This window comes from Pongo abelii, chromosome 16 (genome assembly GCF_028885655.2).
Source record: "Pongo abelii isolate AG06213 chromosome 16, NHGRI_mPonAbe1-v2.0_pri, whole genome shotgun sequence".
In the NCBI taxonomy this organism is placed as follows: Eukaryota; Metazoa; Chordata; class Mammalia; order Primates; family Hominidae; genus Pongo; species Pongo abelii.
Window position 1 is genome coordinate 18,316,642 of NC_072001.2, and position 63,438 is coordinate 18,380,079.

The following is a 63,438-nucleotide window of genomic DNA, read 5'->3' on the forward strand; positions in this document are numbered from 1 at the left end:
GCAGAGTCGCGAAAGCTCGGCTGGGCGGCCCCGCGGGGTACTCGCGGCCGTGACAGCGGCTCCGGACAGGCTCCCCTTCGCGCCCCTGCCGCCGTAGATGAGTGGAAGATGTCCGTGTCAGGGTTCAAGGCCAAAGTGAAGTTTCTGGGTCTATCTTCCACAAGAACCAGGAGCCGCAGCCCCCGCTCACGCTCCACTGCAACATGACTGTGAGGCGCCCGGCGGCGGCCTCGCGGGGCAGGGCGAGGGCAGAGAGGGGGCGCCGGGAGTCCCAGGACAAAGGGGAGCCTTCCCCAGAGAGGCCCCACTTCCCCGCCCCTTTCTTCCGCGACTGGCCCGGCCCCGGCCGGGACTGCGGGAGGCTTGGGTGGGAGGAGACGGAGGGCGCGTCTCTGCGACTCCTCGCGTGGGGTAGGCTTGGGGGCTGTTGGCCCCTCTAGGCCCCCGTCGCCGCGCCCCGAGGTGGGAGCCCGCGACTGCCGGAGCCTTCTTGGGACCCATGGTCGCCCTCAGTCGGCCTGCCTGCTCCGGAGACCGCGACAGGGCGGTGCAGGGCGGCTCCGGCGTTTTTTTAGCCCAGGCGGGGAAGGGGAAAGACCTTTAAGATTTTCGGTGTTTTGGCTGGGCGCAGTGGCTCACGCCTGTAATCCCCTCACTTTGGGAGGCAGAGGCGCGCGGATCACCTGAGGTCAGGAGTTAAGAGACCAGCCTGGCCAACATGGTGAAACCCCGTCTCTACTAAAATGTACAAAAATTATCCGGGCGTGTTGGCAGGCGACTTAATCCCCGCTACTTGAGAGGCAGAGGCAGGAGAATCGTTTGAACCCGAGAGGCGGAGGTTGCAGTGAGCCGAGATCCAGCCGTTGCACTCAAACTTGGGGGATAAGAGGGAGACCTTCTCTCAAAAAAAAAATTATTTTTTCTTTTGAGGGAGTCTCACTCTGTCACCCAGGCTGGAGTGCAGTGGCGCGATCTGGGCTCATTGCAGCCTATGTCTCTTGACAGTCCACTGGTTAAAGCGATTCTGCTGCCTCAGCCTCCCGAGTAGCTGGGATTACAGGCGCCCGCCACCACGCCTGGCTAACGTGTTTTTAGTAGAGACGGGGTTTCCCCGTGTTGGCCAGGCTGCTGTCAAACTCCTGACCTCAAATGACCTACCTCTGCCTCCCAAAGTGCTGGGATTCCAGGCGTGAGCCACCGTGCCAGGACCCAAGGCCCTTAAGTTTTAAGGCCTCATTCTTCAGTCAGGTTTTCCTTGCTCCCGCGTGTTCAGCCAATTGGTTTTAAGTTTCTGTTGAAGGAGAAACTAACAACGAGAACGGACTCGTTGATGGAAGAAAAGTTGGAATGCAGCCTCTGGTGCTGTTTGAGTGATCACTCTCCCCCGGGTCTGGCTGCGCACTGCTGTGTTCTGGAAAGGCGCATTGTATGGTAGATGCCGCAGGTAAGAGTCCTGTACAGGTGCTCTGCCCGCTTTTCCTTTCAGGCTTCTGTATCAGCTGTTTTTCCCTTGTAGAATGTGCCTGTGACCTGTGCCCCTGACCTCCACCCCTTAACCCTACCCAACTTGTCTTTACATGTCTGACCATCAAGGCTCTTCTGGGTCGTATTGAGTTCATGCTGATATTTTCCCTTCCTCCCCCCAATTTTTGCTTTGGTCACGTTATGCTATATTCTGTAAGCCTTTAAAAAAATTCTTTTATGGTGGCAGGGGAGAATATTTTGTAATTATGCTTTGTGCTTTTTATCTTCCACTCAATAAATGCTTGGTAAATATTTGTTTTATTGAGTATATGACCCTATTCTAGCTATATTGTGCTTGAACCAAAATCTTAACTGCCCTGTAAGTTAACTGCTAAGAAGTTGTCAAAAGTGCAGAGATAACATCCAGAACTTGTCAGGGATAGTACAAAAAGGTCTCTAAGGGCTTGATGGAAGTATGTAAATTGACTTCATGTGAAAGAGTGGAAGAAGCGAAAATGTGAAGCATGACTGGAGAGCTGGAGTGATAAAGCAAGGGTCTGTTTCTCCAGATCCTTTGTAACAGTGTTATGTGTCCTCTTCTAGAAGATCATTCTGAAAGATGATGCCAACTTGGAACCTAGGAAATCACCCAGTGGGTTTCTGCATGTTAGGTGGTTCAAATCCTCATCAGCACCTTTGTTTTCTCTGCCTCAGTTTGCTTACAGCGATGTTCTCAGTACCTGTAATTGCTGTCTTTGAATACTTAAGCATTTTTTTTTTAGATCACAGGGGTGTATGTGCGTTTTTATTTTACCAAGTGTTAGAATTTTTATGCTGATTTTGTGGGCTCTGCTTTAGTCACTTGGTTGTTTAGTTGTAAAATGATCAGCAGGAAAAACTCTGTGTGTGTCTGTGTGTGTGTGTTTGTGTGTGTGTGTATTTTAAGGTTGTTTTGTTGTCAGAACACTTAGAATTTTATTTTATATGGTAATTCTGTCAGTTTACTTTATTCTCCAGCCCACATTTATTGAACAGCAAAGTATGAAAGTAGTGTGTCCCATAACCAGCCTTCAGAAGAATTACAACTGCTGTATGTCTGAACTTTATTTTCTTTTCCTTTTTTTTTTGTTTGTTTTGTTTTTGCTTTTGTTTTTGTTTTTTGAGATGGAGTCTCACTCTGTCACCCAGGCTGGAGTACAGTGATGCAATCTCATCACACTGCAAACTCCGCCACTCAGGTTCAAGAGATTCTCCTGCCTCAGCCTCCTGAGTAGCTGGGATTACAGGCACCTGCCACCCCACCCGGCTAATTTTTGCAGTTTTAGTAGAAACAGCCATCTTGGCCAGGCTGGTCTTGAACTCCTGACCTCGTGATCCACCTGCCTCAGCCTCCTAAAGTGCTGGGATTACAGGCGTGAGCCACCATGCCTGGCTGAACTTTCAAGAAGAAGTTTGTGCATCAATTTTTTAAAAATTGTGATGTCAAAAGATAGCTGTGTCCTACATTTGGAAAGATACAAAAACTGAACATTCTGGCAGGCAGTTTTGCTTACTGGTGCTTGAGATAGAGCCATACATTGGTCTCAGTGGATTTATGGAGAAAAATAGATAGAGAAAGTTATTTCTAAATAAGACCAAAAAATCCTTTTCTTAAGCAGTGACAGGTAAAGAGGTGGTCTTGGTTAACCTTGAAATGTGTTGCTCTTGATTAAGATAGTTTTATGGTGGGGATGGTAGTGGTGATAAACTTGTTTGAAATTTGTCCACTTATAATAACCTTTGTGGTAGCTGTCCCAGACAACTTCATCCTCACAGGCCTTAAAATTACTATAAAATTAATAGAATAGAGGAGAAACAAAGGACCTGAATAATTAGATGCTTAGATAATTGTAATGTGTTTTCATAACCGGTGAGAAAGAGCAGGGTTAGAAGCACTTAAACATTCTATGTAAGGAACACTGCCTGAATTTATATTGCAATTTTTGAGCACCATTCGTTGTTTAAAAACTGGTATATTGTAGGTCATATTTTAAAGACAAATAGAAAACTTTTTTCAAGATGGATATAAAGCTTAAACTTATCAAAATTACAAAATTTAAAGCATATGATTGAAAAACATTAATGCATAGGTTTACATATTGGTCATCATTTTAGATGTCTTTCAAAATTGATTGTCTCTTAAACTGAACAAACTTTGAACATGTTGTAGCATTTGTGCTGAAGGTTAGGTTTCCTGGGGTGGTGGATATTTTATAATATGGATAACAAAACCTTCTTATTTTAAGACATTTAGAAAATTTTAGGCAAAACTAGAAAATGTTGCCGAGAATTCTCCCACTCAGAAGGTACTATTATCAGAATTTTGTATTTTTCCAGTCATCTGCTCATCTTATTTCTCCTGTGCTTGTATATGTTCCCTCTCCCTTGAAAAATCAGATTTTTTTTTTGTAATCTGCTTTTTCACTCAACGATATTGTAGATCCATGTCATAACTTATTCCTCTACAGTAGCTTCAGTTATTGTGTGCTTTCTGTTGGATGACTATACCATCTAGTCAGTCATGTTTCCTGGTACTAAATACGTAGGGGTGTGTGTGTGTGTGTGTGTGTGTGTGTTGTATTTTTTCTACCTTAACTAATGCTTTAGACATCATTAGGTAGAGCTAAATCCTTGAAACCTTCCAAGTGGTGGCTTTCAGTTCTCATTGCTGAATTGGTTTCTAGAGATGGAACAAATTATATTTTATGGAAACTTTTTTTTTTTTTGAGATGAAGTCTCGCTCTTGTCGCTCAGGCTGGAGTGCAATGGCATGATCTCGGCTCACTGCAACCTCCACCTCCTGGGTTCAAGCAATTCTCCTGCCTCAGCCTCCCAAGTAGCTGGGATCACAGGTGCCTGCCACCACACCTGGCTAATTTTTGTATTTTTAGTAGAGACGGGATTTCACCATGTTGGCCAGGCTGATCTCAAACTCCGGACCTCAGGTGATCCACCCACCTCGGCCTCCTAAAGTGCTGGGATTACAGGCATGAGCCACCGCACCTGGCCTTTTTTTCTTCTAGGTACCAGCTTTTATTTATCAGTTTGGTAAAAATGTTAGAAAGTGTGCAATAAAATGGGCATTCTCACAGTTGTGGCACAAAGTATAATTATCTTTGACTTTCTAGGAAGCAGTTTGGCTTTGTAGAAACTTGCCTAACCTCTCCCCATTGAGGCAAGATGAATTCTGACTACGCCAAGGTGGCCAACCTTGTCCCTGTGATTGCAGATCTCCCAGAAAAAGAGGTCTAGTCTCAGAGAAAACCCAGATTTTCTTGGCTTAGCCCACCTTGACAGCTAATCACTGGAAATGGGGTGGGCTGGTAGAGTCCTTTGGTCAGATTTTGTGTCAAGAGAGGGAAGTGGAAAGATGGGAGGGAGGTAGTAGCAAAACTGGCCTGAATGGAACTCTGTAAGTTAAAATGGCAAAGGGATGTTTCTTCCAAGAAAGAAATTCTAGGGAAGGAAGGAAAGTGGAGGGGAAGGCAGCAGTTCTCAAAGTTTTGGAATCAGGACTCCTTTACATTCTTAAAAATATATTGAGGGCCCAAGGAGCTTTGGTTTATGTAGGTTATATCTATTGGTATTTATCATTAGAAATTAAATCAGAAATATTAAAATTATTCTTTAAAAGTTCACCACATATTGTTATAAATGTTCTTATGAAAAAATTTCTAAACCCAAAGTAGCACAATCTTATATTTTTTGCAAATTTCCTTGATGTCTGCCATGTCATTTTCATCTGCATTTAATTTATTGTGTGATATTTGCTTGAAAAAATGTGAACAATGTCCAATCTCATACAGATAGCCATTTTAGATCACTGTGGATATATATATTTATATATTTATGTATATATAAATTTTTTTTTGAGATGGGGTCTTGCTCTGTCACCCAGACTGGAATGCAGTGGTGTGATCACAGCTTACTGCAGCCTCAGTCTCTGGGGACTTAGGTGATCCTCCCACCTCAGCCTCCAGATTAGTTGGGACTACAGGTGTGTATCACCACACCTGGATAATTTTTTGTATTTTTTTTTTTTGTAGGGACAGGGTTTTGCCATGTTGCCTAGGCTTCTTTTTTGATACTCCATCAAAACTTGGTTTTTCTTGAACTTTGGATCTTTTACCCTTGCGTGATATTATAACATCATGCATTGGTCATTTAGAAAATAATGGTTCACCGAGATCTTCTACATGTTGATACATTTGATGATACAGTATCAAAATACATTCATCAATATCACCAACAATCTCATTAGAATACATTTGGAAAGCAATGGTAGATATAAGTTTTCTAAAATTCTAATTTTCTGTTCAGAAGCTTGAATCTTATTATTAGCAGTTTTATTATTGAATTTTATTATGGCCTGTCTGTTGTTTTTCTTGAAATGACAGAATCTCATTTTTTGAGAAAGTGTCTCCCAAAAACCCCAGTTGAAATAACATTGTTTGTCAGTACTCTTTTCAAGTAAAAATGATATTCCATTAAAGTGGTTAATTCACTTCATGACTTAGTCACACAAGGGTTTTTTCTCAGGCAGTCTGTAGGAATGCTTATGTGTGCTTCCAACTTCATCACTTGAAATATTAAAAAGAGATATTCAAGGATTAAGATATAGTAAAATTTTCACTGCTTCATCACAGACATTCTTTTTATTTTTGAGGCAGGGACTTGTTCTGTCACCCAGGCCGGAGTGCAGTAGCATGGTCACAGCTCACTGTAGCCTCAACCTTCTGGGCTCAATCCTCCTGCCTCAGCCTTCCAAGTAGCTGGGACTACAGGCATGCAACCACCATGTCCAGCTAAATTTTGTATTTTTTGTGGAGATGGGGTTTCACCATGTTGGCCAGGCTGGTCTCAAACTCCTGACCTCTGGTGATCCTCCCCCCTTGGCCTCTGAAATTGCTGGGCTTACAGGCATGAGACATCATGCCCGGCCTGCCCTTCCATTTCAAACCTTTCCTGTGCATAGTGAAGAATACCATGACTACTAGTAGTTTGGTGTTACTGCCTTTATTTGTGCTAAAGTGCCAGCATTTTTACCCACTATTGTATTTGCACCTTTACAGCAAATGTCACTATGTTAGTATTCCTGTTAAAATAGTTTGAACCTGGATGTCTGAGGGCCCCACTTTGGGAACCATTGAAATAGGTACTTAAACCTACTATATATCATATCTTTTCATCTACAAGATTTTTAAAAACATAATTTCATTTAATTTTTTCTGTAATTTTAAAAATATGTTTTTGAGGAGTTTCAGTTCAGAGCAACACATATTTTATTTTGCTTAAGCTGAAATTTATTAGACAAATACTGACCTAATAGAATGAGGTCCTAAATCTAGTTGCAGTTTCTTTAGCAAAAAAAAAAAAAAAAAAAAAAAAAAAAAAAAAAAAAAACCCAAAACTGAAAACATAAAAATGGTCCCGTATGGTGTAGTCCCAATGTATGCTGAAGAATTTGAAGAAGAAAATGCAATACTCAGTAAGTGCTGTTCTTTATGAATAGGATTAATTCTGAACAGTTTCTTTTAGCCTGTAAAGAGATTTGGGACACAGTAAGAGAGGAATGAGAATATAGTAAAATAAACCATTATTGAAGAGATATACTGTTAATGATGTCCTCTTTCAATAAAACTTGCTTTTTTCTTTTTTCTTTTCTTTTTTTTCTTTCTTTTTTTTTTTTTTTTGAGACAGAGTCTTGCTCTGTCCCAGGCTGGAGTGCAGTGGCACAATCTCAGCTCACTGCAACCTCCGCCTCCCTGGTTCAAGCGATTCCCCTGTATCACCCTCCTGAGTAGCTGGGACTACAGGCATGTGCCACCATGCCCAGCTAATTTTTTCTTATTTTAGTAGAAACAGGGTTTCACCATGTTTGCCAGGATGGTCTCAATCTCCTGACCTCGTGATCCACCCACCTCGGCCTCCCAAAGTGCTGGGATTACAGGCATGAGCCACCATTCCTGGCTAACTTGTTTTTCTTAAAAGAACCTTCAGTAAATATTTTGTTTCTGTGGCCTCGGCTATAATTCAGATTACAGTTTTCAAAGCAGTGTTTCCTAAAGTTGTTTGTGCAAAATTGTTTTCCATGACTTGAACCTAGTTGTTCTGAAGCTAATATATAATAATAATGGCTTCTCCCCAATTTATAATAGAAAACAGTACAAAGTAACAGACTATTACATGGGGGATGGAAGAAAAAGGACAAGGGTTGAAAAAGTAACTATTGCATACTATGCTCACCATCTGATTAATGGATACATATGTACTCCAAACCTGCGTATCAAGTAGTATCCCATGTAAAAAATCTGCATATGTACCCACTAAATCTAAAATAGATGTTGAAAGAAAAGTTTTTCTATGTCAGCAATAATTGAATTGAAGGTGTAAAACTGTAATAAAAATTGAGACACTACAAAGTATCTTGTAGTTAAGCTACAAAAAAAAAATTCTAAAGCCATCTATATAGAAAATTTTAGGAACTGATCTTAAAGGAAATCCAAATAAGTGGTGAATTATCATGTCAATCGATGTGATAAATTAATATTAAATTACATTATTTTTTCAATAAATCTAATATGGTCATTGATTTTAAAATGTGCATAGAATATTAATTTTTAATAAATAATGATTAATTTTTAAAAATGCAGAGGGTTGGACTTGCCTTATCAGACATGGGAACGTATTACAAATATATGGGGAAAAATGCGGTAACTGGTGAATTTTTCGTTTTCATTAAGAAATAATGGATCTGGCCAGGCGCAGTGGCTCATGCCTGTAATCCCAGCACTTTGGGAGGCTGAGGAGGGCAGATCACCTGAGGTCAGGAGTTCAAGACCAGCCCTATCAACATGGTGAAAACCCCCTCTACTAAAAAAAAAAAAAAAAAAAAAAAAATTAGCCAGGCGTGGTGGTGGGTGCCTGTAATCCTAGCTGCCTGGGAGGCTGAGGCAGGGAGAATCCCTTGAACCTGGGAGGTGGAGGTTGCAGTAAGATTGCACTACTGCCCTCCAGCATGGGCGACAGAGTGAGACTATGTCTCAAAAAAAAAAAAAATGCTGGATCTCACTGGCAATGGAAAGGGAAAGGAAAGTTACTGATGGCAACATATTACTAATGGTAAATAAGCAATGAAAAGATACTCAGTATCATATGTCATTAGAAAATTGCAAACCAAAACAATGAGATGCTACTACATAGCTCTTATAATGGCCAAAATCCAAAATAGTAACACTACTGAGTGCTGGTAAGAACAATGAGCAGAAATAACTCTTATTCATTGCTAGTTGGGATGCAAAATGGTACATCCACTTTGGAAGATGGTTTAGCAGTTTTTTATGGCACTAAGCACACTCTTAGCCTATGATTCCATAATTGTGCTTCTTGGTATTTGCCAAATGAGTTGAAAACTTATGCCCACACAAAACATACACACAAATGTTTATACCAGTATTATTCATAATTACCAAGACAGAAACAACCAAAGTACCTTTCAATAGGCAAATAGACTAACACTCTATGGTGTAGCCATACAATGGAATATTAATCAGTTCTATATAAAAAAAAGAGCTATCAAGCCACAAAAAGGAATGGAAGAACTTTAAATGCATATTACTGAGTGAAAGAAGCCAATATGAAAGCCTACACACTATGTGGTTTCAAGTATATGACATTTTGAAAAAGGCAAAACTGTGGAGACAGTAAAAAGATCAGTCATTTCCAGGGGTTCCTGGGGAGGAAAGAAAGGAGGAATAACTAGGTAGCACACAGGGGATTTTTAGGGCAGTGAAACTATTATTTTCTGTAACATTGTCATGGTGGGTACATCTCTGTTAAAATCCATAAAATGGACACCACAAAGAGTGAACCCTAATATAATTATGAACTTTAGATAAAAATAATTTATCAACATTTTCTCATCACCTGTAACAAATGTAAGATACTAATGTTAAAAATACCACAAGATGTTAAAAATCGGAGAAATGGGGGTGGCGTGAGAGAGTCTACAGACAGGCATTTTAACTTTCACTAATTTTTGCCTGTAAACATAAAATAGCTCAAAAAGTAATATCTATTAATTTATATATATATAAATATATATGTGGTTACTACAATGTCTTATTGAGATTAATACACAGTGAGAGATTGTGTCTAAGAACTGACATGGTCTTTAATTTGAATAACAACATTGAAATACAATATAAGTGTATTTAACTATAAATTAAGAAAATAAATTTTTCATATATGAATTGTTTATAACACTTTATTGAAATAACACCCACATCAATCCTCATCAGTTCTGAGGCCCACATAATAATTAAAGGCCTCCAGCCAGTCCAATTTCATTCATTCCTAGAACCAGTGAGTTTCACTCTTGCAGGCCATGAGTAGCAGTTCTTCAACGGACAATGAGATCTCAAAAGAGAAAGGTGTGTTCTATTTCTTTGTGACTAGTGTCCTAAGTCATGGAGACAGAATCATGGGCTTGGAAGTAGCATCATCTTCCAGGTTGCTGTGTAACTCACATTCCCAAGGAACAGACTGTTGGCAAACCCTTTGGTCTCCATCCTTGGGATTTCTTCTTCTCCTCTACATTTTGTTTCTCTTTCTCATTTTTTCTAAATCATTTTTTCTTTTTCCAACCAATGATGTTTGTCCTTTTGTCCTAGGACTGGATCTCATTTATCTTTCTGGGAATAGCGCCATCTCTAAAGACTCCAGGTCAACCCACTTCATATTTAATCATTCCAGTCTAGATACTAAATATTGCAGCATCAGTCAACATTCCCAGGGCCAGATCTTACCTCACACCTCAGGGTCATAACTCTCTTGACTACATTGGGTTTTGTCCTAATTTCCTCATTCTTGGCCGTGTGTATTTGTCCTATCCTGGGAACAAGGAGAGGCGTGAAGAGCTTTCTCTTGCATTTCAATATTAACCCTACTCCCGTATTCTTCCAAGAAAGCCAGGAAAAACAATGCCAATGTTTTCCATTCAGTTTATATTTCATGTATAATTAACTTTTGTATTGAACATGAATAAACTGAAAATTTCTTGAAATAGAAACAATTTGATAGAATTTTGTGGGTACAGTGTATACAATCCATGTCCAATAAATTACTGATATCTAAACTTGTTATAGATTTTTTGTTCCATCATGTACTAATTCAGTAATTCGATTGGAATAAAACTAACATTTGTTTGTTAGTTATAATTCATTCTTGGTAAGCCTTTTTCTGTGTTTTGCTTATGCTTCCATTATCTTCTAGATGAGCACTTTTGTATATCTAATTTAGAAGCATTACATTAAGAACAGTAAGAGAGAATAATAAGCAAGTGTGAATATTTTTTCATAACCACTTATGAAGAAACAGAAGGACTCCTATTACATTCACTGTAACAAATTATAAAGTCATAAACACATACTCTTCAAAGTAGCAATAGGCAAATCAGGGAGAGAGAGAGAGGAGAGAGAGAGAGCAGAAAGTTGCTCCCAGAAGACAATGAATTTATTGCTACCACTGAAAAAGTTTTTGGAAGGGATGAAGCTTTTTGCTAACATATACAATAGCAACTGCAAAAGGAATAGGACCTGGAATCTTCAGCTGAATCAGTCTATTTATAATCTCATGTAAGACTGGTAGAGACAAAACATAGGTCATTGCTTTCTCATCATTCATTAATTCACTCACTCATTCAAAACACAAATAGATGCACGCTATGCTACACACTGGGGATACAAATGGTTACAACAATCCCTCAAGTTTCTCAAAGCCAGTGGGAGAAATAGGCATATAAACAACTAATATCATGCACTGTCATATTGGACACTTGAAGACTGCCTAATGGACTGTGGGACTTCAATATAAGATACTGTCAGTTTGTCCTAAGAAGGTCACTCACGGGGAAGTGAAGACTGAATTGCATCACAAAGGAATAGTCAAATTTTCCAGGCCCACAGGGAAAATGCTATTCCAGATGGGAGGACCATTGTGAGCAAAGTTGAGGATCAAGGAAAAAATATAAGTTTGAAGAGATGAAAGTAGAGCCACGTTGTTCAGTACAAAGGGTGGAGAATTTGGTGAGAGAAATGAGAATCAGGAGGGAGAGTGGACAGGGTCAGATCACAAATGGTCATGGTCAACCTAAAACTAAGAGGCTGAGAATTTATCAGGAGACAAGTAGGTGTCAAAGATGTTATAAGGTGCAGCATGATGAGGTTTGCATTTCAGAACCGCAGCGCTGATAGTGGTGCAGAGGCTGGATTACAAGCGGGAATGGAGCAGCTGTGGTGGAGGCCGGAGTAGGAGAGAAAGGAGTGTGAGGAGTGGTGGGGTGAGTGGGGTGGGGATGGATTTCCTAAAAAGATGATCAAGGAAGAGAGATTGGGTTGGGGCATTCAGAGGCAAAAACAGAAGGAAAAAGAAATCTAAAAGGAAGGAGAAGGGACAGGCCTGTGTACCAATTTGAATAATACTGCAATTGTTTATTGAGAGCTCATGATGTCCCAAACATGATATTTTAATCCTCACTACAATGAATTTTGGACTTTTTTAAAATTTTATCAATTGATATTCAGAGGAGTTAAATCGCTTACTGAAGGCCATGCCAATTTTAAGTTAAGGGATGAGGTTAAAACTAAATGCTACTAGATACAGGGCTGGTGTCCTCTCAACTATATTCTTTGGCCCTCTTAACTGGATCAGCAACAGGGGAGAAGGCAGAGACTAGAATAGCTCCTCACAGTTCTCTGGATCTGCTTGGATGCTGACCAGTTTGGAGGAAGAAGATGAATTAAATGGAGGTAGCTGAGGGATATCCAGGTGCAAAAGATAAATAAGCAGTTGGATACACCGGTCTGAAGAAGGTTCCTGGTGACACTGGTTGGTAGATAGACCGAGAGTTGAAATTCACCTGCAGTAATTGTTACTCTGTGTCTTCCTGTTGCATTTATGGGCCAGCTCAGTATATCTTTTCCTCTATCTTTTAAAGTTAGAATTTAAAATACCTACCTAATAATTACTTCCTGAAGAGTAAAAATCTTTTGTTATAGTTTTTCATTGGTCATGTTATTTATTAATGCTATCCTCAACAAATATGTATTCATTAACCATTGGGTACATTGTGCAAATTACACCGCACTATTTGATAGAAAGAATGAGGTCTCTTCTTGCTAAATAGTTCTAGTCATCTCCCTTTTATAGTTTCCTTTACTTTGTCTTAAAAGCAATTTATTTTTCTATTCATTATTCATCTTATTACATGTTCTTTTTGCTTCACTTTAATCCTTTTTTGCAGAAGAAAGATTATAAATAAAAATATCTGTATATAACTATAAAGCTTACACTCTCATAGCCGGCATAGAGTTTGTGCAAAAGCAAAAAGATGAAAACTTTAGCTCTTTTGTAGGTATGATTTTTGAGTTGTGATGGCAAGAAAATTAAGTGGGATTTTGATATAAGAGTAACAAAAAGGAGCCTGTAGGGAGAAAACAGATAATACATTGAGAATGAATAGAAATTATTTATCAGGCTGGCTCTGCCACAGCAATTCTTGTCCCTTCCCTAAAATTAATTATTTTCTGGTTTAACTGAGAAAATATGAGACAATCTCAAATTTCCTCAGAGCTAGAATATAATATTCCATTTTATTAGCCCTAGAACAACATGAACGGAAGCTTTAGTGGTAGCGTTATAGTCTATGCTGAGGTTTGTTAGCAGTGCATTATTACCTAAGAGATCGCTGCTTAGTTCAGCCAGTTAACTGGAGGTCACTAAAATGTTCTGCTCTTGAAAGAGAAAGAGGGGGAGAAAGGGCAGGGGTGGGTAGAGAGAGAGAGAGAGTGAGTGATCCTTCTTCACAGAGCAATTTGTGTAAATGCATGGTCCAGTGGCCCTGAGATCCATTAATTAAATTTCTAGACTTCATAGCATTCGCTGATGAATCATGATGAAAAAAGTTGGAAGGGAATAGGAAACACATACACTGCAGTATCTTGTTTCGCCAGAGTTGGGCCCTTGAGAATTAAGTGATACTTTGACATAATTCAGAATTAACAAAATCTGTCTGCTCTCTAAAAGTGTGTATTTTCATAATTTAAGTAAGTCATGCAAATTAGCTTAGATCAAAATGTGAGCTCCATTGTTGCCTGCAAGTCAGCATGATTTCATGATTGGTGATATAATAGTATCATCACCCCAGGGAAGGATATTTCTGTGAAATTAAGTGATATAGTTCTATCTGAGTAGGAATATTGTACCTGAAAAATCCTGCTAATAAATATAGGTCTCATTTTGATATTTTGGAATTTTATAGGGAATTAAATATAATAAAATCATGCATCCTACTGAGGTCAGACATCTGAGAAAAACAGGTCAGTCAAATCCTCATTCCTGTGAAATTTACCAAGGGGCTTTTAAAATGGCCAAACGTTAAAGTATCTAGCATGATGCTTGAAATATAATCTGTGGAAATACACTAAACTAAAATGACATTGTCCAGTCTCATGGCTTCAAATTCCAGCCCCATGCTAATGATCAAATTTTCTATGCATTCAAAGCTCCTGAACTGAGATTTAGATATGTAACATCTCTACTGGTTTCTTCACCTTACTGTTTCCCATACCAAACTTCTATTCTTTCTTTTCCTGATCCATTTCCCTCCACCTTTTCTATTATATTCAATGTAATTAAATAGGGATGTTTGGCTCCAGCTATGAAATTTGACTCACATCCCATGTCAAATTCATCACCAAATCCTGTCAACTCTACTTCAAAAATATTTTCAAAATATGACCACCTCTTACCAGTACCACTCTAGTTCAAATCATCCTGTCTCTTTCCTAGGTGATTGCAATAACATCTCACTACCTAGATCTACCCTTTGTCCTATAGTCAATTCTTATCTCAGCAGACAGCAGACTATTAAAGCTGTGAACCATATCAGCCTCCATTTCAAGTGCCTTCAGTGGCTTCCATTTCACCTCCAGTAAAATAGAAATCTCCACAATGACATCTAAGACTCTCCATGGTTGGTCCCCTTCTTGCCTTACAACTAAAAACTCTTCTACCATTACCACTGTATTTACTCTGCTGTAGCAGGGAGACCTGTTTGCTGTCCCTTAAACAAAGCAGATGTCTTTCTCCTCTGGTCTTTGCATTTGCTGGTCCTATTACTGGGAGTGTTCTTTTTCCCATCCTTTTGATGACTTCCCTCATCTCCTTCAAGTCCTTGATGGAATGTTCTTACACAGTGAGGATTTCCCTGGCAACCATATTTAAAACAGAATCTTCAGTCCCATGTCCAGCACTCTTTATGCACCTTTCCTGTTTTAGAATAGTTTGAGAAAATGAGTAAGTGTTTTGGGGACACAGCACTTACTATCATCTGACATAATTAGGCATAAAACTGTATTTCTTAATTATTTTCTTATGTATTTGTTTGCCTGCCATCATAACTAAGCATTTAGTAGAGACTGTCTATTTTATTCACAATGGTATTCCTAATTCCTTAAAAGTGTTTGGTATAAAACAAACATACATTGAGCATTTGTTGAATAAAAGAATTATATGTAAAATTATAATCAGACATTATTCCAGGGGAAAACTCTTAGTCTCTAAACAAATTTATTTGGATACCTGGTAAATTATACCATAACTAATTTAGGAAATAAATTTGCTCCTCTTATGTCAATTGAGGGAAGCTTTGGCAAGAGCATTCTGCTTCATCTCCAAGTCTTTTTCTTCAAAGCCTATTGTTATTTTTTTCAAATCTGACAACCCTATGAGACCTACCCAGCTGAAGATTAGCTGGGATGCCCAGTTCCTGTTCTCACTGTGGGGCACCAGATTTTCTGGGCAAGCAGAGTGAGTAGATAAAGCAATGGGATGGGGTGAGGTTACAGGCATCAGCCCATTCTAGGCTTTGCTCTTCAACACACACTGTCCTCCTGAGCCAGGACGCAGACCATGGCTACTTTTGCCCCTGCATGTCTGTTCTGATTTCTTTCTTTATATGGGATGTCTCACTATTCTCCTGCTTTTAATATGGAGTTGCAGTCTCTAAGCTAAAAGGCCAAGTACAGATTCACCTGCCAATGAAGCTCTTTAAATTCTCTCTTCTTTCTCAGGACTCATTGGCTGTAAGTCCATGGAACAAAAACAGAATTTGCTACTTTTCAATGACATTGTTTTAGTTGAGTTGTGTTTAACCAACTTGTTGAATGAACTGACACTGTACATTCTCCCTGTAAAATAACAGTGTGTTTTCTATTATGCCTATGTAAGTCTGTTGCCTCAACTTGGCGTTATGTTAACTTACCTACCAGACAGTTTATTTAGGTTGTATTCAAGTTGGGCTTTTGTGACATAAATAAAATCAGTGATGTGATTATAATATAGTGGTACTATTTATGTAAAAATATTTGGGTCTTGAAAAGATTAGAAAAAGCTAAGTTGATTCATAGGAGGGCAAAGCAATGTAAAAATTTTAAGAAAAAATTATAAAATTAGAATAATCAGAATAGCAAAATTTTAACAAGCTAAAAGGTTTTTGCACCTCAATTACTTTTTTTTGTTCTACTTTAAACAGGTAAAAATTTAGAATTATGACTGACTTGTTATGATCATAATTTATACAAAGAAGACAATGTATAGAAACTCCAGTTAATAGAGTAATAATCAAAGGGTCCTGGACTTATATCAAAATATTGGCCAAATAATTTACATTTCTGGTTTTTTTTTTAACCCCATGAACCTCCTCCTTAACTCACTTTTTAGATTAACTATAAAAAAACTGGTCTCAATTATATTTGAATAGAAGGTTTCTACTCTATTGTTCTCTAACTTGACCATGTTTGGTACCCTTAATTAAAATATATAATTCTTTAGTAAATAGTTTTCATAGATGTTTTCTTTCTAACTGGTTATATGAAAGCTACCCAATAATGGGCAGGTTGAATAGTCGTGGGGTAGGCTCAGTGTTGGTCTGTGGAATGTTACTGTAGGTCTCCACAAACCTAAGACACAGAAACACACCTTTAGAATTATCTACTTCACAGTAGAACTGTGACAGAGCCTGAGGCTTGCCTGACTCCATACTTCTTGGTGTTATTCACAACACCACAGCCTAATTTTGCTTATTTCTTTATTTGAAGAAATCTTGAAAAAGAATTGCGTTCTTTGATTTTTCTACTTAATTAAAAATTTCATCGGAATCAGCAATATCTTTCTGTGATGGCAATTGTATCTCCTAAAAAATCACAGTGGAGATATATTTGGAATAAATATATCCAAATATTGAAGTAGTACATTCTCAAATATCTGAGTAGTATATTCCATAAATTATGTCTGCAGGCTTAGAAATAACCTTCATATAATATTAATAAAAATCAAACTAGCTATTCAAAATATACTCATGGCATTGGACATTTGGAGGTAATTTTCACCAACCATCAATGTCTGTATTCATATATTTATGTGATGGTATTGTTATTTCTGTAGTCTTGGTCAACAAAATTTACTCATGTTTGATATAATTTCCACATACTCATAGCATGACTTTGGAAGTAATGCAGTGCTTGAAATTTAAGGAAAAAAATATCTGGTTAGGATTCCAAAATGTAAATCATTGAATAAAACAGTGCCATTTACTTTAAGATGAGGACAGTATTTTGATGGGAGGACATAGGTGATTTTGTGAACAACAAAATAATCTTGAAGCCACATACATATGGTAAATATTCACACTTAGGACTATGTGGGAATGGCAGCAGTCATTTCCAATAAATAACGTGTGAAAATCAATAGGACAGTTCCAAAAACACCTCCTGCTTTTTCATGGCATAAAGCCAAAGCTCTGCTATATGAATATTACATATGTTTTTGACAAAACATCTAGTCTTGCACCAGACACAATATTCTAGTTTCCTGAAGAGGAAACTTTATTAAAGCATGTGCTAAGTAAACTATAAGATTCATATTAGAAACTTCAGTCCTATAGCTGTTTCTATTTATTTGGGGTTGGAAAAAAAATGGCATTATTGTACATGTACTTGCTTTATAGTTAAAAAAAAATGGAGGGGGGCAAAATAAATCACACTCTCAAAGCATCAAGGAAATTTATAGTGGAATTATGAATCATATCATTGTGGGGTCATTTTCCTTTGTATCATGATATCATATGAGACCAATGTCAAATGGAATAGGTAAAAAATGGACAAAAAGTTTTTTTGGGGGGGGAAGGCTGCAGACTGAGTTATTTTATTTCACTATTTCCAGTTTGAAGCTACTATCGTGGGCGTTTAGAGTTATACAAATAACACTTACAAAAAATAAAAGACCAAGACACCCAGAGTGAGATGCATGTCGGGGACGAGGGAGGCTGGCAGCAGGGGGGCCCCGGCGGCTCACCCCAGGGCTCCCCAAGGGGGTGATGCCTGGCTTCATCCACCCAGGAGGCCCAGGGAGCACCAATCACAGTGGGGGCTCTGGCCTAGGCGTCCTGCAGCCCAGGCCCAGGGCTGGGGCTGGACGGGAAGGACGGAAAGAGAGGGCTGAGATGCACCCGCTGGGGAGGGTGCTGAGACGCCCCACCCAGATCACTCACTACTACAGCCAGGCTTGACTGGGACGCCTCCAGCAACAATATTTCATCTAAAAAAATACTGATTTGGTCATTTTCCGTTTCCAGTCACGCTAGGGTGAAAGGAAAGAGACAGGAGGAAGACGGCCCCCACACCCCTACCCCCCGCCACCACCACCCTGGCAGAACATGCAGCGGGCAGACCCTGTGGCTGTCACGCCCTGCCGCTCCACGGAAGGGAGCCAGGCTGAGCCTCTGCCACGTGAGAGAGGGGCTGTTTCCAGCCACCACCCAAAAAAACCCGAGGGTCAGTCCTAGTCCACCCGACGGCTTCCCTTCCCAAGCAGGGGTTTCCGGACAGTGCACCAGGGAGGGCCACTGACAGGCTTGGGACACGTGCCCAACTCCTGGGGGGCTGGGAGGAGGTGGCCAGGAGGAGCAAGAGATTCCAGTTACACTACACGCCCAGGGCTCCCAGCCCCCAACCGTCCCTTAGCCGCTTCCAGAGAAGTAAGGCTCAGAGCCGTCTGAGGTCAGAAGAAAGAGGTGCCAGACTCGCCCCATGGCAGACAAGAGGGCAGGGGCATCTGAAATCACTCCCAGGGCCAGGCCGCAGCCGCTGACCCGAGGGGAGTAGGGAACCCGGGCGGAGGGGAGAGTGGGGAGTCCATAGGGGCGACAGGCGGGGGCACCGTTTTCTCTGGGGTTTCCAGTTTGAAAGGCAAGGGGCTTGCCTCCCGCCCCGGGGAGCCCACCTGGAGGAGAAGGGGTTAGCAGGGAGGGTTGGAAGGAGCCGCCACGTGGGCAGGGGCGGGGAAGGGCGGGGCGGGCGGGCCCTAGTACTGCCAGAGCGAGGCGCGGTCCACGGTCTCCGCGGAGGCCTTCAGGACCCCTGCGTGGTCGCCCTTCAGGTAGCGCCCGCCCACCTTGACGGCCACCTTGTTGTCGCAGAACTCGAAGAAGAAGTCCACAGGAGGGTCGCCGCTGCTGGTGACCGCGGAGTCACTGCCCACCGTCCAGTATTTGCCTGTGGAGTCTTTGATGTTGTAGGCGCCATGGTTGAACTCCAGCTGGAAGGCGTCATAGCTGGAGCGGTTGGCGTCCAGGGTGCCCCTGACCTTGCGGCAGCCGATGAAGCCGTGCTCCCCGCGGAACACGATGATGGGGCGGTTGATGAGCTTCATGAAGAAGAGCTCTGAGTCCCCTGCTGTCTCCACCGAGGCGGCCAGCTGCCCATTCTTCTTAGATGTCACAAACTTGCCATTGGACGCCCTCAGTGTGATGCGCCCGTCACGCCGCTCAATGTCGAAGTAGCAGCTGGCATTCTGGGTGGAGGCGGTGGACTGCACGCCCCCAGTGGCCGTCAGCGTCCAGTACTTGCCCGTGTGGGTACGGAAGGCACACTTTTTGGTGTCGCGGTAGATCTCCAGCTGGAAGGTCTCCTGGTCGGTCTCCTCCTCCTGATTGGCAGACAGGTCCTTACCCTGGCGCGTGGACACATTCCTCTCGTTGGCCGCCTGCAGCACGACCTGGGCGCAGCTCTGCTCCAGGGCAAAGAGCTCGTCCTTGCCCACCTTGGTGGCCTTGCCAGCCTTGAGCGTGTTGCTGGGCCCCGACGGCGCCAGGTAAGGACCCTCGCAGCCGCGGAAGGCCACCTTGCCGAAGTGGAACTCCAGCGTGTAGCCAGTGGCCGGCTCGGGGCTCGCCACCAGGCGCCCGTCATGGCGCAGGAAGCGGTGGTCGGCGGTCTGCACTCTGTAGCGCTGGTCCTGGAAGGCGAGGATGATGAGCGAGTCGTTGCCCCAGGGCACGTCGCGGTCCACGGCGATCTCGTCGGCCGGCCGCGCGCTCAGGTGCGCCTAGCGCCTACGGGTGACGCTGTAGGTGTTGACCTGAGGGTGCATGGCGATGTGCACGCTCCACTTCTCGGCGGGGGACACCGTCTGCGCGAAGCACGACAGGCGGTCCTCGGTGCCTCCGAAGTAGCGCCGGTGCTCCTCGGACTGCAGCGACCAGCGGCCGTCCTCGTGCGCCACGATGAGGAAGCGGCAGTCGGGACCGGGCACCTCGCGCTCGCAGGTCACGTTGCCGTCCTTGTCCGCCGCCAGGTAGCGGCCCAGGTGGCTGCGCAGGCACACGGCCGCGCTGCCCGCCTCGTCAGGGGGCTGCTCCGGCGTCCAGATCTGCTTCTTCTTCAGGCTGCTGGCCGACGCGTTAACCTTGAACCCGAATGCCTCGGCCGTCAGGTACTTGTTGCCACAGTTGATGAGGCCGAACTGAATCTGCACTGCCTCGGCTGTGCCGTTGGCAGTCATGGTGGCGGTGGACGGGAGGCCGCGGTGCGGCCAGGGAGGTGGGTGACGGGTCCCGGCCGCGGCGCCCCTGCTCCTTTGTTCGGCAGGGGCGGCCCGCAGGCGCCCTCCGCAGCGCTCCACCAAAAGGTTTTTAAAATCATTTCAGTTAACAGATTTAAACAGAGTTTAGCTATGAAGCAATGAGTAATGCAATACAAGCTAGTGAAAAAGATGAACAACTAGGGATTAAATGTTGAGGAAAATTGTTTTCTAATGAATTAATTTTGAATTGATAAGAGACAAAGAATAGGGACTTTTAAATATACAACTTTGGTGACAAAGTATTTGTCTACACAAGTTTCTTATGTCTAGTGCCTTCCTTACCTCCCAAATATTATTTTATAACTCTGATAATTTCTAAAAGATACATATGAGATATTCATATCTAAAAAAGTCACCAATATTTTGAACTAGTATCAAAAATAAAGAAGTATTTGACATAGGTTTATATACTGGGTTTATACATAAATAAAATACAAATACAAATCACAACAGCAAAGATAATAATTAAAAACTGCGTACTCACCTTAGGGTTTTTAAATAAGCTAATTGTTTTTCTTCTACACAAATAGCTAAAAATGTACAGTGAATGCAAATGTACTCAATTTCTCTTTCTTTTTCTATATTTGGATTGGTTAGTGAAGTGTCACAAAAGTGATGATGCTGAATTTTTGCTATTTTCTCTCTAAAGTGATGTTCTGAAAGAAATATATATATAATTTGCGGTTGTGAAGAAGCCCTTTTTTTAGTGCTAATTGATTTCCTCTGTGTACTTTGCAGTAGACATACATGTTAAAAATTCAACAGAAAGAAGAGGATAAAATAATCATGACATTAAGCCCCTTTAGAAATTAGCAATGTTCTCTATTAATAATGGCGTGATGATATGCCACTCCATGAGCTCTTGAACCAAGTTATTCATTATTTCTCTGCCACATGGAAGCAGGATATTTGGTCTTTGTCCTATCTCAATGCAGTGCCTATGGTTTTGTTACAGAAACCTTAATTTTGCCTGCTTTTAAGTAAAGCAGGTTTTATGCAAACTTCTCAGAGGGCAGCCAGATAACTTTCAAGCACATTTGAAACACCAGAGGTGACTCTGCCAAGTGCCTCAGAGAAAAATACAAACTATGACAAAGACACTTCTTCAACCCATCTTTCTAAAGTTGCTGACTCTACAGGTTTATTATAAGCATTAGACGAAACCAGCGAGAGGCATGTGTCAAAGCTTGAATGTGCAGCTCCAGGTTAGAATGTCAGCTTTTCCTTTGGGTTACTGAAGAAGGAGAAAAGCCATTATCCATGCATGAAACAAAAAGGTATATGGCCAATCAAATGGAAGGCATACTTTTGGTAATCCAATCCCAATATATGCTATTTGCTTTAGTGGGGCTTAAGTAGGTCACTTAAGTGGTTTAGTGGGGCTTAAATAGGTCACCTTCTAGAAGTGAGCAGAAAAATATTTTAAATTAATTGTTATTTTGCTATCAACATTTTTTTTAAATTGAAAATGGAACACCGGTTTTATAAGCAGTTTCTTCATTTTATTATTTAATGAGGTGGCTAGCCTTGATTTGAAAGGTTTTTTTTAACATGACTAGCTTTCTGACACTCTAATGCCCATTTTCTAAGACTTCTGTACTGTAAGCTATTTTAACAAAGGGTAAGTGGTATGTCTTTAAATTCTGATTTTAGAGGAATTCCTAAATTCTCATTACTTTCACATATTATTTTATCTACTGTGAAATGATAACTTTGTTAACATGAAGCCTTTGAAGCTGTCACTGTATTGCATCGGGTATTTCTGTTGGTTCATCAAAGTGAAATGAAATGAAAATGCAGGAAAAACAAATGAATAGAACACAAGAGTAATTCATTTTGGCTGGGTACGGTGGCTCATGCATGTACTACCAGCAGTTTGGAAGCTCAGGAGTTAGAGACCAGCCTGGCCAACCTGGTGAAACCCTGTCTCTACTAAAAATACAAAATGTAGCTAGGCGTCATGGTGCATGCCTTCTGGTACTGGAAGGCTGAGGCAGGAGAATCACTTGAACCTGGGAGGTGGAGGTTGCAGTGAGCCGAGATCATGCCACTGCACTCCAGCCTGGGCAACAGAGCGAGATCCCCTCTCAGAAAAAAAAAAGAGTAATTCATTGAAACACCAGTTTGTAAAACATCAGGATGCTTTTCTCTTGTTAACTATAACATTGTTGTTGAAAACTCTGCTAAAATTTCGCATTCTTTTTTTAAAAAAGGTAAATGAATTTTCATAACGTATTGTGCATAAAAATTATTTAAAGTTGACATTAATATAAAACTTATTGAGCTACTTTAAAGTTTTTTTTTTTTGCTTCCTTTTTGAACTTTTATTTTAGGTTCAGGGGTACAAGTGCAGGTTTGTTACATAGGTAAACTTTTGTCATGGGGGTTTGTGGTACAGATTCTTTCATCATCCAGGTATTAAGCCTAGCACCCACTAGTTATTTTCCCTGATGATCTCCCATCTCTCTGCCTCCTCTCTCTGAAAGTCCCCAGTGTGTGTTGTTCCCCTCTGTGTGTCCATGTGAGTTCTCATCATTTAGCTCCCACTTACAAGTGAGAACATGCGGTGTTTTTCTGTTCCTATGTTAGTTTGCTAAGGATAATAGCCTCCAGCTCCATCCATTTCCCTGCAAAAGACATGATCTCTGTTCTTTTTTATGGCTGCGTAGTATTCCATGGTGTATATGTACCACATTTTCTTGATCCAGTGTGTCACTGATTGCCATTTTGGTTGATTCCATGTCTTTGCTATTGTGAACAGTGCTGCAGTGTACATATGCATGCATGTGTCTTTATAATAGAATGATTTATATTCCTTTAAGTATATACCCAGTAATGGGATTGCAGGGTCAAATGCTATTTCTGTCTTTAGGCTTTTGAGGAATTGCCACACTGTTTTCCACAATGGATGAACTAATTTACACTCCCACCAACAGTGTATAAGCATCCCTTTCTCTTCACCACTTCACCAGCATCTGTTATTTTTTGACTTTGTAGTAATAGCCATTCTGGTTGGTGTAAGATGGTATCTCATTGTGGTGTTGATTTGTATTTCTCTAATTATCATGAACAGACAGTTTTGAAATTTTTACAATCTTATGAAGACAAACGAATACAGAATTTTCTGAGCTGGGGCTTTTCTGGGGCAAGATTATAGAGATTAACAAAATGAGATTGGGAGAAATTGAGCTACATTATTGTCAAATTTAGCTTGCTGGGAGTAAAAAACAAAAAACCAACAAAACTGAAGTCTTGCACTTAATAATAACTATTTCTGGCTTCCTTCCCTCTGCTAAACATGGATTGTCAGATTTCTCTCTGTGAGTTGTCGTCATCCACCACTAGAGTCAGTCAATGGCCCTACATTGTATTCCCTGGCAATGATTTTGCAATGAGTTTTGTTCAGGTTCTTAACACTTTAAGATAATGTCAACATTCTTCCTTAACTTCTCTCTGCTTCCAATGTCTTCCATTTCTAATCCGCCCTGCACACAGAACAGTTTATTTATCCTTCTTAAATACAGAAAACTACTCTCAATTGTCTACAGGATAAAGTACAACCCTTTTAAACTTTACCAAACTAACTTAGAAAAATAATTTCCAGGGAGAAGCGGCGTCGGCGGCTGGAGCAGAGGCAGCAACCGGACGAGCAGCAGAGGCGGTCCGGAGCGACGGTGAAGATGGCGGCGGCGGGCGGTGGAGGCGGCAGTGGCCGCTACCAGGGCGGCGGCAGTGAGGGCGGCCGGACCACTAAGCGGCTCAAGACTGGCAACGCCGGCGACCAGCACGGAGGCGGTGGCGGTGGCGGTGGCGGAGGCGGTGGAGGAGGTGGGGCGGCGAGCGGCGGCGGGAAGAACTACGATGACCCGCACAAAACTCCTGCCTCCCCAGTTGTCCACATCAGGGGCCTGATTGAGGGTGTGGTGGAAGCTGACCTTGTGGAGGCCTTGCAGGAGTTTGGACCCATCAGCTCTGTGGTGGTAATGCCTAAAAAGAGACAAGCACTGGTGGAGTTTGAAGATGTGTTGGGGGCTTGCAACGCAGTGAGCTACGCAGCCGACAACCAAATATGCATTGCCGATCACCCAGCTTTTGTCAACTACTCTACCATCCAGAAGATCTCCCGCCCCGGGGACTCGGATGACTCCCGGAGCGTGAACAGTGTGCTTCTCTTTACCATCCTGAACCCCATTTATTCTATCACCACGGATGTTCTTTACACTATCTGTAATCCTTGTGGCCCTGTCCAGAGAATTGTCATTTTCAGGAAGAATGGAGTTCAGGCGATGGTGGAATTCGACTCTGTTCAAAGTGCCCAGCGGGCCAAGACCTCTTTCAATGGGGCTGATATCTATTCTGGCTGTTGTGCTCTGAAGATGGAATACGCAAAGCCTACACGCTTGAATGTGTTCAAGAATGATCAGGATACTTGGGACTACACAAACCCCAATCTCAGTGGACAAGGTGACCCTGGCAGCAACCCCAACAAACGCCAGAGGCAGCCCCCTCTCCTGGGAGATCACCCAGCAGAATATGGAGGGCCCCACGGTGGATACCACAGCCATTACCATGATGAGGGCTACGGCCCCCCACCCCTCACTACGAAGGGAGAAGGATGGATCCACCAGTGGGGGGTCACCGTCGGGGCCCAAGTCGCTACGGCCCCCAGTATGGGCACCCCCTCACCCCCTCCCCCACCACCTGAGGATGGCCCTCACGCCCACAGCCCTGTGCTTGTGGTCTATGGCTTGGATCAATCTTAAGATGAACTGTGACCGAGTCATCAATGTCTTCTGCTTGTATGGCAATGTGGAGAAGGTGAAATTCATGAAAAGCAAGCCGGGGGCCGCCATGATGGAGATGGCTGATGGCTACGCTGTGGACCGGGCCATTACCCACCTCAACAACAACTTCATGTTTGGGCAGAAGCTGAATGTCTGTGTCTCCAAGCAGCCAGCCATCATGCCCGGTCAGTCATACGAGTTGGAAGACGGGTCTTGCAGTTACAAAGACTTCAGTGAATCCCAGAACAATCGGTTCTCCACCCCAGAGCAGGCAGCCAAGAACCGCATCCAGCACCCCAGCAACGTGCTGCATTTCTTCAACACCCCGCTGGAGGTGACTGAGGAGAACTTCTTCGAGATCTGCGATGAGCTGGGAGTGAAACCGCCATCTTCTGTGAAAGTATTCTCAGCAAAAGTGAGCGCAGCTCCTCTGGACTGCTGGAGTGGGAATCCAAGAGCGATGCCCTGGAGACTCTGGGCTTCCTGAACCATTACCAGATGAAAAACCCAATGGTCCATACCCTTACACTCTGAAGTTGTGTTTCTCCACCGCTCAGCACGCCTCCTAATTAGGTGCCTAGGAAGAGTGCCATCTAAGCAGGAAGACATTTCTCTGTCCTTTATGCCATTTTTTGTTTTTTGTTTTTGTTATTTGCAAAAGATCTTGTATTCCTTTTTTTTTTTTTTTTTTTTAATGCTAGGTTCGTAGAGGCTTAACCTTAATGGAAATGCTGGAAGTCTGCAGGGGGAGGGAGAGGGGAACTGATATCTCCCAAAATTAACCTTCACTTTTAAAAAATTGTTGTACATGTGATTTTTTTTTTCCTGTTCATACATTTGTGCTGCCCATGTACTCTTGGCACATTTCAATAAAATTGTTTGGAAAATAAACACAGCGCTTGCTGGGAAAAAAAAAGAAAAGAAAAATAATTTCCCATATTTGTTGTCTCAAAGATACTAGAATATACTGATTTATAGCTACTTATTTTTCCCAAACAAATTAGCCCACTATGAATAACCTCCACAGTCTCTTTTTGTTGTTGTTGTTATCTATCTGAATTCTGCCCATTTAAGGTAAACTGATGTCTATAATTACTCCTGCTCAAGAACTTCTGGAGCCTTCTAACATCTGGTAACCAATTCCGTCTTTAAAGTACTTACTACCATGATTTCAGTTTTCTTGACGTATCCTAACAGAAAAAATAGTACAAAGGGGTCACAAATGCAGAGTAAAAGCTAGAAGGATAGAATGACTAATATTCACAAATTTTAGAGTAATAGATGGTTTTATTGTAATTGGAAGTGCAGAGGATTTCTGTGAATTAGTATACTTTTTTTATATACTTTAAGTTCTAGGGTACATGTGCACAACGTGCAGGTTTGTTACATATGTATACATGTGCCATGTGCTGTGCTGCACCCATTAACTCGTCATTTAGCATTAGGTATATCTCCTAATGCTACCCCTCCCCCCTCCCCCCACCCCACAACAGGCCCCGGTGTGTGATGTTCCCCTTCCTGTGTCCAAGTGTCCTCATTGTTCAATTCCCACCTAAGAGTGAGAACATGCAGTGTTTGGTTTTTTATCCTTGCGATAGTTTGCTGAGAATGATGGTTTCCAGCTTCATCCATGTCCCTACAAAGGACATGAACTCATCATTTTTTATGGCTGCATAGTATTCCATGGTGTATATGTGCCACATTTTCTTAATCCAGTCTATCATTGATGGATATTTGGGTTGGTTCCAAGTCTTTGCTATTGTGAACAGTGCTGCAATAAACATATGTGTGCATGTGTCTTTATAGCAGCATGATTTATAATCCTTTGGGTATATACCCAGTAATGGGATGGCTGGGTCAAATGGTATTTCTAGTTCTAGATCCTTGAGGAATAGCCACACTGTCTTCCACAATGGTTGAACTAGTTTACAGTCCCACCAACAGTGTAAAAGTGTTCCTATTTCTCCACATCCTCTCTAGCACCTGTTGTTTCCTGATTTTTTAATGATCGCCATTCTAACTGGTGTGAGATGGTGTCTCATTTGTGGTTCTGATTTGCATTTCTCTGATGGCCAGTGATGATGAGCATTTTTTCATGCGTCTGTTGACTGCATAAATGTCTTCTTTTGAGAAGTGTCTGTTCATATCCTCCATCCACTTTTTGATGGGGTTGTTTGTTTTTTTCTTCTAAGTTTGTTTGAGTTCTTTGTAAATTCTGGACATTAGCCCTTTGTCAGATGAGCAGATTGCAAAAATTTCCTTCCATTCTGTAGGTTGCCTGTTCACTCTGTACGTTGCCTGTTTACTCTGATGGTAGTTTCTTTTGCTGTGCAAAAGCTCTTTAGTTTAATTAGATCCCATTTGTCAATTTTGGCTTGTGTTGCCATTGCTTTTGGTGTTTTAGACATGAAGTCCTTGCCCATGCCTATGTCCTGAATGGTATTGCTTAGGTTTTCTTCTAGGGTTTTTATGGTTTTAGGTCTAACATTTAAGTCTTTAATCCATCTTGAATTAATTTTTGTATAAGGTCCAAGGAAGGGATCCAGTTTCAGCTTTCTCCATATGGCTAGCCAGTTTTCCCAGGATCATTTATTAAATAGGGAATCCTTTCCCCATTGCTTGTTTTTGTCAGGCTTGTCAAAGATCAGATGGTTGTAGATGTGTGGTATTATTTCTGAGGGCTCTGTTCGGTTCCATTGGCCTATATCTCTGTTTTGGTACCAGTACCATGCTGTTTTGGTTACTGTAGCCTTGTAGTGTAGTTTGAAGTCAGGTACCATGATGCCTCCAGCTTTGTTCTTTTTGCTTAGGATTGTCTTGGTAATGCGGGCTCTTTTTTGGTTCCATATGAACTTTAAAGCAGTTTTTTCCAATTCTGTGAAGGAAGTCTTCGGTAGCTTGATGGTGATTGCACTGGATCTATAAATTATCTTGAACAGTATGGCCATTTCCATGATATTGATTCTTCCTATCCATGAGCATGGAATGTCCTTCCATTTGTTTGTATCCTCTTTTATTTCATTGAGCAGTGGTTTGTAGTTCTCCTTGAAGAGGTCCTTCACATCCCTTGTAAGTTGTATTCCTAGGTATTTTATTCTCTTTGAAGCAATTGTGAATGGGAGTTCACTCATGATTTGGCCATCTGTTTGTCTGTTATTGGTGTATAAGAATGCTTGTGATTTCTACACATTGATTTTGTATCCTGAGACTTTGCTGAAGTTGCTTATCAGCTTAAGGAGATTTCAGACTGAGACGATGGGGTTTTCTAAATATACAGTCATGTCATCTGCAAACAGGGACAATTTGACTTTCTCTTTTTCTAATTGAATACCCTTTATTTCTTTCTCCTGCCTGATTGCCCTGGCCAGAACTTCCAACACTATGTTGAATAGGAGTGGTGAGAGAGGGCATCCCTGTCTTGTGCCAGTTTTCAAAGGGAATGCTTCCAGTTTTTGCTCATTCATTGTAATATTGGCTGTGGGTTTGTCATAAATAGCTCTTATTATTTTGAGATACATCCCATCAATACCTAATTTATAGAGAGTTTTTAGCATGAAGGGCTGTTGAATTTTGTCAAAGGCCTTTTCTGCATCTATTGAAATAATCATGTGGTTTTTGTCTTTGGTTCTGTTTATATGTTGGATTACGTTTATTGATTTGCATATGTTGAACCAGCCTTGCATCCCAGGGATGAAGCCCACTTGATCATGGTGGATAAGCTTTTTGATGTGCTGCTGGATTTGGTTTGCCAGTATTTTATTGAGGATTTTTGCATCAATGTTCATCAAGGATATTGGTCTAAAATTCTCTTTTTTTGTTGTGTCTCTGCCAGGCTTTGGTGTCAGGGTGATGCTGGCCTCATAAAATGAGTTAGGGAGGATTCCCTCTTTTTCTATTGACTGGAATAGTTTCAGAAGGAATAGTACCAGCTCCTCCTTGTACCTCTGGTAGAATTTGGCTGTGAATCCGTCTGTTCCTGGACTTTTTCTGGTTGGTAGGCTATTAACTATTGCCTCAATTTCAGAGCCTGTTATTGGTCTATTCAGGGATTCAACTTCTTCTTGGTTTAGTTTTGGGAGGGTGTATGTGTCCAGGAATATATCCATTTCTACTAGATTTTCTAGTTTATTTGCATAGAGGTGTTCATAGTATTCTCTGACGGTAGTTTGTATTTCTGTGGGATTGGTGGTGATATCCCCTTTATCATTTTTTATTGCATCTATTTGATTCTTCTCTCTTTTCTTCTTTATTAGTATATTTTTAAAGCATTATTTCAGTGAATCCATGGCTGAGAACCTACTCTAATCTAGGTGCTGCCATCGGCCATAACAAGAAAAGGAGAATAAACCATGTATTACAAGGCCTTCCCTTCAAGGCTGGTGTTGTTTCTTTCTGAATGTCTTTACAGAGAACTCAGTTCTGACTTTGCAGAGTTTTATGTTACATACATAGGACAGAAAATAGGAACTAGGGAAGCTCTGAGATCTCTAGCATGTCTGTTGAATAAATAATACTGTTTTTTCAACTTTCTTACTGCTTTCATCTTAGGATCTACAGCACTCTGAAATACTAGTGAAACCTCAGAATGCCCCTGTACTATGCTTATGGGTGATCTTTTTTTCAGATTTACTAAGGGGAAAATTTGATGGATCATAGACCGCCAAGGAGGTTCCCTGGAAGATGCAGATCAGACCAAGGAGCAGCCTTTTTGCTGCAACAGGTAGTCATGTTACTGCTTCAGGACTGCAAGATGGAATACATGAAAATGTGTTCATGTACGTGGCCTTAAAAATGTCGCACAGAATTTGAAAAGCAAAAGCTTATCCTTAGAAAAAGAAAAAGGCTAAAAGCTGGTAGACACGAGATAGGACTGGACACAGAGAACAGGCTGATATCTTCTTAAATGCTGGGCAGACTTTAAAAAAAATTCTATGGTCTGTTTTTGCTAACTAGACCCTATATTGTCTTCTTAGTAACATCCCCACATGGAAATAACCATCAGTCTCAGATGGAAAGAATGAGAAATCATCTAAATAGAGATGCAGAAAAGATTTAGCAGGATGAAAAGAACTGAACAGCACAGAGAGATGGGTGATACATAGTTCTGGAATTACACATTCAAACATAAGCTAGTGAGACATTTAGAGAAAGCACTTTTGCACGCATTTGTCTTCAGCCCTCTGCCAAGAAAGTCCTCTAGCCCATGAAGAAAAGCAATGTTTCAGGACAACCAAGGGTTCTTTGAATCATCTCCTGTGTTCCTGTGGGACTTCCCTAGCCTTTGGATCCCTCACATTGCTCACTGCTCTGTGTCTCAAACCTCATCTCCTTGACATCCATATGGATTAGCTTTCTGGCTCCCAATTTAGCTCCATTTCCTTGATTCTGACAACTTTACACATAGGTGTGCTGCCGTTTACATTCCACATGGCTCCTCACACATGTGTACAACATCCATTTAATTCATTTCTTTATAATGCTGAAATTCAGTGAGTTCCAACCATATGCTAAGGGCTGTGCTGGGTGCTGGAAATCAGTAGTGAGCAACACACTGATTTTTAGAAGTGTATATGTTGAGGAGAGGGACTAAAATATTAAAAATTATTTAAACAAAAATTATTGCTATAAATGTCATGTAGAAAAACATAGAATATGTGATGGCAAATAACAAAGCTCCTTGTCTAGGGCTTCAGGTACATTGTCCCAGAGGTGTCACCTCTAGACTAAAGCCTCTGGCTATTGAATATGAGGAGACATGGGATGGAATAGAGTGGCAAGGACTCCTGGGTACGTGCCTTGTGTGAAATTCCGAGTTAGGAAGGATCTGTTCTCTTTGAGGAGTGAGTGTAGGCTAATGCCACTGGAGCAGATTAAGCATGAGGTAAGAAGACTTCATCTTGCTTTCCAAGAGGACAAATGCCTGGATAGCAGAAAGGAAAATGAAGGAAAGGAAATGGATTCAACTGCTGGTTAGGACCTGGGGAAAATTAGGTTGAGGGTGTGAGGAAACTGAGGTGGCCATCATGATTCCATGATTCTAGATGAAGAAAGTCCATCTGGGCAGCATCTGCCTGATGTTGGCCAAGCCTATGATATACAGCAAACAGGTGACCAGTTTCATTTGTCAAGAATAATATAAATGTAGCAACACTGTCCCCCTTATCACATATTTGTGAAAGTAAGAGAGTGTGTGTGTGTGTGTGTGTGTGTGTGTGTGTGTAAGGTGTGGAAGTCAAGAAAAGGCCGCTATCGTGCTCACTGGGTAGTTTTTGAAAGGGGAGGAAAGACCCAGGAAATAAAATGTAAATGAGATGCATAATCATGGTGAAATTTAAAAACGGAGTAGGAAGTAACCATGAATTAGATCCTTAAGGCAGAATGTTCTGGAAGAACATGGAGAGGATAAACAGCTTAGCTGAGTTCTTGATTGCATACAGAAGTGAAACCCTTGCATATATGCAAAATTATATTATCATAAGAAGTCTTTGGTATGATTAAAGTCAAGACATTAAACTTCCTGAGCATATATGGAGTCACTATTTGAAATTTTTGTATATTCAGATTATAGTTTTATTATTTCTCTGGATACAGTTTGATTAAAATGAAGACAAACTTAAAATGTGGGAATACTACCTGGAAAGTAGAATCAAATATGTGATAAATTTCTAGAAATTAACAAATGTTTTTATTTACACTATAAGCAATTATTGATGTATAACCATGAATCTTTTCATTTGTTTTCTGATCTGATAAACACTTCAAATAATATTTATTTTAAAACATTTTAATTGATTCAAAATTAATCTGAATAATTATAACAATTTTTGGATAAAGTTTATGTAATCATTATTATTATCCAAAATGTAAAAAATCCAACTACATAAGATTAAACCTTTACAGAAGACCACAAACTTATTCAAGCATATTTTTGCTTTGTCAAAAATATTTATCCCTTAATGTCAAACAAAAGATTATAGAGCTAAGTAGTACTTTTCTATGAAAAGAAAAATAACAATGACAACAATGAAAATAAAAATCAGGACTTAAGCTAAGAAAGAATGGAAAACCTTAAGGAATATAATAGTGACAGGCAATTTTAGCATTAATTATGTAATCTCTTATTTAAAGTTAAACATAGCTATGGAAAAACTGAAACATTTTCTCACTGAATGTGATCTGCCAGCTGACTAGTGAGAAGTTTTGGCTTCTAAATAGCTTAAACTTAGCCTGGAAATGGAGATTGTCGGTATTTTCTCTGCCCTCCAAAATTGTGATAATGAAATCTTTTAGTCTTCCCATTTCTGTTATACACAAATATGATAAAACAAGAACATGACAATATGTTTGCATTGCCTTAGGATGATGCATTTGAACTCAGAGTCTTCATATAATCATTATATTTTCAGAACTTCTACAATGACAGTAGTCAATGCTGAGAGCAAAAGGAATCTCAAAATTCTTCCATAACGAACTGTATTATTAGCAAAGATTTATCTAAGAATTTCAAAGTATTTTATAGTCTAAAAATCAGATACATTCACACATATGTATTATTTGAAGAAATGCCTAAGAAAATGAAACCAAAGTTTAAAGAAAACACATTTTTAAATTTTAAAGCAAACATCATTTATAGCTCTAACTAAAATGTTAAATGCCTCTTAAGTGTGTCTACCATTCATAGGCCAAGCAGACATTATTCCTGACGGCTTTTATTTCTTGACAATTTTTGCTCACTTGAAATCCCTAGAAAATATGCCCACCAGGTTAACAACAATTTTAGAATAACTTATGAATTGGCTTTTAGGTAAAGTTTCTGAACATTTGTTGTTGAGCTACATCCTGCTCCACACATAAATTATGATATGAATTGTTCTACATGTAATATATATTATTGTTACATGTGATCAAGTGTCACACATGTCCCCAAATACCTGTTCACCTCCTCCACGTGGCTGCATGGCAGAAGTTTTAGAGCAAATATCCCAAAGCAGCAATGTCAGCTGTCTTCTCCAATCTTCCCTATACTTCTTGCAGCTCTCTCATAGATGACAATATGCCCTTCACCAAGATCCATCCTTTCTTAATTATATGGAAAACCTCAATTTCATAACCCATGAACAGAAAGGGGAAAAACCTCTCATTCTTTTACTCTCTGCAGTGCCAAATACACTGTTAGATTTTTCACTTTCTGCCTCTCTGACCCTGTTTTCCTGTGTCTTTTTCTTTCTCTTCTCTCTTTTTTAGTGATCAGGTAATTACCTCTGGTCCATACTGTGGCCTCTTTCCCATAGTTTTATTTTCCAAGTGCTCTCTGCATTATCAATTCCTCTCCCCTCTAGATTACACCAATTCTCTGTTTTTTAGTAGCTTCACTTTGGAAACACCAACACTGGCATTTTTATGAACACAGTACATTTCCGTACACCCACAGACACACACGTGCACACACACACACACATACACACCTCTGTTAAAGACCTTGAAACCCAGAAAGTTCTAAAAAAGTAGATCAGAGATGTACTTTCTTTCAACAATTCAAATTTTGGCCAAAAATATCTTTTTGTGAATACTTTGTAAATGTATATCCTCATCTATTGAAAATTATGCATAATGTTTCCAATTGTGTTGAAATGCTTCAGTATAGGGTAGCATTTTTTCCTATTTTCAGTTAAGAACTGAATAGAACTCAATGCCAAGAAGGAGTGACAAGTGAGATCCCTTCCTGAAGCAACTATGAGGGGAATACAAGGTCCACAATGTAGCTCCTTTTTGAAATATGATTAACCATTGAATTACACTAATCTCTTTGTAAAACCCTGCATTATGGTAGCATGTGTAATACTGGAAATTTAAGAAATATATGTAATTCTTCTATACACTTAGAGTTTTTGTCCAAATGTCAAATGATAAATTATAAATGCTGAACACTGATGTTCTCCCTCCAAATTGCACTAAAAGTGCTCTGCAGCATAGGAAATGGAAATTTTAATTCATTAGTCCACTTATAACTTCAAGTTAATCTTCTTATAAAATTGTCTGTCTTGGATGGGGAATATCACACACCAGGGCCTGTCGTGGGTTTGGGGGAGGGGAAAGGGATAGCATTAGGTGATATACCTAATGTAAATGACGAGTTGATGAGTGCAGCACACCAACATGGCATGTGTATACATATGCAACAAACCTGCACGTTGTGCACATGTACCCTAAAACTTAAAGTATAATAAAAGTAAAAAATATATACATATTATTTACACTATCATAAAAATAAAATACCTATAAATAGAAAAAAAATTGTCTGTCTTACAAAGTATATTTACACATCAATTTACTAAACTGAAATTCGAACATTTGTAAGAATTGCCATATGTATAAAAATATTGATTATGTATAATTAGCATTTTTATTATTGATAGCAATTTTAATTAGAAGAAAAAACAAGGTTTATTATATGATGAAAAGCCAGCAGAAACATGCAATTGCAAGATTACATCCTTAAATATTCACGGATGTCTTGTTTCCATTTTATTTACCCCAGTTTCTTAACTTAGTAACCTTGAATTCAGCAAATATTTATATATGGTGGCTATGTATCATTTACAATACATAGTAAAAATCACTGATAACTTGAATGAAGCATTACAGGAAGTATCCTAAACAACACTAGGAAAAAAAATATATTGTTAATATATTGAAAATTACAAAAGAAAATCCATCCCTGTTATGCTAAAATAATGAAATTTATTCTTTGTAATTTCCTAGAAGTAGATGGATAAGGTAATTTACAAGTTTTTGGTTAGTATATTGTTTCACTTATTTTTTATTTTTTATTTATCTTATTTTTTTAAGTTTTTTGAGACGGAGGCTCTCTCTGTCGCCAGGCTGGAGTGCAGCCTATTTATGATCTCAGCTCACTGCAACCTCTGCCTCCCAGGTTCAAGCGATTCTCCTGCCTCAGCCTCCCGAGTAGCTAGGACTACAGGCATACATCACCATGCCCAGCTAATTTTTGTATTTTTCGTAGAGACAGGGTTTCACCATGTTGGCCAGGATGGTCTCGATCTCTTGACGTTGTGATCTGCCCACCTCGGCCTCCCAGAGTGAACTTATTTTTGAAATGTGAAGCAATCTAACATATAGAAAAGGGAAGCACATAATATTCTTTTCACTCACATTCTAGTGATGCCTTCTCATTTTCAGCAGAGCAATGCTTGGAATTTTATATGATTGGGCATTTGCACTTTATAGCAACAAACTGATGAGTTGGTGGGGTGCCCAGATAATATGTGCTAATATTTCATTTATACTGTACTTAGCAGGAAAATTATTGGAGACATGTCAGCTTATGTGTGAAATACATTCAAGGTCAGAATACAAAAATCACAAGTACACACAAGGCATTTAGCATAAGCTTCCTGACCTGGCTTTGAAGTGTTACAACAGAGATTATTTGCCTCCAATTCAAAATGTCTCTTCCCTTAAATTAGGGACATAAGTGGGACCATATTTTTCAGTGCTTGAGAAAGCATCCTTTTAGAGCAATGGTACTGAATTAAGAAATTCTGGTTCAGAATACAGTGGAATTTAGTGTCCCATGGACAACCCTTCAACATTTCTTATTTATTTATGAACTCAAAATCAATCCTGTATATTCAGAGCAGACACAAATAATGGCTGAGATCTTTTACAGCTCAGTTGGCTTGATTTTTCTAGGCATAGATATACTATTGCTTAGGATCATAGAAAGAGCACTGGGGCAAGGGTCTGGAGAGCTGAATCCTAGTCCTTGTTTGACTCTTACAGGATGTGGGATTAGCTTCTATTTTCCTATCTGTAAGTACTTTTCCTTTCTTAGAGTTGTGACTCTAAGGATTTTATTTTTATTTTATTTCAACAGAATTATATAAAGTTTTAATTTCTCATCTCCTCCTTCCACAAACATGTAAAAACTAAACATTGTCCCTCAATTATCTTGTTAATGCCTCTTTCTTTTCATTAATTTTATGGCCAAATCACTGTTGTTCTTGGGGAAAAAAGTAAATGACAAGAGCAAATCTCCATCATTTTCAAGCCCCAGTGGTAAATAATGTTAGCAGTTTTGGATGGATCCTTTCAGAAATTTTCAGTATATATATATTCACATTATGTGGTGTGAAATTATTCTCTACAAACTCAATTTCTACTCTTCTTTTTGTAGTGCAATATTTATTGACCACATTTATATTAACATATTCTTTATAACATCTGCATAATATTCCATGGAATGGTCATTTTATGGTGTAGCTAATGAGTTTATATTAGTGGACTTTTTTGCTGTTATAAATAATACTGTAATAAGCATCTTCATATATATTCATCTATATTGATTCTTAGTGTAAATTATTAGTGGTGCCATTGCTGGATGAAAGGAAGTGAGTGTTTTAATTTGCCACATATTTGCAATGGCTCTTCAAAAATTTGGACCTATTATACTCTCACAGGTAGTGCATTAGCATATTTCTTTCCTTTATCTTTGCTAAAATTGAATGTTTTACAACTAAGATTTTTGTTAATCTGATATTCTTACTGTTTCAATTGACATTTTTTAAACAGTTATGATTGAGCTTGGACTTTTTTTCACATGTATTTTAATTATCAACATACTTTTTCTGATTAACTCAATAATTTTTAGTAAGTTGTCTATGTGCTATGATTTCATTTTTACCACCTACTCCACTTTCCAAATAAAAGAATAATGTATTGTCAATATGGATAATTTGGAAAATGTACAAAAGTTAGCAAAACAATCAAACAGGAAGCTGAAGAAGGAAGGAAAATGCTGCTATCTTGATAAAGTAAGTCAAAAGAAAATTCTCTCAGATTTGGTGACAGGCAGGGTGATCTAAAGCCTAGAATCTTACCACAGACCCAATCAATCACCAACTACCGCCAATTTCTTCCTCTAATATATCACATTCTCTCTCTTCTCAGTCCTTTGTGCTCACCATGGTATTTGATTTCTGATTATTCTTTCTCCAAACTAGCCCTAACTTGCAACTTCCACATGCAGTCCTCCACAATACTGCCAGAGCAACAGCTACAACTGTATAATTGAAGGCATTGCCCTTCTGGGTTCTCTATATTGTTTGCCATCTTTGACAGATAAACTAGATGAGCTCTTTTTACAACACTCAGAGAATGTTTTGAATTCACATTTCTACCATCTTACTCACCTATTCGAATCAGTTCCCTCCCCCTCCCTTGTATCACATATTGTCTCTGATAAGAATAAGTTGAGTTATTTGTAGTTCCTGAAGAATTTCATGTTCTTATAACATTAAATTTTTCCCACACTATTTGTTATAACCAGTTTACCTATTATTTCTGCCAAAAAAAACTTATCTGAATTTCAGATCGGATATTACTTTAGGTGAAGACTTGCAGTCCGACTTCCCTTACCTGAGATAGGTATTTATTGTTTCCTCATCTCACAGGACTTTGCAAATCTCACTATTATGGTAGATAGCATATTAAAATTTAAATTTCTGGCTTGCATGTCTATTTTTCTACTCAGCATGAATTCATTCGCAGTAGTGATCATGTCTTTGGTTCTTAACAAAAGTGGATTTCTTTGGATTTTCCAGAAGCAGAACCTAAGAGAAGAATTCACGTAAAAATAATTTATTAAGGAAGGGCTCCAGGGTAGATAAATAAGGCAACCAGTGAAGTAGGGCAAGGAAGACAAGGAAGTCAGGCAAGAGTGTGATCACCATGCAAAGCCCAAGAATAGCCTTGAGACTGATTCTGCAGGGAAACTGGAGTGTAAACTAAGCTTCAGAGCTATTATAATCCAGACTATGGATTTGAGGCTTTAGTCAGTATCTTTCAGTCACTGGTTAGTGGAAATCTCAAGGGGATATAAACTCCCAGGCACTTCACACCCTTTTTAAGCAAGGGCCAGTAGCTCCAGTGGCTGAATGGCAGTTCTCCAAAGGAGAAAAAAATCATGTAGGCACTCAATAAATTTTGAATGGCTGGCTGGCAGGACAAATGGATAAATGACAAATTACACAACTTGGGGTTGCTTAAAAGACAACAGGGGGACATTGAAGACTTTTGATGAAGACAGTGGTACCCTCAAAATGATAAACTGAGTAGATTAGTTTAGAAGCATTGAGTAGAATAGATTAATGGAAGGAAAGTCGAAATGCAGGAACAGTATTTAAAAGAAAATTGCCATGGTGATAAAGGCCAGTTCTAGCATGGAAGCAGCAGTATGCAAGGTAAAATATGCCTTGGATTCATACTGCAAATGAAAATTTCATCATTCTTGATGACTGTCCACATTTGTGAGATAAATGAAAAGAGCAAAGAGTGGGGGTTTTGTGCTCAAGTGACAATAGGATTGCTTACAGAAAAGGAAAACCTGAACACATGGGGAGTTGAGATATTAGGATAGGGTGGGGGCAGAGATAATGTTAAAAATTGAGCTCTAGATGTGATGGGAGTCAGTAGGGACGAGCACACATATACAAAGCAGACATATTGGAAAAGTGTTACTTGATCTTGGAAGATATGATGGATTGGAAATATGGATGTGAGATTTAACAGTTAAGACAGAAGAGCTGGGAGGTCGAGGTGGGCAGATCATGAGGTCAGGAGATTGAGACCATCCTGGCTAACATGGTGAAACCCCGTCTCTACTAAAAATACAAAAAAATTAGTCGGGCGTGGTGGCGGGCACCTGTAGTCCCAGCTACTCGGAAGGATGAGGCAGGAGAATGGCGTGAACCCGGGAGACGGAACTTGCAGTGAGCCAAGATCGGGCCACTGCACTCCAGCCTGGGTGACAGAGCGAGACCCTGTCTCAAAAAAAAAAAAAAAAAAACAGAGCTGAACATGGAATGGGGAGAGGGAACCTTTAAAACAGAGGTTATGGAACAAAGATATTGAAGAAGAACAGGACTATGACAAATGTCATATGGTGATACAGAAAAAGAGGAGATAGGAAAAGGTAGAGGAGAAACAGGACTTAAATTCACACTGCATTCTTATCTTACTCTAATGGCAATTTAAGCTGGTATAACTTTTCTGAAAATCAATTTGATAATAAATACCAAAAATGTTTTAATATTTGGATATTTTATTCCAGCAATCTTACTTTCATCTCAATAATCCTAAGAAATCAACTAGAAATAATCATGTTAGCAACAGTGTCAAAATCGTAGTCTAAATGTCGAGTAATACGAGAATATTATTATAGAACCAAAGGGTAATATCTCACATTATCATTACAGTCTATGATTTTAGACAATATTTAATGCCATAAAATTATTTTATAAATATTGTTTGAAAAAATAGGCTATAAAATATATACACCAACATTACAAAATTTATTTTGTTTATATTATGTGCATATGTGTAGATATGGGTGGTATGTATACAATCTCATTTAGTGTATATAATTTATACACTGAATATGAATGTTGACCATTGAGTCTTAATTGATTATGATTGTCTATTTTTTCAAATTTTTCCGATTGAGCACAGTAGTTTTTATGTTTTTTGTGTTTTTTGAGAGAGGGTCTTGTTCTGTTGCCCAGGTCAGAGTGCGGTGGCATGATGTGTCTCACTGCAGCCTTCACGTCTCGGGCTCAAGTGATCCTCCCATCTCAGCCTCCCTAATAGCTGGGAGCATAGGTGCACGCCAATACTCCCCGCTAATGATTTGTTATTATTACTACAGATGTGGTTTTACTTTGTTGCCCAGGCTGGTCTCAAACTCCTGAGTCAAGCAACCTTCCTGCCTTGGCCTCCCAAAGTGCTGTGACTGCAGGCATGAGCCACCCTGCCTGCCCTGAGTGAGTTACGTTTTTTTTTTCTTTTAAGTGTAAGTGGATGGTGAAAATAGAATCATAGAAGACCTTCTATCTAATATAGAAGTTGCTACCGATGTTAACTTTGAAATAATTATAAATAAATAAAAATAAAAATTCAATTCTTTAGTCAAGAGTTGAATAGCTATGTGTGGTTGGTTAATACTGTGTTGTGCAATACTGATTTATAGAATATTTCCATCATAATAGAAAATTGTGTTAGATTGTGTAGACTAAGAGATCTGTCAGGCAGATTTTTCAGAAAAGAAAGTAATAGAAATTCTAGAACTAAATGTAATACGTGAAATAGCCTAAATTAAGAATTCAATGGATAAGATGCAGAGAGATCATTAAATGCAAGAAAGGGAAGAAGAAAACATCAATAATGAAAGGAGAGACAAAAACAGAAAATATGTGAAAGGAGATAGAATAGTACATAATTTTATATTAGTATTATGCATGAACTTGTGTTTGCATATGTTCATATTCTTATATATATATATACTTCTTGCTGTTTATTCTAGAGAAATGACGTGCATATGTGTGCCTAGATGTTTCATCATATATGATTTCTGATCACTAGAAACACAGAAACATCAAAACTGTTCATCGTCAAAGCATTAGGTTCATGAATTATTGTTTATTCAAACAAAGAATCCTATCGAGCATCCAAAATGAATGAAATATGTGACTCAAGAACATAAACAAATTGGAAAACAAAATGTACTGTAGGTAAAATCATACACGAAGACTATATGCTTTATGGTTCCATTTATATAAACTTAAAAGGAAATTCTTAAGAGTGGTAACTAAATATAATAAGGAATTATTGCCATAAATATTTGAACAGTGTAGTTACTATTCCTTCAGTGGAAGAAAGGGGGCTGTGACTGGAAGAGCAGACAGAAGGCTTCTAGAGGGCTAACAGTGATGGTTTCATATACAAGCAGTGGTTCCTTGGCTTTCTTTCCACACGGGTTTCTTTCACTTTCTCTGATTCCTTCCGCTCTGCCTTACCACAGGGGTTTTGCACATGCTTGTTCCCATTCTGGTAGCCTTCCTTCCTTTCCTTTTCACTCTCATATCCCAGATCAGCTTTCACTTCCTCAGAGAACATCAGCCCTACCAGATGTGGAAAAGCTACCTTCGTATATACTCTCTGAGGAGGACATTCATTCCTTCCATCAGAGTATGCTTCAGTTTGTAATTTTGTAATGTCTGACATTATTGAAGAAATTGAACCAAAAATGCAATTGGTATGACTTTCACCATTGAACCTCCAATGTCTTATACATTGGCTAATAATGGCTTATTAAATTAATGGATGAATATGGTTAGACAAATTGAATTTAAAGAGTCTGTATAACATGCACCTCTAGTAAGTGGGAGGATATAGGGACCAGTTGTTCCTCGGAGTTTTCTGTCTAGAGATAGGGAGTCATGAATAAATAAGGGCTGGCATAGCTAATAGTGTATTTAACTGCTCTGGAAGAGGCAAAAAAAAAAAAAAAAAAAAAAAAAAAACACTCAACCAAATGAAAAGGCAACCCAGGGAGTGAAAGAAAATATTTGCAAACCAGATGTCTGTTAAGGGGTTAATATCCAAATTATATATGAAACTACAACTCAATAGCAAAAGAAAAACCTGGTTAAAAATGGGCAAAGGACTGGAATGACATTTTTCTTTTTTTATTTTATTTATTTATTTTTATTATTATACTTTAAGTTCTAGGGTACATGTGCACAAGAATGACATTTTTCTAAAGAAAACATAAAAAATGGCCAATAGGTACGTGAAAAAATGGTTAACATCACAAACCATCATGGAAATTCGAATCAAAATCATAATGAGATGTCATTTCACACATGTTAGGATGCTTCAAGTTCCGGGATACAGGTGCAGAACGTGCACGTTTGTTACCCAGGTATGTAGCTCAGTGCGCGTGCGCCGGGTAGCGGTGCCCTGCGGGCTTTCCGTACTCCACTCGCGGTAGGTCCCCGCCGCTATTCAGTTGTCGGGCTAAATAGCCGACCGGGTGTGCGGCTAGTCGCGGGCTCTCCAGGAGCTCAGCCTACCGGACGAAGCCGGCGGCGGCGGGGCGGGGACGGCGGCACGGCGAGGACGGCGGCGCACCGGGGCAGCCCCGCGCCCTGGCCAGGTAAGCTGGAGAACCTTGGCTGCCTGACTCGCTGGCGGCGGCAGCCTGGGGCCGCCCGCGGCGCCGCGGGGACCCGGACGCGTGGGGAACGTCGCGGAAGCTGCAGACCAGGAGCGCCCGAGCGCTGCCCTGCGGACTCGGCGGGGCTGCGGGGAGGCCGCCGCTGGGATCTAGGGGTGCAGCCCGGCGGCCCTAAGCCTCTCCGACCGGCGCATCCTCCTCCCACGACGGGCGGGCGGGTGCGGCGGGGACCAGGCGATGGCTTTCGCATCCCGGGAGGGGCTCACCGGGGCGAGGGGCCACCCGGCGCGGGCAAGTGGCGCTGGCTGGCGGGGCCGCCCGCTCGGGTCTCGCCAGGCTGGCCCGGCCGCTGGTGCGTTCCGCTGCCCCGCTTGGCGCCGGCTTCAAGTCCCGGTGCAGGGTGGCGACTGCTGAGTTTGGGGTCGCTTCTGGGTTCGCTGCCCCGGGAGAACCCGAGCCCGGATCTTCGCCCCTTCCCTTTCCCTGTATAATAAGGCCCAGAGGGAAAAACTTCTCAATTAAAAACCCCACAGCTTGTTGCCCCTGGGCTGCAGGCGCCGGGTTGGGGGCACGGCGCGGACCTGCCCCTCGGCAGGGCCCCTTCTCCACGCCAGGCACTGCCTGGCAAGGCTGCTGGAGGGAGATCTGGCCGCAGATGGTGAAGGAGAACATCGAGGCCCCCGGTCCCCAAGCAGGGCTCCATGAACCGGGCGGCGGGCCTTGGTAAGCCCAGGCGAGGGGCGAACTTCCTTTTCTCGGGGCCGACGCGGAGGGAGGGTGCGGGGAACGCCTGCTGAGGGGCCTGTCCCGCCATACCCCAGTGGAGAGCAGAGCCTTAGAGGGGCCTGCTAGTCTTAGTATTTACTGGCAGAAGGAAGGCTTATTTCTGCAGATCTCTTCAGATACGACCTGGCGGGCAGCAGACGTAAATCTGTGGTTGAGTGCAGTCAGCTCCTAAACGGGCATGCGGTGGATGAAGCGCCCCAAACTTGGCATCTTGCGTCTGGCACTTTGTTTTTGGGCTAAACTGCTTCTGGCGTCTTCAACCTCCTGTGCCTCTTTCTGTTTTTGTTTTTGTTTTTTTTTGTTTTTTTTTTCTATTTTCTTCTTCTTTGAGAAAGGACAGTGGTTTTAGAAATAATGACCTGAGAGCTTTGCAGGTTGAAGTGGGACAAGTTTCCCTAAGGTGCAGGTTGGCAGGTGCCAGGAGCCTACAGGTGGCTTTTTCTCAGGCCTCTGGGTCAGGGTCCCTCAGGTGAGGTGAGGCAGGGGTTTCTCCCCTCTCAGAGGTGTGGCCACTACGCAGGGGGACAGGAACTGGGTTTCCCAGTCCGGGGAGTCCAGGATGCCCTGCCCTCTGAGCTGATCCGTGGGTTACCGTGGGGGCTGCCTTCCCCCACAGGCTGGGCTGGAGAGGGTCTCCTGAGCTTAGGATCTGTGGGGCAGGAGGGCTGGGGTGACAAGGACACGTGGAACTTGCTGGGGCTCCGTGCAGTGTCCAGGGCGTGAGTAGATAAAGCTGGAGCTTGCAGCTGTGTGCCGGCAGCCCTCGGTGGGCTCTAGCAGTACTGGCAGTGGGGCCCTTGGGCTCCCTGGCTGGGCTGGGACTGGGTGATGGCACTAGCAGTGGGGCACCAAGTCTTCCTGTGTTGAATAGGAGTGGTGAGAGAGGGCATGCCTGTCTTGTGCCAGTTTTCAAAGGGAATGCTTCCAGTTTTTGCTCATTCAGTATAATATTGGCTGTGGGTTTGTCATAAATAGCTCTCATTATTTTGAGATATGTCCCATCAATACCTAATTTATGGAGAGTTTTTAGCATGAAGGGCTGTTGAATTTTGTCAAAGGCCTTTTCTGCATCTATTGAGATAATCATGTGGTTTTTGTCTTTGGTTCTGTTTATATGTTGGATTACGTTTATTGATTTGCATATGTTGAACCAGCCTTGCATCCCAGGGATGAAGCCCACTTGATCATGCTGGATAAGCTTTTTGATGTGCTGCTGGGTTTGGTTTGCCAGTGTTTTACTGAGGATTTTTGCATCAATGTTCATCAAGGATATTGGTCTAAAATTCTCTTTTTTTGTTGTATCTCTGCCAGGCTTTGGTATCAGGATGATGCTGGCCTCATAAAATGATTTAGGGAGGATACCTTCTTTTTCTATTGATTGGAATAGTTCCAGAAGGAATAGTGCCAGCTCCTCCTTGTACCTCTGGTAGAATTCGGCTGTGAATCCTTCTGGTCCCGGACTTTTTTTGGTTGGTAGGCTGTTAACTATTGCGTCAATTTCAGAGCCTGCTTTTGGTCTATTCAGGGATTCAACTTCTTCTTGATTTAGTCTTGGGAGGGTGTTTGTGTCCAGGAATTTATCCATTTCTTCTAGATTTTCTAGTTTATTAGCGTAGAGGTGTTTATAATATTCTCTGATGGTAGTGTGTATTCCTGTGGGATAAGTGGTGATATCCCCTTTATCATTTTTTATTGCGTCTATTTGATTCTTCTCTCTTTTCTTCTTTATTAGTATACTTTTAAAGCATTATTTCAGTGAATCCATGGCTGAGAACCTACTCTAATCTAGGTGCTGCCATCGGCCATAACAAGAAAAGGAGAATAAACCATGGATGACAAGGCCTTCCCTTCGAGGCTGGTCTTGTTTCTTTCTGAATGTCTTTACAGAGAACTCAGTTCTGATTTTGCAGAGTTTTATGTTACATGCATAGGACAGAAAATAGGGACTAGGGAAGCTCTGAGATTTCTAGCATGTCTGTTGAATAAATAATACTATTTTTTCAACTTTCTTACTGCTTTCATCTTAGGATCTACAGCACTCTGAAATACTAGTCAAACCTCAGAATACCCCTGTAGTATGCTTATGGGTGATCTTTTTCTGAGATTTACTAAGGGGAAAATTTGATGCATCGTAGACCGCCAAGCAGGTTCCCTGGAAGATGCAGATCAGACCAAGGAGCAGCCTTTTTGCCGCAACAGGTAGTCATGTTACTGCTTCAGGACTGCAAGAAGGAATACACGAAAATGTGTTCATGTATGTGGCCTTAAAAATGTCACACAGAATTTGAAAAGTGAGAGCTTATCCTTAGAAAAAGAAAAAGGCTAAAAGCTGGTAGACACGAGATAGGACTGGACACTTGGAGAACAGGTTGATATCTTCTTAAATGCTGGGCAGACTTTAAAAAAAAATTCTATGGTCTGTTTTTGCTAACTAGAACCTATATAGTCTTCTTAGTAACATCCCCACATGGAAATAACCATCAGTCTCAGATGGAAAGAATGAGAAATCATCTAAATAGAGATGCAGAAAAGATTTAGCAGGACGAAAAGAACTGAACAGCACAGAGAGATGGGTGATACATAGTTCTGGAATTACACATTCAAAACATAAGCTAGTGAGACATTTAGAGAAAGCACTTTTGCACGCATTTGTCTTCAGCCCTCTGCCAAGAAAGTCCTCTAGCCCATGAAGAAAAGCAATGTTTCAGGACAACCGAGGGTTCTTTGAATCATCTCCTGTGTTCCTGTGGGACTTCCCTAGCCTTTGGATCCCTCACATTGCTCACTGCTCTGTGTCTCAAGCCTCATCTCCTCGACATCCATATGGATTAGCTTTCTGGCTCCCAATTTAGCTCCATTTCCTTGATTCTGACAACTTTACACATAGGTGTGCTGCCGTTTACATTCCACATGGCTCCTCACACATGTGTACAACATCCATTTAATTCATTTCTTTATAATGCTGAAATTCAGTGAGTTCCAACCATATGCTAAGGGCTGTGCTGGGTGCTGGAAATCAGTAGTGAGCAACACACTGATTTTTAGAAGTGTATATGTTGAGGAGAGGGACTAAAATATCAAAAATTATTTAAACAAAAATTATTGCTATAAATGTCATGTAGAAAAACATAGAATATGTGATGGCAAATAACAAAGCTCCTTGTCTAGGGCTTCAGGTACATTGTCCCAGAGGTGTCACCTCTAGACTAAAGCCTCTGGCTATTGAATATGAGGAGACATGGGATGGAATAGAGTGGCGAGGACTCCTGGGTACGTGCCTTGTGTGAAATTCCGAGTTAGGAAGGATCTGTTCTCTTTGAGGAGTGAGTGTAGGCTAATGCCACTGGAGCAGATTAAGCATGAGGTAGGAAGGCCTCGTCTTGCTTTCCAAGAGGACAAATGCCTGGATAGCAGAAAGGAAAATGAAGGAAAGGAAATGGATTCAACTGCTGGTTAGGACCTGGGGACAATTAGGTTGAGGGTGTGAGGAAAGTGAGGTGGCCACCATGGCTCCATGATTCTAGATGAAGAAAGGCCATCTGGGCAGCATCTGCCTGATGTTGGCCAAGCCTATGATATACAGCAAACAGGTGACCAGTTTCATTTGTCAAGAATAATATAAATGTAGCAACACTGTCCCCCTTATCACATATTTGTGAAAGTAAGAGAGTGTTTGTGTGTGTGTGTGTGTGTGTGTAAGGTGTGGAAGTCAAGAAAAGGCGGCTATCACGCTCTCTGGGTAGTTTTTGAGAGGGGAGGAAAGACCCAGGAAATAAAATGTAAATGAGATGCATAATCATGGTGAAATTTAAAAACGGAGTAGGAAGTAACCATGAATTAGATCCTTAAGGCAGAATGTTCTGTAAGAACATGGAGAGGATAAACAGCTTAGCTGAGTTCTTGATTGCATACAGAAGTGAAACCCTTGCATATATGCAAAATTATATTAGTATAAGAAGTCTTTGGTATGATTAAAGTCAAGACATTAAACTTCCTGAGCATATATGGAGTCATTATTTGAAATTTTTGTGTATTCAGATTATAGTTTTATTATTTTTTTGGATACAGTTTTATTAAAATGAAGACAAACTTAAAATGTGGGAATACTGCCTGGAAAGTAGAATCAAATATGTGATAAATTTCTAGAAATTAACAAGTGTTTTCATTTACAGTATAAGCAATTATTGATGTATAACTATGAATCTTTTGATTTGTTTTCTGATCTGATAAACACTTCAAATAATATTTATTTTAAAACTTTTTAATTGATTCAAAATTAATCTGAATAGTTATAACAATTTTTGGATAAAGTTTATGTAATCATTATTATCCAAAATGTACAAAATCCAACTACATAAGGTTAAACCTTTACAGAAGACCACAAACTTATTCAAGCGTATTTTTGCTTTGTCAAAAATATTTATCCCTTAATGTCAAACAAAAGATTATAGAGCTAAGTAGTACTTTTCTATGAAAAGAAAAATAACAATGACAATAATGAAAATAAAAATCAGGACTTAAGCTAAGAAAGAATGGAAAACCTTAAGGAATATAATAGTGACAGGCAATTTTAGCATTAATTATGTAATCTCTTATTTAAAGTTAAACATAGCTGTGAAAAACCTGAAACATTTTCTCACTGAATGTGATCTGCCAGCTAACTAGTGAGAAGGTTTGGCTTCTAAATAGCTGAAACTTAGCCTGGAAATGCAGATTGTCGGTATTTTCTCTGCCCTCCAAAATTGTGATAATGAAATCTTTTAGTCTTCCCATTTCTGTTATACATAAATATGATAAAAGAAGAACATGAAAATATGTTTGCATTGCCTTAGGATGATGCATTTGAACTCAGAGTCTTCATATAATCATCATATTGTCAGAACTTCTACAATGACAGTAGTCAATGCTGAGAGCAAAAGGAATCCCAAAATTCTTCCATAATGAACTGTATTATTAGCAAAGATTTATCTAAGAGTTTCAAAGTATTTTATAGTCTAAAAATCACATACATTCACACATATGTATTATCTGAAGAAATGCCTAAGAAAATGAAACCAAAGTTTAAAGAAAACACATTTTTAAATTTTAAAGCAAAGATCATTTATAGCTCTAACTAAAATGTTAAATGCCTCTTAAGTGTGTCTACCATTCATAGGCCAAGCAGACATTATTCCTGACGGCTTTTATTTCTTGACAATTTTTGCTCACTTGAAATCCCTAGAAAATATGCCCACCAGGTTAACAACAATTTTAGAATAACTTATGAATTGGCTTTTAGGTAAAGTTTCTGAACATTCGTTGTTGAGCTACATCCTGCTCCACACATAAATTATGATATGAATTGTTCTACATGTAATATATATTATTATTACATGTGATCAGGTGTCACACATGTCCCCAAATACCTGTTCACCTCCTCCGCGTGGCTGAATGGCAGAAGTTTTAGAGCAACTACCCCAAAGCAGCAATGTCAGCCGTCTTCTCCAATCTTCCCTATAATTCTTGCAGCTCTCTCATAGATGACAATATGCCCTTCACCAAGATCCATCCTTTCTTAATTATATGGAAAACCTCAATTTCATAACCCATGAACAGAAAGGGGAAAAACCTCTCATTCTTTTACTCTCTGCAGTGCCAAATACACTGTTAGATTTTTCACTTTCTGCCTCTCTGACCCTGTTTTCCTGTGTCTTTTTCTTTCTCTTCTCTCTTTTTTAGTGATCAGGTAATTACCTCTGGTCCATACTGTGGCCTCTTTTCCATAGTTTTATTTTCCAAGTGCTCTCTGCACTATCAATTCCTCTCCCCTCTAGATTACACCAATTCTCTGTTTTTTAGTAGCTTCACTTTGGAAACACCAACACTGGCATTTTTATGAACAGAGTACATTTCCATACACCCACAGACACACACATGCACACACACCCACACACACACACACCTCTGTTAAAGACCTTGAAACCCAGAAAGTTCTAGAAAAGTAGATCAGAGATGTACTTTCTTTCAACAAATTCAAATTTTGGCCAAAAATATCTTTTTGTGAATACTTTGTAAATGTATATCCTCATCTATTGAAAATTATGCATAATGTTTCCAATTGTGTTGAAATGCTTCAGTATAGGGTAGCATTTTTTCCTATTTTCAGTTAAGAACTGAATAGAACTCAATGCCAAGAAGGAGTGACAAGTGAGATCCCTTCCTGAAGCAACTATGAGGGGAATACAAGGTCCACAATGTAGCTCCTTTTTGAAATATGATTAACCATTGAATTACACTAATCTCTTTGTAAAACCCTGCATTATGGTAGCATGTGTAATACTGGAAATTTAAGAAATATATGTAATTCTTCTATACACTTTTTGTCCAAATGTCAAATGATAAATTATAAATGCTGAACACTGATGTTCTCCCTCCAAATTGCACTAAAAGTGCTCTGCAGCATAGGAAATGGAAATTTTAATTCATTAGTCCACTTATAACTTCAAGTTAATCTTCTTATAAAATTATCTGTCTTGGATGGGGAATATCACACACCAGGGCCTGTCGTGGGTTTGGGGGAGGGGAAAGGGATAGCATTAGGAGATATACCTAATGTAAATGACGAGTTGATGAGTGCAGCACACCAACATGGCATGTGTATACATATGCAACAAACCTGCACGTTGTGCACATGTACCCTAAAACTTAAAGTATAATAAAAGTAAAAAATATATACATATTATTTACAATATCATAAAAATAAAATACCTATAAATAGAAAAAAAATTGTCTGTCTTACAAAGTATATTTACACATCAATTTACTAAAGTGAAATTTGAACATTTGTAAGAATTGCTATAGGTATAAAAATATTGATTATGTATAATTAGCATTTTTATTATTGATAGCATTTTTTTAATTAGAAGAAAAAACAAGGTTTATTATATGATGAAAAGCCAGCAGAAACATGCAATTGCGAGATTACATCTTTAAATATTCACGGATGTCTTGTTTCCATTTTATTTACCCCAGTTTCTTAACTTACTAATCTTGAATTCAGCAAATGTTTATATATGGTGGCTATGTATCATTTACAATACATAGTAAAATTCACCGATAACTTGAATGAAGCATTACAGGAAGTATCCTAAACAACACTAGGAAAAAAATATATTGTTAATATATTGAAAATTACAAAAGAAAATCCATCCCTGTTATGCTAAAATAATGAAATTTATTCTTTGTAATTTCCTAGAAGTAGATGGATAAAGAAATTTACAAGTTTTTGGTTAGTATATTGTTTCACTTATTTTTTATTTTTTATTTATCTTATTTTTTTAAGTTTTTTGAGACGGAGGCTCTCTCTGTCGCCAGGCTGGAGTGCAGCCTATTTATGATCTCAGCTCACTGCAACCTCTGCCTCCCAGGTTTAAGCGATTCTCCTGCCTCAGCCTCCGGAGTAGCTAGGACTACAGGCGTACGTCACCACGCCCAGCTAATTTTTGTATTTTTAGTAGAGACAGGGTTTCACCATGTTGGCCAGGATGGTCTCGATCTCTTGACGTTGTGATCCGCCCACCTCGGCCTCCCAGAGTGAACTTATTTTTGAAATGTGAAGCAATCTAACATATAGAAAAGGGAAGCACATAATATCCTTTTCACTCACATTCTAGTGATGCCTTCTCATTTTCAGCAGAGCAATGCTTGGAATTTTATATGATTGGGCATTTGCACTTTATAGCAACAAACTGATGAGTTGGTGGGGTGCCCAGATAATATGCGCTAATATTTCATTTATACTGTACTTAGCAGGAAAATTATTGGAGACATGTCAGCTTATGTGTGAAATACATTCAAGGTCAGAATACAAAAATCACAAGTACACACAAGGCATTTAGCATAAGCTTCCTGACCTGGCTTTGAAGTGTTACAACAGAGATTATTTGCCTCCAATTCAAAATGTCTCTTCCCTTAAATTAGGGACATAAATGGGACCATATTTTTCAGTGCTTGAGAAAGCATCCTTTTAGAGCAATGGTACTGAATTAAGAAATTCTGGTTCAGAATACAGTGGAATTTAGTGTCCCATGGACAACCCTTCAACATTTCTTATTTATTTATGAACTCAAAATCAATCCTGTATATTCAGAGCAGACACAAATAATGGCTGAGATCTTTTACAGCTCAGTTGGCTTGATTTTTCTAGGCATAGATATACTATTGCTTAGGATCATAGAAAGAGCACTGGGGCAAGGGTCTGGAGAGCTGAATCCTAGTCCTTGGTTTGACTCTTACAGGATGTGGGATTAGCCTCTATTTTCCTATCTGTAAGTACTTTTCCTTTCTTAGAGTTGTGACTCTAAGGATTTTATTTTTATTTTATTTCAACAGAATTATATAAAGTTTTAATTTCTCATCTCCTCCTTCCACAAACATGTAAAAACTAAACACTGTCCCTCAAATATCTTGTTAATGCCTCTTTCTTTTCATTAATTTTATGGCCAAATTACTGTTGTTCTTGGGGAAAAAAATAAATGACGAGAGCAAATCTCCATCATTTTCAAGCCCCAGTGGTAAATAATGTTAGCAATCTTGGATGGATCCTTTCAGAAATTTTCAGTATATATATATTCACATTATGTGGTGATGAAATTATTCTCTACAAACTCAATTTCTACTCTTCTTTTTGTAATGCAATATTTATTGACCACATTTATATTAACATATTCTTTATAACGTCTGCATAATATTCCATGGAATGGTCATTTTATGGTGTAGCTAATGAGTTTATATTAGTGGACTTTTTTGCTGTTATAAATAATACTGTAATAAGCATCTTCATATATATTCATCTATATTGGTTCTTAGTGTAAATTATTAGTGGTGCCCTTGCTGGATGAAAGGAAGTGAGTGTTTTAATTTGCCACATATTTGCAATGGCTCTTCAAAAATTTGGACCTATTATACTCTCACAGGTAGTGCATTAGCATATTTCTTTCCTTTATCTTTGCTAAAATTGAATGTTTTACAACTAAAATTTTTGTTAATCTGATATTCATACTGTTTCAATTGACATTTTTTAAACAGTTATGATTGAGCTTGGACTTTTTTTCACATGTATTTTAATTATCAACATACTTTTTCTGATTAACTCAATAATTTTTAGTAAGTTGTCTATATGCTATGATTTCATTTTTACCACCTACTCCACTTTGCAAATAAAAGAATAATGTATTGTCAATATGGATAATTTGGAAAATGTACAAAAGTTAGCAAAACAGTCGAACAGGAAGCTGAAGAAGGAAGGAAAATGCTGCTATCTTGATAAAGTAAGTCAAAAGAAAATTCTCTCAGATTTGGTGACTGGCAGGGTGATCCAAAGCCTAGAATCTTACCACAGACCCAGTCAATCACCAACTACCACCAATTTCTTCCTCTAATATATCACATTCTCTCTCTTCTCAGTCCTTTGTGCTCACCATGGTATTTGATTTCTGATTATTCTTTCTCCAAACTAGCCCTAACTTGCAACTTCCACATGCAGTCCTCCACAGTACTGCCAGAGCAACAGCTACAACTGTATAATTGAAGGCATTGCCCTTCTGGGTTCTCTATATTGTTTGCCATCTTTGACAGATAAACTAGATGAGCTCTTTTTACAACACTCAGAGAATGTTTTGAATTCACATTTTTACCATGTTACTCACCTATTCGAATCAGTTCCCTCCTCCTCTCTTGTATCACATATTGTCTCTGATAAGAATAAGTTGAGTTATTTGTAGTTCCTGAAGAATTTCATGTTCTTATAACATTAAATTTTTCCCACACTATTTGTTATAACCAGTTTACCTATTATTTCTGCCAAAAAAAACTTATCTGAATTTCAGATCAGATATTACTTTAGGTGAAGACTTGCAGTCCGACTTCCCTTACCTGAGATAGGTATTTATTGTTTCCTCATCTCACAGGACTTTGCAAATCCCACTATTATGGTAGATAGCATATTAAAATTTAAATTGCTGGCTTGCATGTCTATTTTTCTACTCAGCATGGGTTCATTCGCAGTAGTGATCATGTCTTTGGTTCTTAACAAAAGTGGTTTTCTTTGGATTTTCCAGAAGCAGGACCTAAGAGACGAATTCACGTAAAAATAATTTATTAAGGAAGGGCTCCAGGGTAGATAAATAAGGCAATTAGTGAAGTAGGGCAAGAAAGGCAAGGAAGTCAGGCAAGAGTGTGATCACCATGCAAAGCCCAAGAATAGCCTTGAGCCTGATTCTGCAGGGAAACTGGAGTGTAAACTAAGCTTCAGAGCTATTATAATCCAGACTATGGATGTGAGGCTTTAGTCAGCATCTTTCAGTCACTGGTTAGTGAAAATCTCAAGGGGATATAAACTCCCAGGCACTTCACACCCTTTTTAAGCAAGGGCCAGTAGCTCCAGTAGCTGAATGGCAGTTCTCCAAAGGAAAAAAAATCATGTAGGCACTCAATAAATTTTGAATGGCTGGCTGGCAGGACAAATGGATAAATGACAAATTACACAACTTGGGGTTGCTTAAAAGACAACAGGGGGACATTGAAGACTTTTGATGAAGACAGTGGTACCCTCAAAATCATAAATTGAGTAGATTAGTTTAGAAGTATTGAGTAGAATACATTAATGGAAGGAAAGTCAAAATGCAGGAACAGTATTTAAAAGAAAATTGCCATGGTGATAAAGGCCAGTTCTAGCATGAAAGCAGCAGTATGCAAGGTAGGACATGCCTTGGATTCATACTGCAAATGAAAATTTCATCATTCTTGATGACTGTCGGCATTTGTGAGATAAAGGAAAAGAGCAAAGAGTGGGGGTTTTGTGCTCAAGTGACAGTAGGATTGCTTACAGAAAAGGAAAATCTGAACACATGGGGATCTGAGTTATTAGGATAGGCTGGGGGAAGAGATAATGTTAAAAATTGAGGTCTAGAGGTGATGAGAGTCAGTAGGGACGAGCACACATTTATAAAGAAGACATATTGGAAAAGTGTTACTTGATCTTGGAAGACCTGACGGATTGGAGATATGGATGTGAGATTTAGCATTGGAGACAGGAGAGCTGGGAGGCCGAGGTGGGCAGATCACGAGGTCAGGAGATTGAGACCATCCTGGCTAACACGGTGAAACCCCGTCTCTACTAAAAATACAAAAAAATTGGCCGAGCATGGTGGCGGGCGCCTGTAGTCCCAGCTACTCAGGAGGCTGAGGCAGGAGAATGGCGTGAACCCGGGAGGCAGAACTTGCAGTGAGCCAAGATCGGGCCACTGCACTCCAGCCTGGGTGACAGAGCGAGACCCTGTCTCAAAAAAAAAAAAAAAAAAAAACAGAGCTGAACATGGAATGGGGAGAGGGAACCTTTAAAACAGAGGTTATGGAACAAAGATATTGAAGAAGAACAGGACTATGACAAATGTCATATGGTGATACAGAAAAAGAGGAGATAGGAAAAGGTAGAGGAGAAACAGGACTTAAATTCACACTGCATTCTTATCTTACTCTAATGGCAATTTAAGCTGGTATAACTTCTGAAAATCAATTTGATAATAAATACCAAAAATGTTTTAATATTTGGATATTTTATTCCAGCAATCTTACTTTCATCTCAATAATCCTAAGAAATCAACTAGAAATAATCATGTTAGCAGCAGTGTCAAAATCGTAGTCTAAATGTCGAGTAATACGAGAATATTATTATAGAACCCAAGGGTAAAATCTCACATAATCATTACAGTCTGTGATTTTAGACACTATTTAATGCCATAAAATTATTTTATAAATATTGTTTGAAAAAATAGGCTATAAAATATATACACCAACATTACAAAATTTATTTTGTTTATATTATGTGCATATGTGTAGATATGGATGGTATGTATGCGATCTCACTTAGTGTATATAATTTATACACTAAATATGAATGTTGACCATTGAGTCTTAATTGATTATGATTGTCTATTTTTTCAAATTTTTCCGATTGAGCATAGTAGTTTTTATGTTTTTTGTGTTTTTTGAGAGAGGGTCTTGTTCTGTTGCCCAGGTCAGAGTGCGGTGGCATGATGTGTCTCACTGCAGCCTTCACGTCTCGGGCTCAAGTGATCCTCCCATCTCAGCCTCCCTAATAGCTGGGAGCATAGGTGCACGCCAATACTCCCCGCTAATGATTTGTTATTATTACTACAGATGTGGTTTTACTTTGTTGCCCAGGCTGGTCTCAAACTCCTGAGTCAAGCAACCTTCCTGCCTTGGCCTCCCAAAGTGCTGTGACTGCAGGCATGAGCCACCCTGCCTGCCCTGAGTGAGTTACTTTTTCTTTTAAGTGTAAGTGGATGGTGAAAATAGAATCATAGAAGACCTTCTTTCTAATATAGAAGTTGCTACCGATGTTAACTTTGAAATAATTATAAATAAATAAAAATAAAAATTCAATTCTTTAGTCAAGAGCTGAATAGCTATGTGTGGTTGGTTAATACTGTGTTGTGCAATACTGATTTATAGAATATTTCCATCATAATAGAAAATTGTGTTAGATTGTGTAGACTAAGAGATCCGTCAGGCAGATTTTTCAGAAAAGAAAGTAATAGAAATTCTAGAACTAAATGTAATACGTGAAATAGCCTAAATTAAGAATTCAATGGATAAGATGCAGAGAGATCATTAAATGCAAGAAAGGGAAGAAGAAAACATCAATAATGAAAAGAGAGACAAAAACAGAAAATGTGTGAAAGGAGATAGAATAGTACATAATTTTATATTAGTATTATGCATGAACTTGTGTTTGCATATGTTCATGTTCTTATATATATATACATGTATATACTTCTTGCTGTTTATTCTAGAGAAATGATGTGCATATGTGTGCCTAGATGTTTCATCATATATGATTTCTGATCACTAGAAACACAGAAACATCAAAACTTCATCGTCAAAGCATTAGGTTCATGAATTATTGTTTATTCAAACAAAGAATCCTATCGAGCATCCAAAATGAATGAAATATGTGACTCAAGAACATAAACAAATTGGAAAACAAAATGTACTGTAGGTAAAATCATACACGAAGACTATATGCTTTATGGTTCCATTTATATAAACTTAAAAGGAAATTCTTAAGAGTGGTAACTAAATATAATAAGGAATTATTGCCATAAATATTTGAACAGTGTAGTTACTATTCCTTCAGTGGAAGAAAGGGGGCTGTGACTGGAAGAGCAGACAGAAGGCTTCTAGAGGGCTAACAGTGATGGTTTCATATACAAGCAGTGGTTCCTTGGCTTTCTTTCCACACGGGTTTCTTTCACTTTCTCAATAAAGCAGGGAAGAAAACAGGAGCAAATCATACATCTCCTATAATTCAACCTTGATGCCTTGCTCCAGCTGTAATGCACTTGACCGCTTCCCAAGATCTCCACTCCCAGCTCTCTGGGTTACAGGTCTTTTCTAAAGTATCTCTTTTTTTCCCCTCATCTCTGTTTTCTTACGCTTTATGTCATTTTCCTGTAATGCCTATCTCTTCCTTCTTCAGATCACTGTTTGTCTGACAATGTGTTCCACAGTTTAAAATCCTGAAACAACAGCAACAACAACAGTAAAACCAAAATACCAGCTCTTAAAACTAGAAGATTTTTAAATATTGTATTACACAACAAAACTTGACATGACTTGAACTCATTTGGTGGCAAAACCTGATCTGGAAACATAGGAGGCAAAACGTGGTACCGCCCAGTGCTGGAACCGGTGTGACTTTAAAACGGCATGCAAGTCACATTATCATTCTCAAATCCAAATAAATAGAACTCTAAATTTTGCAACAACATAGATGTCCCCAAATGCTCTCTATAAGATTGAATACACACTTTGTATTGTGTCTTGCTCTTCATAGTCATTGTTAAATATTGCCATGTAGAGTGCTAAGCCAATGAGTGATTTTATGGTTTTATAAGGCTGTCAATTTCAAACAATAGATAAAATACCTATGTCATTTATGATGCTGGAAGCTAGCCAATATAATTACGAATATTGGGATATTTTTACCCCAATAAGTTTCCAGTCTCGTGACTAATACCCACACAGATGATAAGAAAGACAGTGACAATCTGATGAGGATTGTATGTAGAATAAAAATGATAGAATGGAGGTAAATGTATAATAAACACCGAGTAAAGTTCTGTGATATTATAAATTAAAGTAGGTAGTTTTAGAGTTTTCAAAGTAAGAAAAGTAATACATTAAGGAACATATTTGCTTAGAGAAGTATGATTCATACCAGTGTGCAGAAAAATAGAAAAGCAATTCAGATGATCTCAACTTTATGAGTTTTCTAGGAAACACTCAGTATGTGATATAGACTGTAGTAACAGTCTGAAAAGTTAAAAGAATGTAACCTTAGAAATAAAAAATTGCAGAGTGAAGAATCTATTTCCTGTTTTCTGCAGACTCATCTTGGAAAATTTGAAGTATTCATTGTGCAGAGCATGTGGTTACATGTAGATTACCAATGTTGATGCTACTGAAAGGATGGCCTTTAAAATTGCCCCACAACTTCACAGGACACAGAATACACTTGTCCATACTTCAATTTTTGAATTTAAGAAAAAAAAAGCCTTCTAGAAAACTAGTAGTTCTGACTCACGCTCTTGCATACCAGTTGTTTCTCTAATTTAGTCATAGTTACTGGTTTTTCCCTTTTGATTATATGCGATTTGTCTTATCCTTGCACCCTGGGATCTGGATTTGGAGTGAAACACACAGGGATCCAGTGTTAGAGCAAACACTTAGAATGAAAAGACTTTAGAACTGAGAGCCAGGTTGAGGCCTCAGGTCAGATCATTAAAGGGTTGCAGTTTTATTTCTGGAATAATGTTTGTACTTTTTATTTGTTTAGTATTTCCAAGAAATTAAATATGACTTTTTCTTTTAGTTTAAATAAATTTATCATACTTAATATACCTTAAAATAATAAATTGAGTTACTACTTCAAGTCATCATGTTTATTATTAGCCTGTCTTTGCCATCACCTACAAAGTTCAGTTAAAGATTCACCATCTAATGAGAGCAAGGAATATTCATGTAGATTTTTAAATTTTACTTAAAATTATGTCTTTTACAATTACCTCAAATTATTTCTTTTATTTTTTAATTATGTTTTGAAAATATCTAGCTGTGTAATACCAAAAACTTTTTTTTTTTTTGTGAGACAGGGTCTCTGTCACCCAGGCTGCATTGCAGTGGTGACAGCATAGCTCACTGCAGCCTTGAACACTTGAGCTCGAGCCATCATCTGTCCTCAGGCTTTGTAATTTGGGATTACAAACGCATGCCACCAGGCATGGATACTTTTTGTTGTTGTTGTTGTTTTGTTTTTGTAGAAACAGGGGTCTCACTATATTGCCTAGGCTGGTCTCAAACTCCTGGCCTCAAGTGATCCTCCCACTTTGGCCTGTTTTTGCTATTTTTGAAAGTTGACTGAACTTAGTTTAGTTAAATAGTGAGCCAAATCCATCAAATGTGTTCATAAATAGAAAGAAGTAGGCTAAAATTCATTTGATAGAATAAAAAAGTGTTTGTGAGTGGGTACGTATAAAAATAACTTGAATGTAAATAACAGAAAATCTGTTTCCTTGAATGTCACCCATTGTACCTGCCTCTCCATTGTGTATCTGGACCCTGCCCTTCATCTTGGGCCTCCTGCCTGGAGAAAACTGCACCATGATGCCACTAGCTTCCACTAACTGGAATCTGCCTTTCCCTTCCCACTCTCTTTCTTTCCCATCTCTACCCCAATTAAATCCCTAAACTTTGCTGATTAACCATTTAAACATCCTTTTATTCCGTCCATTTTTTCACTTTCATTTTTTCATTGCTAACTCTCTATGTGAAGCCACCTCAACTTTTTCTCAAAATGTCAGCTATAATGGCCTAGCTCATCTCCCAGTCATTCCAGGCTTGCATCTGCCCAAACTGCCCTCCACTCTACCCTGTGCTGTTTTCTAAACAACAAATTTTATCCTGTTGCTTCCCAACTTCAAACTCCTCAATGACTTGCAAATGCCTTCAGCATATAGCTGAACATGATATGCCTCATTTTATTTCTGTAGCCTCCTGTTTCCCTTTTCATTGTATATTTCATTGTATATTACAGTCACACTTCAAATTCCTTGAAGTCAGGGAAATTGTCTTATTCAGTGTTGTATTCCCAGAACCTAACACAGTGTTTGCTATGTAGCAGATTTTCAAGATAATTTTTATTTTAAATTTCAGTTTGATGAGTTTAAATCAGATAAATATATGACTTTTTGGCATCCTGAGTCTACTTCTATTCTTTCATTTTAGAGTTTAAGTAAGCTTAGGCTACTATGAGAGTTACTTGAAAACTGTTATCCAGATCCTCTGGAGGTTGAAATACTGGTAATAGAAGCATCTGGTCCGTTGTCAGTTCTAATTTTGCTCAACCCAAACTGGCAGATAGAAAAACTTGCTAATAAAGGCCAACTCTTGATACTCCAAAAGTGGCAATTGGCTGGGTACGGTGGCTCACACCTGTAATCCTAGCACTTTAGGAGGCCGAAGCGGGATGGATTGCCGGAGGTCAGGAGTTCAAGACCAGCCTGGCCAACATGGTAAAACCCCATCTCTACTAAAAATACAAAAATTAGCCAGGCATGGTGGAGCATGCATGTAATCCCAGCTACTCGGCAGGAGAATCACTTGAACCCAGGAGGCAGAGGTTGCGGTGAGCCAAGATTGTGCCATTGCACTCCAGCCTAGGCGACAAGAGCGAGACTCCATCTCAAAAAAAAAAAAAAAAAAGTGGCAATCAACTCTTCATTTCCAGAATTGATATTCCAAAAAATGTTTGTCAGTGGATGAGAACAGATCTGGTACTGTATTTTATTCTGTATATATTTCTTTGGACTGCTGTAACAAATCACCACAAACTTGGTGACTTCAAACAACAGATATATTCATTCTCTTGTGGTTCTGGAGTCTGAACATTTGAAATGAAGGTGTGAAGAGGATTGGCTTCTTCTGAGGGCTCTGAGGGAAAATCGAGCTCATGCTTCTTCCCTAGTTTTTGGTGGTTGCCATCAATCTTTGGTACTCTTGCCAGTGGCAACCTAACTCCAACCTCTGTCTCCATCTATACACGCATCTCTTCTATGTGCCTGTGTCCGTCTCTAAATTTCCCTCTTCGTATAAGAACATCAGTCATACTGGATTTCAGATCTTTAGCAATCCAGTGTAAATTCATCTTAACTTTATTATATTTGAAAATATCTTATCTTCAAATAAAGTCACATTCACAGAGCCCAGGTAGAAATCAATTTTGGGGGGATACATTTACTCCTACTTTTCTTTGATGAATATAAGGTAAAAAGAGTTGAGTAGAAAAAATAAAAGTAGAAAACTATCTTTAATATGGGATGAGAATATTATTTTCAATGAATCATGTTTGTTAAAACTATTATAATAAAAAATGACAAAATCAAAAATTGTAATAAATGTTTAACAGCTAATTAAATACAGGATCCTGAATCACTGACTGACAGAAATATTCTCTCAAGTTAGAAATATAGAAATGATCAAGTGTAATTTAATATATATTTTTCTGATATATGGTCATCCAATATCAGCACTAGGCAATCTCCTACATATGCCTTTCCTTAAAAGTGATGGTAAATACTAATAAAATATACTTTATCAAATGGAATTATTTTGGGTTCATGGAAGTCAAACAGTTTTTGAATAAAGACTTTATCTGGCAACTCAGGAAAACCATTTTTATTGCTTCATTGAGAAGAGGAAATGAAAATATTGAGTTACAAGAGAAGATGACTTTTTTAAAAAACCAGTCTTTACATCATGATTATTAGAAGATGTGACACTCCCCTATGATGAAGCACTTAAACATTTTAAGGGTATTCATTCACAATATTGAGATATCAATTCATACTTTTCGGAAGGCAAAAGTTAAATGAAGTGCAATCGTGGAATAATTTACAATGAATAGCAAAAGTATTGTGAATGGACTGAAACATTCAACAAAAACCTATTTAGTACTGACTATGTATGAGGCACTGTTCTATTTGTAGGGGGTAGTGCAGGAAACAGAGGGACAAAAATCAGGCTCTCTTGCAACTTACACTGCCCTAGTCATGCTGAATATTCTCCACCTGCTCCTCTGGTTCCACTTCTCATACTTCAGTGAGGTTTGAGCTCTGGCCACTGACTCCTAAGTACTGCTTCACTTTCTATACTCTGGCTTGGTATTGCTTTGACCAACAAAAGACAGAGCAGATCAGAGGTTGGAGGAGAGATCAATCTGATTGTGATTTCTCAGGATCCTTCCCTGCTGAGGCATAGCTTGGCAGTGCCTGATTTCTGTTACTTAAGGCCACATCTAATAGGTTCAATTGTCTGTTCCTTACCCTTGCTCCTTTAGACAATGGAAATAGCTTTAGTCCATCTAGCTTCTTCTAACTTGTGAAATTCTTGAAAACTGCTTACATATTTATAAATAGCCATTTTGTTAAATTCTCTTTAATTATCCCCTTTGACTATGCCTTCTGTTTCCTAAAGAACCTTACATGATGCATAGGGTTAGAAAGGAAATACAAATACATTAGATATTTGAAAAAAAAAGACATTTTAGTAGATGCTGTCAGCAACCCATCCATATCTCCTTGGCTTTCACCATTCTTGGGTATGGTCCCTATTGACAACTCTTCAACTGAGCACTCTCTTTGGCTGCTGCAGTTTTCCAGGCTTAAAGATAAAGTAGATTGGGCATGTTAGAAACTAATGCATTCTTTCCACATCCTTCCCCAAGGCAGCCATCAACCAATAACTGCCAGATAATGTGGACCAAATTCTCAGCTTCTTGGAACCTTGGTTGGAACTCCTCTGGGTCATATTCACCCTATCCTTCTGAGTTTCCTGCTGAGCCTAGGCACCTGGTGCCCACAGCAGTATGCTGCTTGATAACAAAACTTTATTGGCTTCGTTTCTTCCATGCCATACTTTTCCACTCCAGTGTTGTTGATTCCTAGGATTACCTCCACAAATACACATTCTGTCTCACACACACATATACACATGCCATACAAACACTACACAAACACATTCTTGTGCAATAGTAAGCTCTGGAAGGTTCTGAGGAGAGGAGACATGCACAATTTTAGGCTTCAGTGGGCCCACTCTGGATATTGTGTTGACAGAGATTTGAAGGGTTGTGAGGGCAGACACACTGAGACTCTTTAGGGAGGTTAGTTCATCTATAACACTAGTAGACCACCGCAAGAATCTAGAGGAAAGATGATGAGGGATTACATCTTTGCCATGATGCTATGATGAGATTGCTTTTTAGATCATCTGATCAATATTTTTAAAAATATGTTATGTATCAGTTTCTATACTAGAAGTTAGCAAGAAGGATACTGTCCTCATTTTAGACATAAGGAAATTGAGATTAGGAAAGTAAAATAAAATATGCAAATTCTCAGACACAGAGCCCAAATCTGCCCAGAGCTTTACCCTCTCCACCACACTGTCAGGAAGGTTGCCATACACTGGACTGAGTAGAGAGGTAAAGGCAGAAGACAGCCTGTGGTGAACTGACAGAGAAAACTACATAGGGAACTAGAAATAATGACCATAGACAACACCTTCAGGAAATTTGGCAGAAAAAAAATACAGGGTAACTGAAAGGCATAAGGTAGATTTTTGTTTTATTTTGTTTTGTTATTTTCCTCTTTAACCTGGGAGAAACTTATTCTTGTTTACGTGCCTAGCAAAAAGAAGCATTGGAGAAGACACTTGATGTTACATTAATGAAAGGGAATAATGGATTAAGGCAGGCTTGGTAGCAAAAAGAAGTTAAAATATATCTAAGAAAAGCGTTTTAAATCATAAATAACTTACACGTATCTACAAATACATGTTTGTTATAAAATATTCAAATAAGAGAAATGTATAGAAAAAAAGGCCTATGCCCACATTCACCCCATTTTCTACCACCACGTCAATGTTACTGCTATCTTTAAAGTAACCATACTTTAGTGTGTACTCTTCAACTATTTGGGTGTACGCGTATGTGTTCACGTTTTTGCATAAAGTGGGTCACAGCAATCGATGTTTTTGCAATTTGCTTTTTTTAGCATAATGTATCTTTGGCTTTCTTCCATATCAGTACACATGAATCTAATTATATTCTTCTTACTAGTTTAATTATAACATCAGCTGCATAGTTATACTACTTTAATTATCAATCACATTTTAAATTTATTTTTAATAAGCTTCCAATTTTAAAATAGTTTTAGATTTACCAAAAAATTA

General features: G+C 39.3%; 1 protein-coding gene and 1 pseudogene across 1 annotated transcript; one reads left to right on the forward strand and one right to left on the reverse strand.

Moving 5' to 3' along the window:
- Nucleotides 1-499: 499 nt before the first annotated feature.
- Nucleotides 500-26,161, forward strand: LOC129050557 (heterogeneous nuclear ribonucleoprotein L-like; annotated as a pseudogene).
- LOC129050283 (fascin-like) lies at nt 18,539-20,409 on the reverse strand. Its single transcript, XM_054532140.1, is given in 1 exon segment — nt 18,539-20,409. A coding segment is annotated over 1 exon segment (1,479 nt). The 5' UTR covers nt 20,404-20,409; the 3' UTR covers nt 18,539-18,924.
- Nucleotides 26,162-63,438: the final 37,277 nt, after the last annotated feature.